Source organism: Tamandua tetradactyla, chromosome 11 (genome assembly GCF_023851605.1).
Source record: "Tamandua tetradactyla isolate mTamTet1 chromosome 11, mTamTet1.pri, whole genome shotgun sequence".
NCBI lineage: Eukaryota > Metazoa > Chordata > Mammalia > Pilosa > Myrmecophagidae > Tamandua > Tamandua tetradactyla.
The window spans coordinates 101164729-101236817 of record NC_135337.1 but is presented as its reverse complement, the minus strand read 5'-3'; the positions used below and the strand labels follow the sequence as shown (position 1 = coordinate 101236817).

The window sequence follows — 72089 nt, the reverse complement described above, 5'->3', positions numbered from 1 at the left end:
TTGTCCTGGTGTCTCACTTTTTTCATATTGCGTACAGTACTTGTGAACTATTCTTTGATTAGTCTTTCTTAATTCATGAGATGGGGTCAGAGATGGTTTAAAATACATAGTGTGCTTTGTTGCTATGGAAAGTGGCTTTGGGATCAAGAGTCGTTGAACAGGGGGATATGGAGAGTTCACCTTAACCCTTTTGGCATGAAAATCTGTGGAATCTATACCACGTCTATCAAGAGGATTCACAGTGGAAGAAACAGCTAAAGGATTTTTTTTTTTTTTGCATCCTGTAGAGGGCTGGACATCTTCTCTAAGGATTGTAATATTTGCCGAGCTGCTAAACTAGTCACACCAGGAGATTGTGCATTGAGTTGCTTAGCTTTCATCTGTCTTCTAACTGGTGCTTGATAAGGTGTACTTCATAGTTTAGACCATCCTGCTGCAGCTGCTGCCCCACCATATGTTGTTTTTCCAGAATAAAAAGGAGAATTTCCAAGCTGATATTTTTTAAGGATTGAAGAATTCCCAAGTGAAGAGGAAAGTGTTCCAAAGGCAGCCAAGTTGAATGCTGGTTTCTTTGAGCTGGTGGCAGTGTGCTGTGGGAGTGCATGAGAAGGCCCAGCCTCTGTGGACCACAGACGTGGGACGGAAGTATTCTTTGGAGCAGCGATATCTTTATCAGAAGCTCTTGAAAAAAAAAACGCTGTTAATTGAGCTGTTATCATCATGCTGAGAAGTAGAATCTTTAAATTCCTTTACAAGGGAAAATCCAGAACGGCCAATTGGCAATGTCAATGATGTGGAAGGCTGGTGGTGTAAGGCAGGGGATTCCAACATGGGGAAGCTCAGATGGCATTGATGAAGAGGACTTGACACATCTGCGTAATTTGAAGCAGCGCTTCTTGTTGAGGGTTCTTCTGTATTATTGACTTTTGGTGCAGGAGTGATCCTCCCATCATTAGTATTGTAGCTCCTCTCAGTGGCCAGTGTGAGATGCTCATATTCTCTATTTTCATGCCCATGTGGTACTTTCCCTCTGTCTACTGAGCACCTGTGCACATCTTCATTCCTGTTGAAGTATCTCTGCAGCCATCCTGGTGCAATATTCCTAATCAATTCTGTAAGCCTGCTAAGGATACCCCGATGCTGCTGTCGCCCCTGCATATAAGGATTAACTGACCCCTGGTGGCCACGCCATGTCTGGATCTTGCCACTGCCTCCTCCTAGTCCTCCAGCTCTGGAGGCCATGGCGAGGCTCTGTGGCTCCTTGTCCAGGCAGGGAACCGGGAAGGTAATGGGGCAGGTATGGGGGTGGAAGAGGTGGAGGTGGGACCTTGGGGCAGTACCTTCCGGGATCTGGCCCAGATATCCACCGGATGGGGTCACAGTCACCCCTGGGACCTCAAAGTTGAGAGGACAGTAGAGCAACCATGCGCACTGGCAGAGAGGGGCCTTGGCAGTGGACAGACAGAGAAGCTGACTCAGGTCCGGTAGCCCCCTGCTGAGCCCCGCGTCTGTGACGTCACGGTCTCTATGGAGATGTCCCGCAGAGAAAGACGCTGGTGCAGCCCACACTGCTGAGGTCCAGCTGGACCCACGGCCGGTGGGAATCCTTTCCCATTGCCCAGGCGGTGGCTGCTGCACCTGAGGTCCCTGGCGCCGCTCGCCTTCGAGTCCCCTTTGAGAACAGCGCAGGCCCCGCCACGGTGGACAGCGCAGCTGTGTCTATTCCATTGTTTTTAATTAAGGTATGTCCACGCTTTTTATAACATAATTCCTATTGAACCCAATATATTAAAGCATATTGTGGACATGACTTTTATATGCACTGGGAAACCAAAAACAAGGTGGAATTCAGTTTATTGCCATGCTTGCTGAATTGCAGCAGTCTGGAATTAAAGCCTCAATATCTGGGACCTGCCTGGATAAAGATTAGGGGCTGCCTAGTGGTCTGGTGGGAGGGAGGGAGGGATGAGTAAGTGAAGGCCAGGAGATTTTTAGGAACTGTGATTTTTTTCTCTCCCCTACTTTTCCCCAAATTAAGCTAATTTATTGGATTTCTTTGCTTCTTACTCTGATGATTTTGGCACTATGGTAGTGAAGCTTTCTTCACACTATTTGAAAGCAAAAGTTCAGTTAGCAGCAGTGTCAGTGGCAGCAGCGGGAGGGAGAAGGCTTGTCTTCCATCTTCGGCACTGAGAGTGACAAAGTGAATTGTTTATTTTAATTCGAAATTGGAGCACGGCCTCTGGAGACAGATGCTCTTTGTGCACTTTAGCCGACCTTTAGCCAGACTGCTGCCCTCTTGAACATTCACGTAACCCTCAGAGCTCTTCCCAGTCTTCTGATGGTTTGTTCTGCGCTGTGAGGGACGTGGAGATGCAGGAACTACAATGAATTTTTTTAAAGAGATTTTTACATAAATGGAGAATTATGGCAAAGTGGAGGAGATGAGAGTCTGTGATAATCCTGTTGCTTTGCCATTTGCGCTTGAACCCCACTAGTCTTCAGGGCAGATCCTTTGTGAGCCACTGCAGGATTGTCAAAGTCTACAAAACCAAACCCTTTGTATGTGTTCCTTGTCTTATCCAAAATTGCCTTTGTGGAGACTGTTTTTTCATAAGGCTGACACACCTTCCCCAGGCCTTGGCCGTGGTGCTGCTAGGCAGTTTGCAGATATTAATTTACTGTACTGATCCCACCCTGAGGTGCTCTTGCTGCTGCTGCTGCTGCTGTTACTGCTGGTGGAGCTGGGTCTGGGAGCGGCCCTGGGTGGGCTGGGGACAGAGACAGCTGCTCCAGATGGGGCATCCTACAGTGCTGCTGTCCAGGGGTGCCCGCTGCTGCTGGGGAAGAATGTCCAGGCAGGAGCACGATGTGGGGGCGAGGCAGCCCCACCGGGAGGGAGGGGCGCCAGGAAGGGCCAGCGGACCCCAGGGCTGCAGCTGGGAATAGGGACAGACTTCCTCGCCCTCAACCTCCGGACTCACCTACAAGTGCGGAGCAGAGAGGAGTGCCCCGGTCAGACAGTGGTCGCTGCCCTGTGGGCCATGGACCTAGGGCGGCTGGGTCTCCAGGGGCAGTGGTGCCATTTTCATCACTGTTGCTTTGTGATGTTTTAAGATGGAGAAGTGCGATTCATCCAACATCATTCTCCTTTTTCAAGATGGCTTTAGTTATTTAGGGTCCTTTGCTGCTGCATATAAATTTGGCTGCTGGCTTTTCCATTCCTGCACAGAAGGCAGTAAGAACTCTGATTGAGGTTGCAGTGAATCTATACATTGCTTTAGTAGTATTGCCATACTAATGATATTTAATCTTCCAATGCATGAGCATGGAATGTCCTTCCATTTATTTAGGCTTTCAAAATTTCTTTTAGCAACTTTTTGTAGTTTTCTATGTAGGAGTCCTTTACAACTTTGCTTATATTTATTGCTAGACCTTTGGATTCCCTTAGTTGCTATTGTGGGTGGTTCTTTTTCTTGATTTCTTCTTCAAACTGTACACTGCTTTGTTATTGTGAGTGGTTCTTTTTCTGGATTTCTTCTTCAAATTGTACACTGCTTGTGTACAGATATACTACTAATTTGTGGATGTTGAGCTTGTACCCTGCCAGTATGCTGAATTCATTTATTTTCCCTAGTAGCTTTGTTGTGAATTTTTCATGTATATGGGAGTATATCATCAATATGCAGGAAATATAAAATTTTATTTCTTCCTTTCCAATTTGGATGCATTTATTTATTTTTCTTGATTAATTGCTCTGGCAAGATCTCCCAGCATAATGTTGAATGACATTGGTGACAGTGGGTATTCTGATCTCAGTAGGAAAGCTTTCAATCTTTCACCATTACTTAGGATATGGGGTTTTCGTATACACCCCTTATCATGCTGAGGAGGTTTCCTTCTACTCCTAGTGTGCTAAGTGGTGTTATTAATAAAGGGTGCTGTATTTTGTCAAATGCATTTTCTGCATCAATTGAGGAGATCAAGCAGTTTGTGTCCTTCACTCTGTTAGTGTGGTGTACTATATTAAAAGAATTTCCTTTGTTCAATCAACCTTGCATACCAGGTATAAATCTCACCTCTTGATGACTAATTCAGTCTCTTTACTGGAAATTGCTTTCTTTAGGTCTTTTACTTGTTCTTGAGTCGATGCAGGTAGTTTGTGTGTTTCTGAGAATTTGTCCATATCATCTAGGTTATCTACAATCATCCATGGTATTCTCTTAAAATCATTTTTATTTCAGTCGCATTGGTAACAATGCCCCCTTTTCATTTCTGATTCTTTTTGTTATTTTTATCCCTTTTTTTCCTTTGTCAGTGTAGCTACAGTTTTGACAACTTTACTGATATTTTCAAGAACCATCTTTTGGTGTTTATTCTCTCTTTTGTTTCTTTGTGTTCCATTTCTTTTATCTCCATTGTAATCTTGTTATATCCTTCCTTATGCTTGTTTTGGGTTTATTTTGCTCTTATGTTTTAACATTTCCAGTTTTGAAATTAGAGCTGCCCAGCAAATACAGCCCATTCAACTAATTTTCCCCCAAAGTCTGCTGCAGTTTTAATTCCCGTCACCTCTGCCCCTAACCTCAGATGTTTGAAATAATGGCTGGCATCAGCTTTTCCAGTGTGGAATTGAAACACTGACTGCCACCACCTTTCTCCATTGCAGGTTGAAACAGTAGCTTCCCTCAGACCTGGGCCCCAAGAGATTTGTATCTACCAACTAAAAGCTATATCCAGTGGTTTTTACATGAAAGATGTGGTTTCATTTAAGAAAAGAAAACATGAAATATTATCACCAGTGATATGGCAAAGATCACCAGTACCCATTTTCCCTTGGCATGGGTTCCCTGTTACTGTTTATAAAGGTGCTTCACCCACAGGGAGAATTATACTCTTGCAACAGGCCCAGTAGTGTTCCTGATACTTCCTAGAGAAACTCTAGAGTATCTTTTTGCAAGACTTGCATCGGATGTGAATGCATTTCCTCCTGAGGTAATGTTCTGTGAAGAATACCAAACTGTTCTGGAAAACAGAAAACTTCTAGGGTGGTTTCATGTTCATGAAAGGAAAAACACTATTTCTAGTAATTATTTGGAAATTAAAGTGTAATGAACAATCTAAATAAAAACCTTTAGCGCATTGTCACCTAAATATAACATACATTTCTGTTTAATACCTAAATCACATTAAACCTTTCCTCGATAACAATATGGAGACTTTACTTTCATGACTAATTCTGTCTTATGCTTTGTTGCTCAAAAGACCCTCTACTGGAAAGTCACTCAAAGTATCACAGAGAGTTTATCTACCTTTCTCATATAGCATAGTATCTATACAGATATCTACTCACAGCTTCAGGAAATATTTAAAACTAACTGTATACTACATTTGCTATTCTTTTAGGTATGAACATATTTTTATTATCTACCATTCTAAGTATTTTCACTTACCTTTATAATGCACTGTTCTTTCAGTTGCTGTATCTTGAGGGTCCATGACATGTCAGGCACTGCTATGAGCAGTGGGGTTACATTGATGGAAAAGGCAGGTGATTACTTGCTTGAGGGAAAATTTATATTATTTGGATTATGATTAATTAAAAACAAGCAAAATTCCATGAAAAATCAAGCATTGTTAATTCCCACCTTTGCATTGAAGAAATCTAAGCTTTATAAATGAGTAACATGTCCAGGCCACATACATGACAGGAAACCAAGCCAGGCCTATGATGCCTGGTCCAGTGTTTTGTTGCCAATAGCAGGTCCCCCCAAATCAACTGCTTGTATTTAATATGAAAGTGCTCAAAAAGGGAAACAATTTTTCCTTACAGAGTTCCTCCCACAAGTGTCTATTTCTCAACTTTTCAACACACACAAATGCATACATGCAATGATTTAGACTGTTTTTAACTTGCATAGAAATTCCCTCACTGGGAGTCCAAATGAGGTCAGTTCAAACCCTTCAGTAAGTCAGGTTCCCCTAAAGGCCCCCAAGTCACAACTTAAGATTTAGAGGATGGTGGGGGACAGAGGCAGCACAAACATCCATCCTGCCCACAAGCCACACACCTGGCACCTCCCTGGACTACTTCACATCCTGAAGCTCTATGTAGTACAGCATTGCAAATGCCAGAAACCCACAAGAGGGAAGGGGTCTCCTGCTCTCCACACTGCCTGGATCCAGAGTGCTTCAAGAGGCTAAACTGTGTCTTGCAACCAACCCAGAAATGCCCAGTGTCAGTCAGGGATACAGATGAGAGATGCAAAAAATCAGGATGTAAAGTACTTACCTTGCTGGGAAAATATCCCTGCCACGAGTCTGTTCCCAGGTGCGCATCCAGAGCTCAGAAAGGCTTAAATCCAGCATCAAGTCCTGCAAATAATGCACCAAGGAGATACAGGTGCAAGGGGAGGTCCTCTTGTGAGGAACGATGTGTTCCTTATGACTTTCTTTCTGGAATTACCCCTGCCCCACAGAATGCTTATCCTTCCTCAATGGAACCAACTTCATAGTGGTAAACACTATTTACCTTTATGGTTTATGTTCACAGAGGTATACTCCACACTCTTTAGATGGTGCCCAGGTTCAAGTGGGCACTCTTGTGACTCTACATGTGTGGAAACAAATTGGGTGCATGTAAAGTTTACTGTATCCCTGCAACTGACATTTTTTGGATGAACTGAGAAAAGAGGAAGAAGAAAGGAAAAATGGAGTCACCCATAGCCCTTCCCACATGGTCTGTACTGGCTTTCTGAGGCATCTGAATGGGCAGCCTGGAAGCAGTGCAGCAACAGTGCCTTGTGCAGGAACAGTTGGAGTGGGTAGCCTCTAAAACTCAGTGTCTGTCTGAGGTTGGACAATGTCCCAGGCATATGACAGACCTTCAACTCTGCCTGACAGGATTTTTCCCCTAGATACAACTGCCACACCTCAGTCTCCTCCCTCTTAAGTCTCTGGCTTGCCAGCAATCTTTTTCCCATGGAGGCCCTGTTGGGAAGGTTTGTGTGCTTACTACTGGGCTCTTTCCATGGTTCAGCCTACTCCTGGGCATTGAATCTGAGTGACTCCTGAATGGATTGCTGGGCCCCAATTACAGAAAATCTGGAAACTGCCCTGAAATCACCTGTTCCTAAACTCTTAACCTCCCAGTTGCCCTTTTTCTGAGCAGGGTTTCCAAGAGGATTGGACAGGTTGGGACTATGTAAAAGTATATCCTTTATAGCACTTGATACAGTAAACAAACAAGTCAATAAAACAATGCCTAAAAGAAGGATAATGTTGTGGTATATTTTAAATGTTTACACTTCAGAAATAAGTGACCAACACACACAATTTAACACCTACAGTCTCATGTGGAGATAAGCACACAATCTAAATTTGAGCCCTTGTGTGTCTGTGAGGACTTGGCTCTGCCCTGATGAGCCATGCAAAATCTATGCAATAAACTCTGTCCCCTCTGCTCTTATTTGTTCTGCAATTTAGAATGTTGTACATTTCAGAACATTGAAGAATTGGAAACTTTTTAATTCATGGTACCTTTGATGACGCTTTATCCCCAGTGGTCCTAAATGAAAAAAAGAAAACATACCTGTCATGCTGTGCATACAATGGAAACTGTTATTCCTAATTGCAGGAAATCTCTACAACGACAGGGTATGTACTTTCTATCACAGCTGGCCATTCCTGGGCGAAAAATTGATGGCCAAGAGATCATATCTGACCCATTTACCAGAGAAGAAACTTCAAACAGCTGGAAAGGAAAATGTGTGCAATTAGAATGATGGCACTTAATGACTTCCCCTACCACTGAGAAACTTCAGAACTGCCCTTAGAAAAGTTCATCAAATCCAAAGTTCTACTGCAATAAAACATTAGAGCTGGGAAGTTTAGGCTTTAAAGAAGAAGACAACCTTCTATGGTAGGAGGGAGTTTCACTTCAAGGAAGCACATACGACAGGATAAGTACCTCAAGCTGAGCTGTCAGATGGGGAAAGACAGGTAGTGGTACATTTTACTGGCTGTGCACATGTTCTCCAGTTGAGACCCAAAAGAAATATCAGCACTGAGGTGTACTGAGAGGCCAGGAATATTTAAGGAATGGCACTCAATTCTCAGGTATAGAATGCAAAAGATAATAACCATAAAGAACTCCAAGTTTTTTGCAAATTCATGGTGAAGTTTATATTCATGTGGTTTAAAACAAAGTGGTTGCCACTGACATCATCTTTTAAAATGAAGAGAGGACTCCTTGGAGTTGGTTACTGTTTTATGATGTGCACTCAAAACTTGAAGGAGTATGCTATAATTGAATCTGAACATGAGGTGACAAACCAGAATTTCTACTACAGAATGTCTAGAGGATTTTATTCCCTGAGGTTTCTATCAGGATAAACAACAGGTTACTGAATTGTTGCCTGTAGGTGTATGAAGGACATCATTCAGAGAGAATTTATTTGGTCCAAAATTTAAAAATTTTCTGTAGCACATTATCCAATTTAACCTCTCTGGTCATTTTATTTAAACAACCTAATTACAGGGAACTAGAATAAGGAATGAAATCTTACTATTCTGTATAGGTTAATCTAATACTCCAATACATCCTGTAGTATTTTGGGCAGAAAATAAAACAAGGGTTTGCAAAGACCCTTTTGAGGGGCTGGGTAAAAATGTGGTACTATTAAACTTCCCCGCCTGAATGATTCTTGATATTCTTTCAAGTACTGGGGACTACCAATACAATAAGCTAAGCCCTCAGTCTTCAGTTATACCCTTTTGAAACTTATCTCTGAAATGGCAAAGCTAAGCCTATTTATAGGTGTAAATTATATTCAACCCCTGAGAACATCGTTTGTTGTGCAGATGTGACCTTGCTCTCTAACTCAACTCTGCAAATAAGCTCACTACCTCCCTCCTATGTGAGACATAACTCCTAGGGCTGTAAGTTTCCCTGGCAACGTGGAATATGACTCACAGGGCTGGCCCTGGCATCATAGGATTGAGAATGCCTTCTTGATCCAAAAGGGGAAAGAAATGGAGCAAAATAAAGTTTCAGGGCTAAGAGATTTCACATAGATTTGGGAGGTCATCCTGGAGGTTACTCATAAGTAAACTTCACCTAGATACTTAAAATTGCCAAAAGTATATCAAACCACAACCAATATCATTCTTTAAAAACCCTAAAGATATCCTAGATTCTACTTAAGATTCTATCAAAGTTTTTCTCAGAAAGTTATTTTTTTCAGAAAATAAAATCTCCAGATTGTATCTATGCCCCAAAGATTCTGAGTCCCAGAGGCACAAGGCTCTTCAAGAATATCGACCAGTTTCATTTCTGTACAATATAAAGTCAACTCTTTCCAGCATGATGAGTTTAAAACAGTCACTTCTCATATATCCCTGAAGAAAAAGAGAATGATAAAATGAGAGGGAGGTGGTGTAACTTTGAATTAGTATTTAAACAATGGTTATGGCTATTGACTTATATAGATATTTCTTTTTTATTTTCTAGTGTATTAGAATAGCTAGAATGAAATACTATAAAATTTTGAACTATAATAAAGTAGCCATGCTCTTTGAAAATGATTGTATAAATACACAAACAAAAAAGGTCAGTTGCCCATGTTTGTATAGATCTACTTCTGGATGGTCTATTCTTTTCCACTGCATCTATGTATCTAACTTCGAAAATACTAAACTTCCTTAGTTAACCTACCTTTATTGTAAGTCTTAAGCCATGTAGAGTGTAATAGTAAGGGTCAATAAGATGGGGGGATTGAAGATATGAAACTTTTCATTTTTATTTCTTTTTCTAGAGTAAAAGAAACGTTCTAAAATTGAGCATAGTGATGAATGTACAATAATGTGAAGGTACTGCAAATAATTAATTGTATATGCATTGTTTGAATGGATTGAATGTATATGAATATATCTCAAAAAATTACAATTAAAAAAGAAGCCTTCATGAATAATAAAGAATTCTTTTATTTAGCATTTTGAAAGACAGCAAAGAAATTTCCAAACCCAGCAGTCAAAAACTATTATGATTAATCACTCTGTGGCTTATAAAAGTGAAATATTGGCTTACCTGGCAATTTTTGCATTGTATGCATCATTTATAGAAAGGCAAGAGTTTACCAATTTCCTATAAAAAATGAAGGGAATGAACTGTTCTTCAACATATGGTGCTGAGAAAACTGAATATCCACAGGCAGAATATTGAAGTTGGAACTTTTCTTCACACCACGTATAAACATTAACTCAAAATGGATCAGTGAACTAAATACAAGAGATAAAACTATAAAACTCTTAGAAAGAAGTATAGGGGTAAATCTTCATGACCTTGGATTTGGAGGTGGACTCTTAAATAACACCAAAAACGCAAGTGATAAAATAAAAATAATTTTTTGGACTTAATCAAAATTTAAAGCATTTATTGCCTCACAGGATACTCTCAACAAAGTGAAGAAACAACCAATAAATTAGAGAAATATTTTCAAATCATATCTGATAAAGGATTTGTATGAAGAATATATAAAGAACTCTGCCACACAACAATAAAAAAGCAATAACTCAAATAAAAATGGACAAGGGATCTAAATAGACTCTACTCCAAAGAGATTTACAAATGGTTAATAAGCACATGAAAAGATGTTCAATATCATTAGCCATATGGCAAAACAAAACCACAAAGAAATATCACTTCTGATCTACTAGTATTCCTATAATAAAAATGTCAAGTAAAAGCAAATTGTTGGTTGGGAAAAGAGAAACTCATACACTGCTAGTGAGAATGTAGCATGCTGCATCCATTTTGAAAAACAGCCTGACACTTCCTTAAATCACTAAGCATAGAGTTACCATATGACCCAGAATTTCCACACATATGTATATACCTAAGAGAAATAAAAACATATTCCCATGGCAAAAGCTTGCACATGAGTCTTCATTGCTGCTTTATTCATAATATCTAAAATGTGGAGAAGCCCAATTGCCTAGCGACTGGTAAATTGTGTAAGTAAAACTTGACATGTCCTTACCAAATTATTGTTATTATAATTTTTAACCATAAAAAGTAATGATATTCTGGAATACGAACCTTGAAAAGATTATGTTGAGTGAGACCTTGCAAACATTATGCTAAGTGAAAGAAGCTGGTCATAAAATACTATTGACTCCATGATTCCATTTATGTGAACTGTTTAGCATAGAGATGGAAAATAACCCATCATCTTCTTAGTGTTGAGTGGATGGAATGAAAAGAGGATGTAGGCTAAAGAAGGTATTTTTTAGGTGATTAAAATGTTTTAAGTTGACTAAAGTAATGGTTGTGCATTTGTTAATCCATTAAAAACCATTGAATTGTGCACTTTACATGATAAATTCCACAGTATTTGGCTTATATCTCAATGCAGTTGTTTAAAAATGCAATTAATATAATACACCATCTCAGTAGAATGAAGAGCAAATGCTACAGGATCTGCTGTTCAGACACAGAAGAAACCTTACAGAGAACACAGTTCTCATTTGTGAAGGAAAAATTCAACAACAAGGACTGGAGGTAGAGGGAGCATCTGTGCAAAACTCACAGTGAGCATCACACTTGATGGTGAAATATTGAATGCTTTCTTCCAAGTTGCAGAACAAGAAATGATAACCTCTCTCCTGACTTCTAGCAAACATTGTGCTTGAGGTTGTCATTTGACCAACCAGACAAGATGGAGAAATGAAGGCATTCTGATTGGAAGGAAGAAATAAATCTATTTCGATTTGCAGGTGGCATGATCTTATAAGCAGAAAATCCTAAATAATTTAATACTATTGGGCATAATTAATGATTTCAGCAAGGTCATAAGATGCAAGAGTATTATACAAATATCAGTTGCATTTATATACAGTAGCAGTTAACAATCTTAAAATAAAATTAATAAACAACTCCATTAATAATAACATAAAATAATAAATTATGTATGAAGAAATTTAACAAAACACACGAAAGGTTTGTACCATGAAAACTATAAAACATGACTGAACAGAATTAATTAAGATTTAAATAAATGGAAATGCATCTCATAATATAGATTGAGAGTCTCAATATTGTTATAATGGTCATACACCACAAGTTAATTGACAGATTCAGTGTCATCCCTTCTAAAGTCCCACCTTCCTTTTTTCTATCCAAAAAGTCATAAGGAAATTGAAGGGACTCAGAATAGCAAAGCAGTCTTCAAGAGCAAAATTAGGGGACTCACACTTTCTGTTTTAAAACATAATTACAAAGCTACAGTAATCAAAAGAGTATGGTACTGGCTTATAGAAACACACCTAGATAAATCAAATAGAATTGAGAATCCAGTCATTGGCCCTTATATTTATAGTCTATTTAATTTCAGTAATAGTGAAAAGTAATTCAATTTGAAGAAAAATCTTCACAATTGGTGCTTGAACCCTTCAAAACACACATGCAAAAGAAAGTAACTGGATACCTTCCTTATATTATATACAAAAATTAACTCAAGAAGTAACATAGACTAAATGTAGAGTTAAAACTATAAGAATTTTAGAAGAAAACAAAGGCAAATCTTTATGACCTTGGATTCATTAGTGGATTCTTAAATGTGACACCAAAAATATAAGCAACTACAGAAAAAATAAGCAAGCTTGATTTCATTCCAATTAAAACCTTTTGTGCGTCAAAGGACACCATCAAGAAGTGAAAAAACAATCAATAGAATGGGAGAGAACAGTTGCAAAGCATATATCTGATAAGGTATGTGTATCCAAAACATTTGAAAGCTCTTACAACTCAACGATTAAAGACAAATAACCCGATTTTAAAAATGGGTATAGGCTCCAAATGGACATTTCTCCCAAGAGATATACACATGAACAATAAGCACATATAAAGATGTTCAATTTCATTAGCCTTTAAGCAGATCAAAAACACCAGGAGATACTACTTCTGACTTATTAAGATGACTGCAATCAAAAGGACAGATAATAACAAATGTTAGCAATGATGGGGAGAAAATGGAACTCTCATACAGTTGTGAGCACTTTGGAAAAGAGTTACAATTTCTCAAAAAAGTTAAAAAGCAACTTATCTTGTGACCAAGCAATTTCATTCTTAGGTATACATCCAAGAGAAAGGAAACATATATTCACATAAAAGCCTGTATGCAAACGTTCATAGCATCATTATTCATAATAGTCAAAATGAGGAAATATCCCAAGAGTCTATCAACTGATTAATGGATAAAGAAAATGTGGTATGTCCTTACAATTAAATACTATTTGAAACATAAAGGAATGAAAGACACTATCAAATGCTCTCAAGAAGCAACAGAAAACCTGAGTAGCTGGATATGTATTAAAGATTTGACCTCCGTTTTAGGTCAAAACCTTCTAATAAAATCTTCAGGCTAATCCCGTCTTGGGGTTTGTTCTTATGAAACTTAACCCTACAAAGCATAGTTCAAATCTACTTAAAATTAAGCCTAACAGTCACCCCCAAGAGAACCTCTTTTGTTGCTCAGATGTGGCCTCTCTCTCCAGCCAACACAACAAGCAAACTTCCTGCCCTCCCACTGTCTACATGGGACATGACTCCCAGGGGTGTGGACCTTCCTGGCAATGGGGGACAGAAATCCTAGAATGAGCTGAGACTCAGCATCAAGGGATTGAGAAAAACTCTAAAATGAACAGAGACCCAGCATCAAGGGATAGAGAAAACCTTCTTGACCAAAAGAGGGAAGAGTGAAATGAGACAAAGTGTCAATGGCTGAGAGATTCCAAACAGAATTGAAAGGTTATCCTGGAGGTTATTCTTACACATTAAGTTGATATCACCTTGTTATCCAAGATGTAATTGAGAGGCTGGAGGGAACCGCCTGAAAATGTAGAGCTGAGTTCCAGTAGCCATGTTTCTTGATGATGATTGTATAATGATATAGCTTTCACAGTGTGACTGTGTGATTGTGAAAACCTTGTGTCTGATGCTCCTTTTATCTACCTTGTGAAAGATGAGTAGAACGTGTGGAATAAAAATAAATAATAGGGGGAAAATGTTAAAATAAATTAAGTTTGAAATGCTAGTGATCAATGAAAAGGAGGGGTAAAGGGTATGGTATGTATAATTCTTTTTTTCTGTTTTCATTTTGTTTTTCTGTTGTCTTTTTATTTCTTTTTCTGAATCAGTACAAATGTTCTAAGAAATGATCATAATGATGAATATGCAACTATGTGATGATATTGTGAATTACTGATCGTATATGTAGAACGGAATGAGCATATGTTAAGAAGGTGTTTTTTTCTTGTATTTTTTTTTAATTAATAGAAAATATCTCCAGGCCATGACGGCTTTACTGTTGAATTTTCTTAAGCATTTAAGAAATAAAACAACAGAAATTCTGCAAAAACTCTTTCAGATAATTGAAGAGGATAGTTCTAAACTCATCTAGGAGACCAGCCTTGCAATGATACCAAAGACATTACAAAATGAGACTACAAATCAATGACCCTCACGAACAGAGATGGAAAAAAATAGTAAATTGGATCCAACTTGATATAAAATGAATAGCACATGGTTTATAAGTTGACTTTACCCCATAAATGCAAGATTATTTTACCATTTGAAATTCAAGTTAATCCATCATATTAGCAAATTAATAGCAAAATCTATATGATCATCTCAATAAATACAGAACAACATCCACTTTAAAGAAGAATTTATGTTGAAATCAAGGGGTTTGGCGATGTTTGTGTGTGGGTGTGTGGATGTGTATTTGGGAGGAAATAGATGTGCATTGTGCAGGAAGTGTGCAATGGGGGTGAATTTTTCTCTTTTATAGAATCTTTGTTATGAGTAGTCAGTTTTAAAAATGTGAAACATTTGGAAGCCTTTGCTCACAAAGTCGTCTGCATACTTTATGTGCAGAGATGCAAAATCTAGTTCCTTGCTATATATGAGTACAGATTTCCTGAGCCATAGAACTTGGAGTTTGCTCTTCTTACCAGGGTCATAATAGTGAAATCACACTTTTCTATCCTTCTGTGTCTGGCTGATTTCATTCAGCATTATATTCTCTAGATTCATACACATTGTCATATGCTTCAGGACCACATTTCTTCTTATTGCTGCACAATATTCCATTGAATGTATGTATACATACAAAGTATACATATATACATACAATGTATACATATATACATTTTGTTTAACCACTCATCTATTGATGGGCAGTAGGATTGTTTCCATATTTTAGCAATTGGGAATAGTGCTGCTATTAATATTGGTGTGCAAATGTTTGTTCATGTCACTGCTTTCAGCTTTTCTGGGTATACACCATGTATTGGTATTGCCATGTCATAGGACAAAAAATATTTAGATTTATGAGTGTATTAGTTAGGGTTCTCTAGAGAAACAGAACCAACAGGGAGCACTTGCAAATATAAAATTTATGAAAGTGTCTCACGTGACCGTAGGAACGCAGAGTCCAAAATCCACAGGGCAGGCTGCGAAGCCGATGACTCCAATGGATGGCCTGGATGAACTCCACAGGAGAGGCTCACCAGTCAAAGCAGGAATGCAACCTGTCTCCTCTGAGTCCTCCTTAAAAGGCTTCCCATGATTGGATTTAGCATCACTAATTGCAGAAGACACTCCCCTTTGGCTGATTGCAAATGGAATCAGCTGTGGATGTAGCTGATGTGATCATGACCTAATCCTATGAAATGTCCTCATTGCAACAGAAAGGCCAGCGCTTGCCCAATCAGATGAACAGGTACCACAACTTGGCCAAGTTGACACCTGTCCCTAACCATGACAGTCCACCCCTTGTCAACTTGGCATATATATATATATATATATATATATATATATATATATATATCACCTTAGACCATACTTAATTTCCAAATGAAAACAAATAAGCACACATTTTTTCTTTTACCTGACAATACTCAACTGTCCTGCATATAACTGGAAACACATTAAATCTCTCCAGAATAGCGTGCAAATCCTTGGGCAACATTCATTCTTAAACTTGATATCTTACAACTTAAATAGTATAACACAAACAAAACAGCATTACAGTCCTCGTTTCTGTAACTGACCACGTGGTCAAAGTTCATATTTATCATTACCTTCTTCCACTACCCATTCCATGTTCCCTTTCCCCTCCACAAGCACTTCAGCTGGCCGTGGTTCTTTGCCTGGTGGGGTGACCCAAACCTTCATTCCTGAAGTCTCAGAGCCATTAGTGGTCCTGCCTGGATTGTGTTGTTGCAGTTTTCCATTGATTTTAATCACAGGGCATGGTAGTACTAATAGACGCCCCAGGGGATCTCCTATATTCCAAGAAAACTCTTCTTTACCTCCATTACGTAGTTGCAGTCCTACTTCCTTCTGATAGTCAGGGTCAATTACCCCAGACAATAATGTGATCCCCTTCTTGGTGTGTTGATCCAGAGGCATAAGTAGCCCAAAGTGGCCAGGTGGCAATCTTAACTTCCAGTTTAGTGGTATCACTGTTGTTTCTCCTGGAGAAAGCACACCCCATTTTGGAACTAAAACCTGTAGACCAGCAGAACTCAGGGTAGCAGGGACAGGAAGCAAAAATTTTCCTAGTGGATCACTAGGAGTAATAGTGAGTGGCACCACACCCATTTCCACCCCTTGGTTCCTGGACCCATGGATCCTGGCTATGGGAGAAACAGTACCATACAGCGGACGCTGATTCAGAGCATACACAGCTTCCTGGAGAACATTACCCCAGCCTTTCAAGTTTTTGCCACCTAGTTGGCACCGTAATTGAGTTTTCAAAAGGCCATTCCACCGTTCTATCAATCCAGCAGCTTCTGGATGATGGGGAACATGGTAAGACCAGAGAATTCCATGAGCATGTGCCCATTCCCGCACTTCATTTGCTGTGAAGTGTGTTCCTTGATCCAAAGCAATGCTATGTGGAATACCATGACGATGGATAAGGCATTCTGTAAGCCCACGGATAGTAGTTTTGGCAGAAGCATTGCGTGCAGGGAAAGCAAACCCATATCCAGAGTATGTGTCTATTCCAGTTAGAACAAATCGCTGCCCCTTCCATGAAGGGAGTGGTCCAATGTTATCAACCTGCCACCATGTAGCTGGCTGGTCACCTCGGGGAATGGTGCCATATCGGGGGCTGAATGTGGGTCTCTGTTGCTGGCAGATTGGGCACTCAGCAGTGGCTGTAGCCAGGTCAGCCTTGGTGAGTGGAAGTCCATGTTGCTGAACCCATGCATAACCTCCATCCCTACCACCATGACCACTTTGTTCATGAGCTCATTGGGCAATAACACGAGTTGCTGGGGAAAGAGGCTGACTGGTATCCATAGAACGGGTCATCTTATCCACTTGATTATTAAAATCTTCCTCTGCTGAAGTCACCCTCTGGTGTGCATTCACATGGGACACAAATATCTTCATGTTTTTAGCCCACTCAGAAAGGTCTATCCACATACTTCTTCCCCAGACCTCTTTGTCACCAATTTTCCAATTATGGTCTTTCCAAGTCCCTGACCATCCAGCCAAACCATTAGCAACAGCCCATGAGTCAGTATACAAATGCACCTCTGGCCAGTTTTCCTGCCAAACAAAATGAACAACCAAGTGCACTGCTCGAAGTTCTGCCCACTGGGAGGATTTCCCCTCACCACTGTCCTTCAAGGACACCCCAGAAAGGGGTTGTAATGCTGCAGCTGTCCACTTTCGGGTGGTACCTGCATATTGTGCTGAACCATCTGTAAACCAGGACTGAGTTTTCTCTTCCTCAGTCAATTCACTGTAAGGAACTCCCCAAGAGGCCATAGCTCTGGTCTGGGAAAGAGAAGGTAATGTGGCAGCAGGAGTGGAAACCATGGGCATTTGTGCCACTTCTTCATGTAACTTACTTGTGCCTTCAGGACCTGCTCTGGCTCTATCTCGTATATACCATTTCCACTTTACAATAGAGTGCTGCTGTGCATGCCCAACTTTATGGCTTGGTGGGTCAGACAACACCCAACTCATGATAGGCAACTCAGGTCTCATGGTAACTTGGTGGCCCATGGTTAAGCGTTCAGTCTCTACTAAGGCCCAGTAGCAGGCCAAAAGCTGTTTCTCAAAAGGAGAGTAGTTATCTGCAGCAGATGGTAAGGCTTTGCTCCAAAATCCTAAGGGTCTGCGTTGTGATTCTCCTATAGGGGCCTGCCAAAGGCTCCAGACAGCATCGCTATTTGCCACTGACACTTCCAGCACCATTGGATCTGCTGGATCATATGGCCCAAGTGGCAGAGCAGCTTGCACAGCAGCCTGGACCTGTCGCAGAGCCTCCTCTTGTTCAGGTCCCCACTCAAAATTAGCAGCTTTTCTGGTCACTCAATAAATGGGCCGGGGTAGCACACCCAAATGAGGAATATGTTGTTGCCAAAATCCAAAAAGACCAACTAGGCATTGTGCCTCTTTTTGGTTGTGGGAGGGGCCAGATGCAGCAATTTATCCTTCACCTTAGAAGGGATATCTCGACATGCCCTACACCACTGGACACCTAGAAATTTTACTGAGGTGGAAGGCCCCTGTATTTTTGTTGGATTTATCTCCCATCCTCTGACACGCAAATGCCTTACCAGTAAATCTAGAGTAGTTGCTACTTCTTGCTCACTAGGTCCAATCAACATGATATCATCAATATAATGGACCAGTGTGATGTCTTGTGGGAGGGAGAAACGATCAAGTTCTCTGCGAACAAGATTATGACATGGGGCTGGAGAGTTGATATACCTCTGAGATAGGACAGTGAAAGTATATTGCTGACCTTGCCAGCTGAAAGCAAACTGTTTCTGGTGGTTCTTACTAATAGCTATTGAGAAAAAAGCATTTGCCAGATCAATAGCTGCATACCAGGTACCAGGGGATGTATTGATTTGCTCAAGCAATGATACTACATCTGGAACAGCAGCTGCAATTGGAGTTACCACCTGGTTGAGTTTACGATAATCCACTGTCATTCTCCAAGACCCATCTGTTTTCTGCACAGGCCAAATAGGAGAGTTGAATGGGGATGTGGTGGGAATCACCACCCCTGCGTCTTTCAAGTCCTTAAGAGTGGCAGTAATCTCTGCAATCCCTCCAGGAATACAGTATTGCTTTTGATTTACTATTTTGCTTGGTAGGGGCAGTTCTAGTGGCTTCCACTTGGCCTTTCCCACCATAATAGCCCTCACTGCACGAGTTAGAGAACCAACGTGGGGATTCTGCCAGTTGCTCAATATGTCTATGCCAATTATACATTCCGGAACTGGGGAAATAACTACAGGATGGGTCCGGGGGCCCACTGGACCCACTGTGAGACGGACCTGAGATAAAACTCCATTGATCACCTGGCCTCCATAAGCCCCCACTCTGACTGGTGGTCCAGAGTGACGTTTTGGGTCCCCTGGAATTAATGTCACTTCTGAACCAGTGTCTAATAATCCCCGAAATATCTGATCATTTCCTTTTCCCCAGTGCACAGTTACCCTGGTAAAAGGCCGTCGGTCTCCTTGGGGAAGACTTAGAGGAAGGTTAACAGTATAAATTTGTGGCAGTGTAACAGGTTTCTTCCCCATAGGGACCTGGCCTCCCCTTCATTCAAGGGGCTCAGGGTCTGTAAACTGTTTCAAGTCTGGAAATTGGTTAAGGGGCCGTGACTCTGTGTTTTTGTAATTCAGGTTAGACTTCTGTTCCCTTGACCTAGAACTCTTTTGTTTATACAGCTCCAACAAGAATTTAGTAGACTGCCCTTCTATTGTATTTCTAGGCACCCCATGATTTACTAGTCAATTCCACAAATCTCTGCGTGTCGTATAATTTTGATGCCTCCTTTGAGTTTGTTGTCTATTATAATACCCACGTCTACCCTGTCTTTGGTGATTAAGTGCTGCCACCTGGCTTCTGCCAACTCGGGATCCTGTCATCCCCATTGTGTTTAAGGATTCCAGCTCAGTGACAGCAGTTCCTACAGTAATATCTGACCTACAGAGAAGTGCAACCGCAGAGCTCTTGAGGGATGATGGTGCTAGTCTCACAAATTTATTTCTCACTGTTCTGGTAAAAGGTGCATCCTCTGGACATTCCTGGGATGTAAGAGCAGGCTTTGCATGATAAATCCACTCTAACATCCCAATCTCTCTAAGCGTCTGGATCCCCTCATCTACATTATACCAGGGCAGTTCTGGCATTTCAACCTCAGGTAATGTTGGCTACCTTTTGATCCATGTTTCAACCAACCACCCAAACAGGCTGTTAACACCTTTTCTAACTGCTCTAGCTATAACATTGAATGCAGAATCTCTGCTTAGTGGGCCCATATCAATAAATTCAGCCTGATCCAGCCTTATATTCCTCCCACCATTATCCCACACTCTTAAAATCCATTGCCACACATATTCCCCTGATTTCTGTCTATATAAATTGGAAAACTCACACAGTTCTTTTGGAGTATAACGTACCTCCTGATGTGTGATACTTTGTACCTCACCTTTAGGGGCCTGTTGGGACTTTAGTCTGGTTATAGGTCTAGAAGAAATGAGGGGTGGTGGGGGTGGGTCATGAAAAGAATTAGAAATATCTCCCAAGCCATTTGCTTCAGGGCTTTCATTTGCAGTTTCATCTGGTGAAACAGGATTAATAACTCTAGGGCTAATCCCTTCAGGAGGAGGTTGGGTGGCCAATTCCTCAAGGCAGGCTGGAGGTGGGGTGGCTATGTCCTCAGGGCAGACTATTACAGGGTTATCTAAAGAAGGCTCAGCATGGTCTAGGGTTTCAACCTCACCCCCAACATCATTATCAATCCATATGTCACCATCCCAGTTTTCAGGGTCCCACTCCTTTCCAATCAATGCCCTCACTTTAACGGCAGACACCATGCAAGACTGAGATTTCAGTTTACGTTGTAAAGTTGCTACTCTAACAATAAGATTCTGAGTCTGATTTTCAGAGATCTCAAGTCTACGGCTACAGGAAATAAAATTTTCCTTCAGGATACTCATAGAAACCTCTACATCTTTCAGACGGCACTTAAGCTTCTTGTTTGAAGCCTTAAGCCCATTCCTTTCACCCTTTTATGTAGACAGTGTATCTAACAACAACCAACCAACATCTCTATAACTCTTATTCCTACAAAACTCTGTGAAGGTGTCAAAAACATTATCCCCCAGAGTCTGGCTTCGTACAAGCGAAGCATTAGGAGAATCGAATGATGATATTTTGACTATCTCCTTTGCCAACTCAGTCCATGGATTGGGAGTGTCATTCTGATTATGGGAATCAGAGTCCTAGTGTCTCTGAGCCCAGTCAGAGTAGAAAACCATTCATAAAAACCCATTTTTAAGATTCTGTTCCTTAAGAACCACTCCTGGTACCAAGATGTATTAGTTAGGGTTCTCTAGAGAAACAGAACCAACAGGGAACACTTGCAAATATAAAATTTATGAAAGTGTCTCACGTGACCATAGGAGCGCAGAGTCCAAAATCCACAGGGCAGGCTGCGACGCCGATGACTCCAATGGATGGCCTGGATGAACTCCACAGGAGAGGCTCACCAGTCAAAGCAGGAATGCAACCTGTCTCCTCTGAGTCCTCCTTAAAAGGCTTCCCATGATTGGATTTAGCATCACTTATTGCAGAAGACACTCCCCTTTGACTGATTACAAATGGAATCAGCTGTGGATGTAGCTGATGTGATCATGACCTAATCCTATGAAATGTCCTCATTGCAGCAGACAGGCCAGCGCTTGCCCAATCAGATGAACAGGTACCACAACTTGGCCAAGTTGACACCTGTCCCTAACCATGACACTGTGATATACTATTTAACTACATTTATAATAATAGAACAGTAAAAATAATGACCCAGTAAGTGGGAAGCCCTGTGTTAAAGCCAGAAGTAGCAACTTTTAACTTTCTCTGGAAATCCTTCTTTAGAAACATGCTACAAAACAAGTCCCTGATGCTACTCTAAATCACTATGGGCTTTAATAAGTCACTCCTCCTTACTGGAGCTCATTTACTTCTCTGGGGAGTAAAAAAAAAAGTAGCTTAAATGAGATTATTTCTAAAGTTCTTTCTAATTTCCACATTTTTATCTGTGTCTATATGATTCTACTGTTCTACATCTCTCCCAGTATAGGAGATATTTTAACATGTATGGATATATAGACAGGTAGATGATAGATAGATAGATAGATAGATTGATTGATAGATAGATAGATGATAGATAGATGACTTCACACAAAAATACAGTGCTGCTCAGTATTCTGATTTCACTTGAAATGAAAATGACAGTGATGTCTGTTGAAGAGTATGATTTGCAAATTACAGAAGAACAAATATTTTTCAACTTAGTTCTTTAACTTGTCATATTATTTAGATTTTAATAGATACCACATAAGTGGTTATTTAACATATTGGTGTTAAGATAAGTAAAAATTAACACCTCTGCCCAGTACCATGACTCATCAACAGAATGGCTAAAATGAAAATGATTGACAATATCAAGTCTTGGTAAAGATGTGAAACAACTATCAGACTCAAACATTAGTAGTAGCTGTGGGAAGTGTAAAAATTGGCATCCAAGTATGGAAAAATATATAGAAAAGCTGGAGAAATGGAGACCTTATGATCCAAAAATTCCATTCCTAGTTTTATATTCAAGAGAAATGAGTGAATATTCTATCCAAAATGTTCACAAAAATGTTCAAAACTTTCACATTATCATTATTTCTATCTACACATTAAATCAGGGCTTAGAAAACTTTTTTCTCAAAGAGTTATTTAGTATATTTTTAGGCTTTTTATGTCATAAGGTGTCTGCCACAAATACTCAGGTATGCCATTTTATTATTAAAACAGTCATCAACATACATAGATGAATGGGTATGTCTACATTCCTATAAACCACTATGGCATGTACTTCTCCTCCCCTAGACCTAAGATTAGAGAAATAACTTATGATATATTTGAATATTACATAGCAATGAGAATATATGAACTATCATTGAACAAAGACATTTAGGAATCTCTCAAGCATAATGTTGTGCAAAGCAGTCTGAAAGAAAAGCACAAACCTTATGTGATTTAACTCCTATAATAGTTCAAAAACATATACTAATAATCTATAATATTGCCTATCAATTAATGATGAGGCCCATAAACAGTCGCAAAAATGCTAATAATAGACTATCTTTTGATATGGATTCTGGGTTGCTGAGATGTTTGTATTTCTGAAGATTTATATGATGTATAAACTTAATTCATGATCATTTCTATGTGTGTCCAATCTTACAGAAGATTTTCTAAAAACAAAATTTATTTACTATTAGACTGTAAGCAACTGCAGGATTTCATTATTATGATTTTTTTTACATGTAGCAGTTTTTTTGTGTACAAGTCTCCAAAATAGTTTTGTAAATGAAATAAAACATGATTATTATGGAATATTTTCTTAAATAATTATACTTTATTTTACCAAGAATGGGATACCTTGTTTATAGAACAGAGGTTTCATTATTAACCCATGAGCACTTTAGGTTTGTTTCCAGCAAAGAGATACAGTGAATCTGCTTCTCCTTGGAACTAGTATCATGCGTTCAACCTATTTCATAATGGCCCATGCCTTAGGACCAGATAACTTTTCTAAAAGAAAGGGTTTATAAGTAGACAATGGCAACATGGCATTATGTTAATGGCATCAGCGACATGAGGAAACATGTTCAGATATGGACGTATATTTTTTCTCACTTGTTTGTCTCAGATGTCTTAAATTCCACCTTAAATCTTTTTATTTCCATGATATTATAAAGCCATTCTCATATAATACACATAAAAATCATTATGTTATTCAGGAGATAATTCAGATAATCCACTTTTCAGCAATATATTGCTATCCAAACTCAGTATTTAGTGGGGAAGGGAGTTATACTATATGGTACATGGCTCAGATGGACAATTATAAATCCTAAAGTCTGGGTCCTGCTTGAGCAGAGTGTAGCGTAAGGGACTTGGCATTTTCAAAGATAGCAAAGCACCTGAGAGAAAAATGTGTTTGAAAAGGAATCAGAAGGACCATCTCCTTCAAATATTTGGCAGAGAAGGAGATTATGGTAATAAAGCTCTTGGATAACACAAATAAAGTTTCTTTGAATACATCTGGTGAAAAAAGTATTACAATTACTAAGGTGGTTCAAGGTTTATCTGAAAAAGTCTCACACAGGAGAACATTTGGTATTTTATTATTAAGTTCTTCATACTAAAAACAGTAATCGAAAGGCATTAAAAATTCTGACAGAAATAACTTCCACAAATCATAAACATACTAAATTCCATGATTTTCATCTGAGTGTTCTAACATTATAGAAAACAAGAGAAAAATCTACAACAAACAATAAATAGAAGCAACAATAACAGCAACAACCGATGTTCCTTTTATTCCCACATGAGGACTCAGAAGCACCAGATTATCTGGAGTATTGGTGTGCTTCAGATAAAATACTACATGTCTGACATGTGATTTTCACTGTTTTTGCATGTTCAAACCTTGCTTTGCTTGGTTTAGTGGCAATTAAGTAAGTAACTTATGTGCATGTTGATTGTACATTGTCTTCAAACATCAATCAATAGTAGATACTTAATGAACATACAACAACCTACACATCCCAGTGTATTGAAGTGGTTTACAGATTACTAAATATCATGGCCAATACAGAGAGCTTCTCCCATAGTTGCTGGTTGTACAACTTCAGAGGCACCATTTTTCTATTTCCTCTTTGGAATTATGCAATGCAGCTGCCCTTCATGTTACCTTCTTTTCAAACTAATACAATATATTAGTATTATACTAATACATTAGGAGTAATATTTTTAATTACACTAATGTTCATAGACCAGGCCATAAATAAAACAGACCACCTCCCAATTTGGCAACCTTACTATTTGCTTCACTCTGTCCTGAAACACTTTTGGAATTGCCTTGGGTTAGCAGTAGATTGGGATGGCCTCTTAGTTCTATAAAACCACTACAATTCTATGGGTAACTCATTTTGTGTCTTTTTAAACATGACTTTAAAGTAAACATTTTACAATATTTTTTAAAGTAGTCAAGAGAGTTAAATTCTTAAAAATGTGCTTCATTACACAGTAATCATGAATCTATTGTGGGAAACTGCTTTGGACATAAAGAAACTTAATACTCTACAAATTTACTTATTACCTTGGAGTTTTTAATATATCCATCTGTAAAATATGATTTTTAGAGAAAAGTGAAGACATATGAGATAATGTATGAAAAATATGATAATATGAAATAATCAGAAGATTAAACTATATGACTGTATCCACTATTTATTTGAAAAAGATCAAATGTTGAACACCCAGGGAAAAGTTATAATTAAATAGCCAGGATCATTCAGGAGACAAGCCTGTACATATGCAGATAGAGCTGTGTTCAAGAAAGAAATAATTAGTTATGGACCAGGTACTAAAATATTTGTCATTTTCTATTTATGTTTTAGATTTCTTTAGTTCTTTCCCCCTCTTCTTTCTACTAAAATCATGTTATGAAACCAAAAGAAGGCATAAAACTTTGTAGAAACTTTTATATTAATTACATGTACAAATATAGAACATAATACAAGTATTGATTTAGAAGGTAGTCAGGATATGTCTTTATTAGTCTTAAGCTCTTATGGGTACTATTATGCATTGCTAATATACTCTCTTTTGATAAAGGAAACATTTTAAAAGTGTGTGTACAGGGATATATATTTGAGTGATTTTGGGAGAAAGCTCTGGAGATTTGCACTTTGATCTCTTTATCACTATGGAGATGCAATATGTTTTTTTGTTTTTACTTATTTATCTAACCTTCAAGTTCACTTTTCTTATATACCTCTAGAGAAGAAAACAGGTATGTGATGATATATGATCTAATCGGTTTGAGTAAAATGTAACAGTGGGACCTAGAATTCATTGACCTCCCAAGGTCAATCAATTTTTTAAACCAAGGGTAGGGATATCTGAGAAGTATGAAATACAAACATGGTCAAAGAAAATACCAGTGACAAAACAACTTCTGCAAATGGGGATGGGGAGTACAGGTCAGACATGACTCTTTCTGAAGATATGAGAGTTGAGTCTGAGGATTTTTATTATGTGCCTGTTTGTGAACAGAGACTATAAGAGCTCCAGTAGACCAGGATAGATGGAACACACAGTAAACCACCTTTCCTTTATTGTTTGTCTGAACACATGCTGCCAGCATCCTTACTATTAGAAAATATTCTTCAGAATTTCCACTGAGTAACAGCAACTTACCAAGAGAAGCATTTAGCCCTGATATATTTCTGTCTGACACTACAAACCATTGCTCATGGAGGTATCTCCATCCTCTTCTCTAGCTAGTATGACTGATCTTGCTTCATAGATCTTGAATCACAGACTGTGTCTATCCCTGAGACAATGGGGCACAAAGTTGGTTATTGAGACTGGATAAGACCTGAGGGATCAATGGGGAAATGTGGATATATTATACCCAGGAACATGCCTTAGCTGTAATTGCTTCAGAATTTTGGATGATATGGCAGGAAAAATATTGCAGAATATTGTGAGAAACCTGTTCTAACTTGACCAAATGTCTCTATCACAGATTCAAACTACAAAATTGGGAAAACAAATTCTTGTCAGAAGATGTGGATTATCTGGACCAATTAGGTATAAGAACTAAGAACTTGAACTCTTGCGATTTCAATTTCTTAATCTGTAAGGCAGGCAAAAAATGGTGTGGAAATCATTGCTGAATAAAGCAATTAACACTAAATTAGGTTCTGTATAAAAACATATTTTATTTGGATGAAGATGTGTTGCAAACTTTGTACAGTGCTATTCAAATATATGATATATCATTATCATTATGATTTCATTGATTTGTATTAGATTTAATACATTTCCATTTGAATCAGTTCACTTCAAGAAGTTCTAGCAACCTTTCTTTTTTTTATTCACTGCAAATAGGAATGGACAAGCAGTTAAACTAGTAAGATAATAAGAAAATATTAACCCTCCGTTACCATTTCTGAATAGATATGAATGATGGCTGTTGAGAACTGCATTAGTTTAGTGACTTCATATTCATAAGAGTCTCTGGAAGTCAGGATTGCCATGGGTGCTCTTTATGTTCTTTCTCCTGGTTTATGGCACAACCATGATTTCCAGTCCAGGGATGATTCTATTGATTAAGCTGGACCCCAGACTTCACATATCCATCCATGTATTATTTCCTGAATACCTTTCTGTAATGTCTGCTACTCCTCCACTATCTCTCCCAAGATGTTGATTTCTTATCTGACACAATAAGATTCCAAATAATTTATGTTGCACTCAGATTTATTTTGGGGGACATTTGCAGATGTGGAATGTCTCATATTCCACATCTACAATGACTCAGCTCCACAAAAGATTTCAAATATCAGATGTCTCTTCCTTCCCAATTTTGCTTCACAAGTAAAGCCTCCATTTTTCTGAGAATAATAAACTGACATCGAGTGATCTTCAAAGAAGGGACATATCTTGTTTACATTTGGATTCCTAATCATAGTCCATTAATGCTGATTATATTCACAATGAATTTGGAAATGCATATAATCCCTTATGATTTGTAAGTAATTGGGCAATTATGATTAGATTACATACATATAAAAGAAAATGGATTAAGGAACTCAAGAAGGAAATGCAATTCCCATTAGCTGCCATTTCTTATGAAAAGAAAAGCTAATTATATAGCAATTGAGGCTGACCCAATTTTATATCATATTGTTCTATCCTATGGTATGGTCTGATAATAACAGTTGATATACTAGTAAGAACATTGGAGTTGAGCAGTGGGCCTATCTTTAAAAAATAGAAAAAAATTTTAATTCAGCTACAGGGTTCAATATAGAGAACTTACTACAGAAATATATTATCTTCCTGAACACTTTCAGAAACTTCTCTTCCAGATGACAATTGCATAGAAGAACATTAATTGGTTCATCTTTTGTTTGTTCTTAACCTTCATTTCCTTTCATTGTTCTATTTGGTTTCTCATATTTCATTTATGCATCTTGTAAATTTATTTCAGATTGTAAATTTATGACTTCCTTGAAAAGATCTTTACAAGTATTGCTCTATACAAATTGTCTAACTGATTTCTTCCTAACATTAAATTCTGTGATCAGAAATAAGGGTTTTGGGTGGGAAACCACCTTCAGCAAACAGATGGGTGACCCCCATGGCCCACACACCAAGCTTATTCGAATATTGATCTTAAAGATGAGTTTTTCTCTTTAATGCTTACATTTTCAAGGATTCTTTTTTTACAGTTACCAAAATAAAGATTGCCACACAAAGAAGCATTTTCCTCCACAATTTACTTTCTGGAAATTTTGTATAATTATATTTCTCTCTCACCTTCACAGCAGCGGCTATTGCTCCACTTCATGGCCAATTTACAGTCATTACTTCATAAGGAGGAAAACAGAAATCCAGTTACCACACATGTTAAAATACCACTTTTATTCAATTAGCCTTTTTGTAAGAAAACAAAGTACATGCTCATTGGTACTAAACTAACAAACATTACTGTCTAGTGAAACTCAAACAGCACAACTGTTGAGTAATGATAGCTAATATTAATTTATTGGTATGTAATAGGGACTCTTCAAAATAATTGATGTGTATTATCTCATTTAATCCTCATCACAACATTACTGGTACAATAATATACTCTACATATCAGAAAACTGAGCAATAGAGTTATTAATAATTTGCATCCAGGTATACAGATAATACGTGGCAGAAACCAGATTTAAACCCAACCATTCTGGCTACAGGTTCTATGTTTTGAATCACCATGTCATGAATCTCTGTTATTGGGCTGAAAAAACTGAATATGCCTTTACTTGTCCACATTCCCTAAAAGAATATTTAACTAAGTTGACAACTAATATCACTATATCAAATGTAGCACATTGACCTGCCAGGAGATAATTACACTTATTTAATCTTCTTTTTAAGTCTGCCATCTGTCTCTCAGTTCTATATTTTGTGAAGTTAGTGTTTATTGGAGACATTTATTACTGCTGTAATAAATAATTTCTTGTTTTCCACACTGGTTCTTCTATAGCAGAGCTATACAACCCAATGTAATCACCAGGTCATATTTCACTAGCCAGAAACTAGAAGAAAAGTAGGAAAGTAAATGTTGAATAATAAATAAAGAATTCTTAATCATTATAGTATTATATTTCATTCTGTGTAACCAGATAACAACCACTTAAATAAAGAGCTCATTTACTCTAAGTTTATACATAATTTTAATAAGAATATTTAGATTTATTAAGAATCTGCAACAAAGGGGGAAAGGGCATAGTGGTTAGGATTTGTTAATGGTAGGTCAGTTTTGTGGTAATGGAGGTAGGGGGAAATGAAAATAAGTATAAATACATTTCAATCATGAAGTTATATAAATTGTAAACATGTGTAACACACAGAGAATCATTGAAGGACTAATAAGAAAATAACAATAAGAATCCATTTTATATAAGTTTACTTAGTGATACATGGATAGGTTTTACTGTTAGGAGGTAGGTTGAGTAGTGATCGGAGGGAGTGAGACTAATAAAATGTTCAAATGAGGAAAAAGAGCACTCTTACATTCCATTAAATAATAGAATGACAGTGATAATAAAGAGGAATGTTTAGATATTTGCCATATTTTCAAGTTTGAATCAATGGTTTTTGGTTAGGCTTTAGTTCAGGGAGGTTTCCTTTTTGTATATTAAGGGTAGTTGGTGGAGACATATCTCAGGATGGGAATAACAGAATAGAATAATTTTTAAAATTTGAAATATCTACCTAAATCTTATTTTGGACATGCTGAAATTTAAATGTACCTATGTGACATTCAAATGAGAATTTCTACTTGGATATGTTCTGACATCGGGAATAAGTTTGAGCTGGACATATGATTTTGGAATGGAAACATGAAAGCTATCGTATGTATGGAAGTTAAAGAAAAGACAAAATTAACTAGAGATGTTTTAAAGATTAGAAGAGAAGTAAGTCAATAATGAGGTACTGGGAAAGTGTAATAGTCTGTGAAAGAGACTAACAAGGGGCATATTGAACCTTAGGAGGGAAATCAAGAGAGGTGTTGAGAAACCAAGAGAGGTGAGAATTTAAGTTAAGAGAAGATGTCAAAACTTTCACATGGAATAAAGAAATCAAGTGCATTATTTATTAAGTAATACTCTTTGGATTGGCACTTAAGACATATTTTGAGACATTGAGCAAAAAGGGGGTTAAATAGGCATTGGACACAAATATTATCTCTCAGTAGGCTAAAGTGGGAAAGTGGAAAACTGCCTCTAAGCAAATACTTGAATAAATGAGAATAAAGGGATTTAGATACAGAGACATATTTGTAAAGGATAGAAATTATTTAAATATTGCTGTTCTAGTTTGCTAGCTGCCAGAATGCAACACACCAGAGATGGATTGGCTTTTAATAAAAGGGGTTTTATTTTGTTAGTTCTTCAGAGGAAAGGCAGCCAACTTTCCACTGAGGTTCTTTCTTACATGGAAGGCACAGGATGGTCTCTGCTGGTCTTCTCTCCAGGCTCCTGGGTTCCAACAACTTTCTCTGGGGTGACTTCTTTCTGCCTCTCCAAAGGCCTGGGCTGAGCTGTGAGTGTTGAGATGAGGAATGCCAAGCTGCTTAGGCTGTACTATGTTGTGCTCTCTCATTTAAGCACCAGCCAATTAAGTCAAAGTTCCTTCATTGCAGCAAGCACACCTCCTAGCTGACTGCAGATGTAATCAGCAACAGATGAGGTTCACGTACCATTGGCTCCTGGCCACAGCAGCAGAACTAGGTGCCTTCACATGACCAAGTTGACAACTGAATCTGACTACCACAATTGCTGTATGCTGAAAATCTACAAAAGAGAGAGAGATTAATATCATAAATACTTGAATTAAAACAAACAGCTGGCCTTGGATACACAGTTGAAGGAATTATCTTCAGGGAGGAGGGGCACATTTTTTCCAAAGGAGGAGTCAGGTAGAAAGAAGAGAGTCACAGGTGGATTAACATGCATATAGATTGACTTGATCAAAAACCAAGGATGTATTTATTTTATATTTTATATTTTCATCTATGAAATAGAAATAATTTCCTTAGAGTGAGCAAAAGATGGTGGAACGTTGCCTTCAAACAAATAGAGATGGTTTAAAATAACTGTTAAATAAAATGAGGGGAAAAGCTGACTATGAATTGTTAAAGAACAATATATATATATCATGGAGTTAACATTGGGGATAGATATTGAAGCACAGAGCTAAGAGTATGTACAGAGTGTGGATAATTGTTGACAAAGTTGGAAGAGTTGGGGCATATTGAAAAATACAAAAACATTGCTATGTTATGTTACAGAAACATGTAGAGTCTATTTTCTTAGACTTTGTTAGAGCCATGTGGATAGCCACCAGTCACTTGCGTTTAGCAGAGATTCAAAGGCAGGCAGGGGAGAGTGGAAGCTTATAGTGAAGAAAATGGAATACTTCAAACAAACTCTATTTAGAGATTGTTGGAATACAATGAGGAAGCTGGACTTGGGTTAACTAGACAATGGGCATCTTCTGTGATGGCTTGGGGATAATATTTGACCTTTTCTTGTTGGTTCTGACTTGGAAGTCAGGCAAAAATTAGGGAAGTGGGAAGTCATTCACCAAGTGCTCCCCATTAGGCTTGTTGTTGCAAAAGTTATGTTTTGAATTCCTGGAATACTTGCTCTAGAATTTGTAAGTCAGGGTTCTATTATCATATATAAGTTTGTCATTGTTAATTTTTATATTCAGCCTCAGTGTTTATATATCAATTTCTTTTGACAGAATATACTCTAGTTTAGTACTATACAAGGTTAAACAGTCATGAAAAAAGATGTCATTTATACTCTCAAAATTTGTACAGTCTAGGAAGGAGACAGATAGTAATGCATAAAATATTAATAAAACAATCACAAATGATAATAAGTGCTGTGAAGAGAATGAATGAAATTTAATGATAGAGAAAAATGTAAGGGTTAGTTAGAGTTGTTCAGCAAGGACTTCACTGTGAAGTTAGTGTTTAAACTGTGGCATGAGAATAATGAAAGTGGGAAGATGTTTTCTCAGAAAAAATGGCAAGTTCAAAGGCTCTGAAGGACAGGACTCATACAATAGTACTCAGCAAAAGAACCAATCTGGAAGAGTGATTGGGAGCTCAAATTCTTTGTGCTAAACTAAGTTGTCTTCTTTCAAAAAGCTGAAACCAACTGAGAAATGGGACACACTTCCCTTTACATAAAGCCATCAGTCTGCTATCCCGGCCCAATGTTGATATGTTTAGTTTATTCCTGAGTTGGAGACTTTCCCTTACATAACCATTGCTGATAAAGGCAAGATTTAAAGATTAGATAATGTTTGTGTACCTAGAGGGTAGCAGGTGAGGGTAAAATGAATTGTCTCAGGTAAGATAAGACATGAGGAATATGGTAAAAAGTCTAGAACAAGACTCTAGTGCTGTGAAGGGGGCATTGACTGATGTGGTGATGGATATTGGGTAGATTGGACAGAGATAGCATATTTTAGTTGTGGAATTGTTGATGCATTGCATGTGGTGAAAAAGACTGCTAAAATTTTTAAGGAAGAAATCTAGGTTTAGAGTTCAGAACTGGTTTGACAGTGGTATCATTTACCATAAAAACCAACAGCTTTGAGGAAAAGGGAATGTTAAATTTAGGAGTTTAGTTTATAACTGAAAGATTACACTGCTAAAATATTTCAAGCACCACATGCCAAGGTGCTATCAGGATGCCCAGGTGAATTTAGCACTAGATGCCCAAGTGAATCTAGCACTACTGCTGTATTTCTTTTAATCATTTTCCCTTTGATCAGTATCTAGGTTATGGCTAATATCATCATCATTATTCAGTCACTACTGCATAAATATAACATCACTGCAGAGAGATGGTGTAGGAGAATGCCAATGTGAATACTGAATTCTTTCTCTTGTGATTTAGTGACCAGCCAGCACTTCAGAGTCTTCTTTTTGCTGAGTTTTTTCCATCTGTTCTTTGATCCTGATGAAGAGCTGTGGGATTTTTTTTATCATGCTTGCATACATCTATGTATTTTTTCCTCTGAATATTGTCCTTCATAGATGCATGTTATTCATCTGTTATTACTCCCAAATTACTTATGGACTTGGTTTTTTTATAAGAAAGCCTTTTCTTTCAATGGATGTGCTGCATAGTTATATATTTCTCTTCTTTGGTTGATACAGAATCTTTCCTGTTGTCTGTCATGGATTATGACCATGCATAGCAATATGTAATCCACTGTTTATACTGTTATTATGTCCAAGATAGCTGGTTCCCAGCTTGCAATTTGCATATACCCCAGAAAAACCATGTTTTACTCCTAATCACATTTTGTAAAAGCAGCCATTTCTTCTAATCCCTAGTCAGCATTGTATGTTTGAAACTGTAATTAGATCATCTCCCTGTAGATGTGATGTAATCAAGAGTGGTTGTTAAACTGGATTAGGTGATGACATGTCTCCACCCATTTGGGTGGATCTTGATAAGTTTCTGGAGTCCTACAAAAGAGGAAACATTTTGGAGAATGAAGGAGATTCAGAGAGAGCAGAGAATGCTGCAGCACCATGAAGCAGAGAGATCATCAGCCAATGAACTTTGGAAATGAAGAAAAAAAATGCCTCCTAGGGAGTTTCATGAAACAAGAAGCCAGGAGAGAAAGGTAGCAGATGATGCCATGTTCACCATGTGCCCTTCCAGCTGAGAGAGAAACTGTGACTGTGTTTACCATGTGCCTTCTCACTTGAGAGAAAAAACATGAACTTCATCAGCATTCTTGAACCAAGGTATCTTTCCCTGGATGCCTTTGATTGGATATTCTTATAGACTTGTTTTAATTGAGACATTTTCTCAGCCTTAGAACTTTAAACTAGCAACTTATTAAATTTCCCTTTTTAAAAAAGCCATTCTGTTTCTGGTATATTGCATTCGGGCAGCTAGCAAACTAGAACAGATTTGAAACATTTTTGGATGACACTTTTAGCTCAGTTATTCACAATATTAATGCCATCTATCTGTCTGTCTTTATGCTCCAAAAATATTAACCATTTCTTTTGTGAAATCTCATTATCATCCACTCTGTCCTGTGCTGACATCTACATGCATCATTAGGTGTTTTGGTCATCTTTTGGTGCCTAACTCCTTTTTAAATGGCTTAAATCACAATGGATATTTATTGTTGAGATGACTTTTCAAAAACCTGTATATAGAAGAGTTAACAGAGAATCCAACTGTATAAAAAATATGCCAACAGGTATGTGTCTTCTAAAGCTCTCAATATTTTCTCCTCCTTTGTGTCTTAATTCTCAGACATACTCTCTCCTCTTCTTGGTAGAGAGAGTTACAAACATTTTTGCTTCACTCTGTCCTGAAGATAGGCCTCAGCAGAAGGAAGTTCCTCTTTTACAATGCTCCTACCAAAATCCCACAATTGTCTCACTTGATCTGCTAAGTGTACACCATAAACTAATCACTGTGAATGTTGATGACATTAACTGATAGTTTCCCAAAACTAGGGTCAGTATAGAGAATGGGCCCTACTGAGAATATAAGAGGTATGTGTCCCTCCAGGAAAACTATGATTATATTCACAATGAAGTAGGGAATGCATAACATCCCTTAAGTAATGGGGTGATTGTGATTAGATTATGTATGAATAAAAGAAAATGAATTAAGGAAACTCAAGAAGGAACACATATGTCCTTTCTTTGAAGATCACTCAACATAAGTTTATTATTCTCAGAAAAATGGAGGCTTTATTTGTGAAGCAAAATTGGGAAGGATGTGATATCTGATATTTTAAAACTGTTGTGAGGCTGAGTCTAACACAAACTGCCATTTTGCTAGACTGAGATGAGTCTTTCCACTCATTACACCCATATCTTAGAAGGAGAAAGAGGCAGATACTTATCCACACTATCAAGATACTATGTATCACTGAGGCCCTAATGACAAGGGTAGATTCTGGATGCTCAAATAAATGATTTATTCAAGTAAGAAAGAGTGAAAGTGCAATACAGAGCAAAATCTAAAGGTAGGGGCGGGCCGCGGTGGCTCAGCGGGCAAGAGTGCTTGCCTGCCATGCCGGAGGACCTCGGTTCGATTCCCGGCCCCAGCCCATGTAAAAAACAAACAAACAAACAAAATATAATAAAAAAAAAACAAGAAAATGTTAAAAAAAAAAAAAAATCTAAAGGTAAAAGCAATAGTAACAAATCAGATAATTATTTAATCAATGAAAGTAACATGCAATATTTATTTAATCACCATGACAATTTTATGATATAGTGTATTTTTATTTTAGATCTGGGAAATTTCTAAAATTTATAATTATAAACCTTGCAGAAGAAACATAACAAAAAAGTAACCAAAATATGATTTAAAACAATACCCACAAATACACAAAACCCATGGAAAACTTAGTCCATGGTTTTCCAGAAAATGCAGATAATATGAAATAAGTGTACATCTATTTAATGGAAGGAAAGTGAAATCAGTATATGAAGATTCAAAAACTTTATTGCTGTGAAGTCTTGTCTCCCTAGTTGCACTTCGTTAGAATTGGTACTGCCTAGACCTCAAGGTTTTTTTTTTTTTCTTTTTCTTTTTTTTTCCAGGGGACAGCGTGAACGCAGTCCTCCACTACCACAAATTATGCAGTCGAGTTTCCCACATTTGGGGAAATCGCAGGGGTCAACACATCCGGAGTGCAATGGATAAGCCTCACCCTGGGAAAACCACCTATGTGATCATGGTATCTCCCCTGCCAGGTAAGTATAGACCTCAAGGTTTGAGACTTAAAAAACCATCACAGATATCCATTCAAAACACTTAGGGATTGAAGAAGAGCAGCAAAGCTGGTGGGTGTGTTTGAATTATGCTCAGTCCAGTACTGAGCATTTTAAAATAAGGATCCAATCAAGACAAGTGAACAATGAAAAATGATGCATAGAACCTGAATACTAATGTCCATGTCCCTTTACCATTCTATCATCATCTGTCCAAACAAAAACTCCTCCCTATTGCTCCCGTTTGAAACTCTGAGGCTAGCTAAGGAATCAACTGCTGAAAGTATTACCTGAACCCCATCATTTTCCCAGGAGCTGCTTTCATATCCTCATTTCACAGGCTATAGATAAGGGGGTTCACCATGGGAATCACAGCAATACAGAACCCGTGGTTCCTTTATTAATTTCCACACTTGTCATATGAAAGGCAACATATTTGTGGCCACTTAATTTATAGGTTTGGATTCACAGAAACACAGACTTCAGTGATATAAAAACAGATTTTTTTATTAATAAAGCAAAGTAATTAAAGGATCTTTCAAAAATAAGGCATAGTTACATTACCAGATAAGATGGCACCAACACCTGAAGAGAAGTGCTGGGACATCTCAGAAACACCATTCAAAGTCTCATTAGTAAAAACCACAGCAATCTTGGAGATGGCATTCAGTTTCATTAGTAAGAATCTATAGCGGAGTATTCTTTTCCCAGATAAGATTCTGACGGGACTCTCTCTCCCATGAGATTCTCCTCTTTTCTTCTACTCTTCTAACTGCTAGAGTGCAGTTTTATGATATCTTTGCATAATAGTGGCCAAATTCCAATTAGTTTACATGGCCAGGCCTAGTTTGGTCCTCCAGAAACTGACTAGGAACCTAGAGGTGCTTCCTGGGACCTAGATATTTTTATCAAAGATTGTCTCCTTCTAGGAGAATAACCAGTCCTCACAGCTGGAGTGCACACTTCAACAATCTATTACAAACATCACACAATGGCCACAACAGTTGAGAAGAACAGACTCTACACATTTATCTTTCCCTTACATTCAGTCCTTAGAGTCTGGTCTGTTCACAATGTAATTCATGATGATTTTTGGTTAAATTTAGTTGATACATATATTTTAATTTAAATATATTACAAAGCACTAAAATATTTTTATGCAAGCATAAAGGAATTCAGATCTCTATATTATTAGAACATCACTTAGCCAGTACAATGAGAGTATTAGAAGATTACCACCTGGTCTGGGGCAGAAAACAAACATCACCTAGCTAGTACAATATTCTTCTATGGTGCAATATTCTCAGATTAATAGACTATGCCACCTGGTCTGGGGTAAGAAAAGAAACATTACCCAGCTGGTACAGTAGTCTTCTTCAATTCTTCTGCCATGGCATAATATTCTCAGATTAATATTCTTAGATTGATATACTAAACAGAGTACATGGAACTCCAAGTAGTGGTCTGCACTTTGTAGAGTTTCCCATTAAATGTTTGACAAAGAGTACAACAACAAGAGAATAAATAGCAAAGCATAATTACAGTTGCTATTATACTGGCCAATTTTATTAATACTGAACACCAAGTACCAGTAAGGGAGTTCCACCATGACTGTAAAGGGTCCTGGGAAAGGATGTGTACAACTATTACTTCCTCATTTTACTTTTATTTCTTGTAAAGCATTTTTAACAGAATCTTGATTATTAGGGATATATATGCAACATTTTACATATACAACAGTACAGGTTACTTACTGAGCAGCTGTCAGATTTAACTAAGTCCAGTTCTGTTCAGGAGTTGATGTTATTCATCACAGAAGTCCTTCAGCTGCCTTAGTTGGGAGGTTAGCACAGATCCAGCAGTGAGAGACATTATGCATTCAAAATAGGTATGAGCCCACAATACCAGACCATTTGTTATTTTTCTGGCAATTATCTAATTGAAGATGAAGAACACTGTAACATATTTATTCATGAATAAAAAGTTTATTAGTGAGCAATATTTTGAAATCATTCTTTTCAGAATAGGTCACTATTATTGTATTATTATTTTTCTGTGCTATTATTTCAGTAACCCTTGGCTTTTCTTGATTATGTTTCTTTTATTCAGAACTTAGAGCTAATTTTGACATCAGTGGAGCCAGATCCTCCTTCATGAGTCGTTACATTAGAAGCATAATTTAGCTTTTCCCAGTTTCCTTTTATAAGGAATAATTATCCATTGTCCTTAAAATGGGAACCATTGTCCACTTTGGGTTTATAAAAGAGTATTTATAACCTAGTGCAATAACATCTAAAGTTTTACAAGTATTACTTTGGATGGAATATTGATTTGCACAGGCAACAAGCACTCCAAAGTAGGTATCTATACAGGGGCATATGTATTGATACCCTCTAATACAAAGGCTATTTTTGGAAAGCATCTTTTTTACAAATTTAACATTTATTTTCATTTGATTTAAAATAGAAAAAGGTAAATCAATCCATGTGGCTTGTGCCCACCTGTGCATACCTTGTGCACTTAAATGTCCAGGTTGCTGATGCACCCATTTTCAAAATCAAAATCTTCTTCAGTAATGGTATTCACAGAAATTTTTGCGAAGGCATCTGTTGCAGTATTATACTCATGTTCAGGTGAATTTAGGGTCAAGTGGGCATCTGCATGAAAGACAGATACATTAGTACATTGAAAATTTTCCCATATTACTTTTTCCATAATGTTTTCTTCCTGTAATGTCCTTCTATGTATTTTTTAAACTATTCTATTTCTGGATAGCTGTCCAAAATAATCCATTGGCCACTGCCCATGAATCAGTGAATAGATTACACTTTCCTCCTTTTTGTGTAACAGGGTTTGGTATTGCTTTCAATTCTGCTCCTTGATTATTGCCCTTTTGTTATGGTTGTTTTTATGCTTTTGTCTTTCGAGGAGGACACATTGATTCACTGAGCCATAGGTGTTCTTGATGCTGTTCTGTTATCTTATTTCGGTAAGCAAAACTAGGATTTGGTTTAAAAAATTATTATAATGCCATTTAATATTATGTAAAAAGATCAATTACTGACAGAAGTTTAGAAAATATCTTAATTTCTATAACCTCTCCTGAACATTTTTGTGCAACCTAAAACATATCAAATTAACTTTATTTTAAGATCTTAATTTTCATAAAGTCAAAGAACAAATGTATTGTAACTGTTTGGAATAAAAAAGATATCTTTTAGTGTTTGACTTTGAGAAAGAAAAATGTTAGAAGTGATCAGGTTTGAAACAATATCTGGTTCCTTGCATTAAAGCTGAGGGAAAAAAAATAGCCTTTTCCAACAATGAGTTGATTCATTTTTCTTACACAGCCAAAGACAATAAAGTTAACATAAAGTACAAGAAGTTATTCTGATAAAACAGAATCTGCTTTTCACACTGATTACTTAGAAAACATTTTTATAACTTTTCACTAAAACAGTGACAAAGACAACTTTGTCACTCTAACAGGGAGAAAATGAAACATTAGTCTTGCATCAGTATATTATTTCATAGTAAAGTTTCAAAAATTTTACAGATAGACTTGTTAAATCTTTCTTACCTTTGACCATAATTCCCTTTTCCATAAACCTTTGCTACAAGAAACCAGGGACAATGCTGCATGCCTCCAGGAATATTACATGGAAACACAACAAACTGAGGCTGAGGCTCCAAAGTTTTGGGAACTAGGTTTTATTCATCTATGGCCATAGGTCTTGGCCAAGTAGCCTCTGAAAGTCTGATCCCTGAACAACAGGTTGACATCAGGTTTTGTAGACAGGATGGCATACTAAGACAAGGTATGCTTAATATGGTAACTGGCAGGTTTGGAAGGAATGATTGGTTGGTTTAAATTGGGAAGGGTATGAAGATGGGTTTATAGAAGTGGATGAGTGGTTAGGGTAGGGGTTTATTTACAGGAATTTCTCCTCTTGCCTATGTGCAGTTTTATCCATTATTGGGGCAAGTATCCTGTTTACATGTAGTTCTGACTTCTTAGAGGAATATGGGGAATTTAAAAAGTGGAGATAGTTTATATGTGTAAGGAGGGTTGTGGGGCCCACCTGTTGCAAGGGGCCTGCTTGCTACATTTCCTTTTTTTGATTCTTACCCTGACTTAGAAGGAGGGATTATAATGTTACCTATTTTTTGTCTTTTTCTTGTTGCATGTTTTGGTGTGTTCTGATTTGAGCTGAGTATGTGAAACAAGGGAACAATGCAGGGTTAAAACCCCTGCAAACCTGGGGATTGAGGGTCTGTGCCCCACCTCTGCTGGCTCCAAATTTTCTCATGATGGCCCCTTTGCAATTGTGTCTCTTTTAGGCTTTTCCTTCCCTGAGGAAACTTACCTATCTTTGACTAACCAGCCATCCTCCAGGGCCAAGTAGGATGAGATGAGATGTGCAAGTGAGGGAGGGACAAATATCCCTGAGAGGTCTGATCTATTTCCTCAATAGCCTGTGCCCCCTGGCCTCCATGCCCAGCACTTGCCTTGGGATTTCCTTAGCTGCTGGTGGGGCCCCAGCCCTGGTCACATGTTTTGGTGAATCCAGGTTTGTTTTCTTTCAGTTAAGGCCCAGCTAATAGCTTTGGGCAAGAGACAAACTGCATGGCATCAGCTCCTAGGAGGCTAATGCCTCAGCACTGTGAAGAGTTCCCCCCTGATCTCATATGCATTGCACTACCAAGAGGACTGCACCAGGAAAGGTGCTGGATCCAGTAGGTGATAAAACTGTACATGTGCTGATAGCCAAGTGGACTTGGGAACTGTTTTACTTTCTAGGGTTATGGCAATAGCCTTGCCACCCTAGAGTAGTGAAAACAGCACTACTGAACCTGGTGAGGTGGGATTATAGCATACTAGAGGGCCTTCCTTTAGGGAGCATACAGAATAATGCAGGTCTGAGAACTGCCCTGGCATGAATGCTGGCTATAATTTTTACCTTTTTCCCAGCATAGGTGGCCTTGAGGCATGCCTAGTATGGAAGGGCTTATGGCCATGCTGAGCAGAAACAGAAGAGTGAGGTGCACGGTGTTGGCTATGGGGAATGCCACTACATGAATGAACAGTTAGCCTCAGGGAAGGAATGAAGACATACATTCTGGGCAATGGCCAGGAAGGAGGAAGTTACATGGGTAAGAGGGATCCCACCAGATTAGAGTAAAGTTGGTTTTCTGGAAGAACTCCAGGTGATTTAATTCCAGGAAGGCTAAAATTGCTAAATGAAAGACAAATGCAAAGAGCAAGACAAGACAATTAGTCCACAGACCTGGCAGTCCAGGATGTCCATGCATCAATTCCTTAATCTTTGGCCATGCATAGATCTGTCAGCTTGCAGGGTGACTGAAGCAGGGCTTGGATGTCTCCACAGTCTTCAGCCATGCATTAACAAGTTGCTTCTGGTGAGCTACAGCAGGGCAGTGACAGTCATTTAGGCCTCAGTCACAGGCTTGTCAGCTGATCTCAGCTGTTATGGAGAAGGGTGCAGTGCCTCCTGGGGAATGATGCACACCAGGTGTTTAGGATCAGGAGTGCACTTCCAGGAATCATCTATGGTGGCCCTTTTGACCTGAGAATGGTAATTCATGGGATGATCTCTGTGACTTTGACAGCTGTTGGGATTACTAAAACAACATGGAAAGGACCTTTCCATTGAGACTGGAAGGACCCCCCCCCCCCATTTTTGCCTGTCTTTTGCCCACACCAAGTCTCCTGGCTCAAACCTATGTAAAGGAGGGTAGATGCTAAATTGTACAGGTACTGCTTCCAATCTTCCCTGAAGTTACCTGAAAATTTTCCTAACTTTGGCCATAATTTTCCTTTCCACAAACCTTCAACAACTTACTGAATTTGTTCAATCTTTGTCTTACATTTTCTTTACTCATAATAGCCATTTATTTTATCTTAGGACAAAACTAATATATTTTTCCTTTTAGTAAAACCACATTCTTTATATCCTTCATACTTAAGTCATTCCTTCAAACAAACACTTCACTACATACAATTACCATCAAAATTGAATTTGTCAGAATAATGTTAAATGCTTAAAATGCTCTAGTCAATGCATATTTAAAATTTCAATAAATATTTTTTAATAAGAATTAATGGCACATGCTAAGACTTTTTAAAAAAGCCATAAGGATAAAAACTTGCAAGCAAGGAGTTTTTCAATATTAAACAGCTTCCCTAATTTAAAAATATGAACAGTAAAATCAAAGTGGAGACAGAAATTCAGAGTCAAAGGTAATAGAGTTTGGCTTAATCCCTTTGTCTGGGAGAAAGGGACTAAATGAAGGTACAGAGGTCCCAAGGGAACTGGACACAGGTCTTCTTCCTTGCCAGGACTTGGAGCATTACTCACTTTATGATTATAACTTGGTTTACATTTTTTACACATCATTTTTATCTCATAATTTGACAAAATGTTAAAACTTTTTCAGTTGACCTCAGCTTCCAGCAGGTCTTGGAACATGTCTCTATGGGAAATTCCATTACTAGTATTGGAGAATCATTTCCCATTATATCTTTTGACATTTTCTTTCCCTGTATTCCAGTATCCCATGTTTCTCAGCACTGCCATTTTATTTAAGACACTGTTAAGTGGATTGCCTGTTTTTCCTAATAATAAAGTCATTATCAAGTGTTTATATGCTGCAGGTGCTGCCTTAATGATAACATTTGTGAAGCATTGCCAGGGAGGAAGTGGTATGTGTTGGCCTCTCCCAATACAATTGTTGACTTCATAATTTCCTTTTGTAATTTTTGCATAGCGTCTTTCAAAGTGTACCAGGATCAAATGATTCATGGCTGCATAGTGTCAGCAAGGCATTGTTCATTATACCTTTGTGCAGCCAATGCTAGAATGTTAGAGCTTTTTCCAGGCTTCCAACTAAACTTCTGAAAAGCAGTCTGCACAAAGATATTGTTGCTAATTCCTATGAGTTTTATGCAATCAGCATAGTCCAGCACCACTCTTCCAACCTCTGCATTAGCAATTTTGACCATCTAGGTAAATAGTGGTTTACAAATTATCTGAGTAAAGTGCCTGAGAATGTCATTTTTTTGTTCTTTTATAGTGCTTCTTAAAGTAACCTGATTGCCCTGTTTCTCTTCTTCTTGCCTTTGTATTGGGGGAGCATTTATTTCTGTAAGATATTTACTTTTTTTCTGACAAATTTTCTCATCTAAAATATTCTCTTTTTTTCCATCATTTGCCTCATCACACACATCACCACCCCACTTATCAGGGTCCCAGTCAATAGTGGCAGTGGCTAGTACAATAGGTACATTCCTTTTGTTCACTTTACCTCATCTTTTTTTATAATAATATTGGCTGCATGGAATGCAGCCCTCTCAGCTACTGACTGATAATTACAAATTTGATTTTTCAAAACAAAATTTTGATTCTGCAGCATGGACAGTTTTTCCTACAGTTATTGTAATTCCGTTTCATAATTCCTTTTTTTCAGAGATTGCTCAATCTTTCTGTTCACACATTTATTTTATATTCTGTTAACAAATCTAATCCTCTTCTACATACTCCAATTATTTCTTTCCATTTTTTAATGGAATGTTTTCTGGACACAGAGCAACTTGAATATGCTCTCCCTATTTGATTTTATTACCCCAATCTTCACAGGGTCCTGTGCATTTTGCTCATTCTTTTTCAAGTAAAGAATAAGGTAAATCATCCCATTCTCAAATTTTTTGGTTCTTCACTCTGAGTTTAGAGGACTTTTTCAAAAGTGACATTTTCTCTTAATCTATGTCCAAAGCCTATAGCCCACTATTTATTTATCTCAAGTAATTCTTGAAGAGGGGCTATTGATGTACAAATTCCTAAATGTGTTATGACATTAGAAAGCATAAACCAGGGAAATAAATGTTTAAATCTAAAACATTCTGCATGCAAAAAGAACAAGAAACCAGTAACTTTAAATTTATCTAGAATGGTCCTAATAAAGCACTACAATATTCAGAAGAACACAGTCCATATTTTCTGCACTAATTTTCTAAAGCTTGTCTTACTGATCTTTACCATTGTGAAGCTTTGCTGAAATGTGAATCCTGCTCACAGTGCAGTTTTGTCACATGAAAGGCAATGTGATACTTGTGGCCATTTGATTTATATGTTTGGATTTGTGGACAATAGACTTTAGTGATATAAAGACAGATTTGATTAGGAAAGTAATTAATGGAAATAATTAAAAGATAGTAATTAAAAGAATTTTAAAAATAAATCATAGTTATATCACCAGATGAGATGGCACCAACACCTGAAAAGAAGAGCTGGAGAGTTTCAGAAGCAGCATTTTAACTCTCATTAGTAAAAATCCAAAGCAATCTTGGGGATAGCATTCAGAGGTTCTTTAGTGAAGATCCCTAACAAAGCATAAAATTCTTTTGAGGTGCTCCCCCTCTCTCATAAAATTTTTTTCTCTCTTCTCTTAACTTTCTCCTCTTTCTTTCTCTTACTGCTTGCATGCATTTTTCCCTCTTTTTATGACATCCTCATATAATAGTGGCCAAATTCCAATTAACTTATGCAACTGCTTCCAGTTCTGTCCTTTGGTAACTGGCTAGGGACCAAGAGGAGCTTCCTGGGACCTAGATAACTTTATTAAAGAACACCTCTTCCTAAGAGGATAACAAGTCCTCCTAACTAGAGTGCAACATTTTAACAATTTCTTACCAAGGTTATGCAATGGCAACATCAGTTGTACAGAACAGACTCTGTTAATGAGATAAATTTTGAAGCCTCTACACAAATGTTCTCCTCTTACTCTGAAATGTGAAAATTCTGATTCATAAGGCAGAGTAATGATAAGCCATAATACAAGATAATTTATTTTTATCCTTCCCAAAGGTGGTCCACTATAATTCACACAGTTTCCTAAGTTGGCCATGGGTCAGATTGTCTCTCCAGTCATCAGTAAAAGCTTTCTTAAACTTGGAAATTATGCACTGCAGCAGTATCTTACTGATTTCCCCTCTCATACAGGCAGTGCCAATGATTACGGAGAGGGCTTACAGACAAACAACAGGGTTTTGAACAAACTATCACTTTGCTAGGTCTGGTTGATCCCCTAGCAGGGACATTGGACCACTCTTGGCTTTGGTGATCCAGTATAAACCCGTGACCAGCCCCTCTTTTTGGGTTGCCCACCCTGAGCCATATGAGGATCATCACAAACTCACAGAATTTGAACTCATTCATAGCCTGGTGCATGGCTCCTGTGGCCTAAGAGTTCATTTTCATTCACACAATCACAGACACACATTCCATCATCCCTCCCACACTTCCCTTCCAAAAACTGAATGTTAAGACTTTTATTTGCCCGGGTCCTCCAACTGGAGACCAGTATTCAGAGAGTCTCTGGGAGGTGATCAGACCCCCCTTCCACTCAGGCTCCCCTAGTCTTTTATGAGTGGGCTGAAACTGACACATCCAGGCACTTACCAGTCAGACAAGTGGTGCTCCCAGGAACCTGATTCCAGAAACTGTCCCAGATTCTGACAGTAACAAGTACCCCAGCCAGGGAGGTCAGGAATCTGAAAGACAAGGAAAAGTTCCATTTCCAGCACTGGATTCCATTGGTCTGTGGTCCAGGTGACACTACCACCATGGGCAAGGGAGATGAAAATATCACTGACCTCTTGATCCTGGATAAGCCCCCAGAAATGTGTGAAAGCAGGGACAAAGCTGAAAGCCTCCAGAAACATTACACAGAAACAGAACAAACTGAGACTCAGGTTCCAAAGTTTCAGGAAGTAGGTTTTTGTTCATCTATGGCCCTAGGTCACAGCTGAGTATCCTCTGAAAGTCTGAACCCTGAACAAAAGGTTAACATCAATTTTTATAGACAGGATAACATGTTAAAAACAAGGTATGCTTAATATAGTAACTGGTGGTGTTGGATAGAAATGATTGGCTGGTTTTAATCAGGAAGATTGTGAAGTGGGGTTTACAGAAGTAGATGAGCAGTTAGGGGAAGGGGTTCTTTACAGGAATTTGTCTTACCTTGCCTATGTCCAGTTTTACCCATTCTCAGGGCAGGCATCCTGTTTACATGCAGTTCTGACTGCTCAGAGGAATTTGGGGAATTTAAAAAGAGGAGGTAGTTCAAATGTACAAGGAGGAGTATGGGGTCTGCTTGTTGCAAGGAGCCTGTTTGCTATACCTTCAGCAACTTATTATACTTATTCAGTCTTTGTCCTATATTTTCCTCATTCTGTAACATCCCTTTATTTTATCTTAGGACAAAACTACTATGTTGGGGTCCAGGTCAGGTTTTTCATAAAGCAGGCCTTTGACTGCTGTCAAAGCCACATCAGAATAACCTTGGAGATGGGTCCCCTTGGTCTCCTGTGGAATGAAGTCTGGCCTGGGTTGTGCCTTATCTTATCTGCCCTTACCATGTGTGGTAGTTAGATTCAGTTGTCAACTTGGCCAGGTGAAGGCACCTAGTTCTGTTGCTGTGGACATGAGCCAATGGTATGTGAACCTCATATGTTGCTGATTTACATCTGCAGTCAGCTAGGAGGCATGTGTGCTGCAATGAATGATGTTTGACTTAGTTGGCTGGTGCTTAAAGGAGAGAGTGTAATGTAGCACAACCCAAGCAGCTCAGCATACCTCATCTCAGCACTCACATCTCAGCCCAGGCCTTTGGAGATGCAGAAAGGAATCACCCTGGGGAAAGTTGCTGGAACCCAGAGGCCTGGAGAGAAGGCAAACAGAGACCACTCTGTGCCTTCCCACATAAAAAAGAACCTCAGTTTAAAGTTAGCTTCCTCTCCTCTGAAGAACTAATGAAATAATTCTCCTTTTATTAAAAGCCAATCCATCTCTGATCTGCTGCATTCCAGCAGCTAGCAAACTAGAATACCATATAAAAGTTCTGCCTCTGAAGTTTCTGACAGGCCAATTAATGTTCACTCTGTTCTCAAGAAATTTTTGTATCCCTACTCATTATGTCAAGCACATTCCCATGTACTGCACTTCCTTATCTAGATTTCTATTGTTAAACTGTAAAAAATAAACTTGTGCTGGCTTCTTGGGGTTGGTCACTATCAATTAGGCAATTATCCACCTAACCTCCACTTTCTTTTAAACTCTGTGTTGTGCTTTTCATAAATTTCCCACTGACCCATCTGACCCTGTTTGAACCATTACTTCAGCTGAACTCTGTAATTGACACCCAAACAAGGACCTGATAAGGGAACTCTTAAAGTATAAAGTGAGGACACACTCCAGGGACATCCACTAGAAATACTACAAAGAGCTACAAAAAGCTAAGTAGAGAATTGGAGATATTTTGAGCAAGGTGTAAAACATGGTGTATTCAAGTTCAGCAGAATGGATACTCTATACTCAAATGTTGAAATCTATTTTTTCCACAAGTGGCACTAAATTTTCTCAGTCTCATAAATTTTTCTTACTCATGTACAGGATTGCTGCCCATGGTTTCCAGAAGAAAGCACAGTCTGCTTTCTCCAGATCATGAATGTGTCAAAATGGCCCAATCTGCACAAAAATCTTCCTTCTCTCTTGCCATTATTGACCCTCCTAATTCTACAACAGCTAATAAAAAAGGGAAGGATGATAAACTAGGAATAGCTGACACCCTTCCTCTGGCAACTCCTGGTTCACCTTTGATAATTTATCCTGATTTGACCTTGTAAAGGGCCAGATGGTCAAACAGGAACCATTCCACCTTATTTTCTGAACATAGCAATAAATTTCTAAAGTAAAGACTTATTAAAGCAATGTGGAGCATATATTAACCTTCCATTCTTGACTCTTGCAATAAAAGGCATGACTAAAAATATGGGTGATAATTCACTTCAGAGCCCCTCACAAAATTTTAACATTCAAGGACAAAGTTCTCACAAAGGCCTTGACTATCCAAATTTATAATTGGCACTTCTCCTAACATTACACCCCAACCCATACCTTTAACTTGGAAAACAAATGAGCCTGTATGGGTTGAGCAGTGGCCCCTATCTAAAGAAAAGTTAGAGGCTCTAACTCAGTAGCTCAAGAACAATTTAAGGCAGGACATATAGAAGAATCTCACAGTCCTTGGAATTCTCCAGCATTTGTTAGAAAAAAAATCAGGAAAATGGAGAATTTTAACTGATTTAAGAAAAATTAATGCTATAATTCAACCTATGGGGTCATTACAACCTGGCTTGCCCATACCAGTTATGATTCCTAAAAACTGGTTTATTATTGTTATAAATTTTTAAAAAATACTTCTTTACCATACCTTTAACAGAACAGGATAAATAAAAATTAATTTCTGAGCTTATTCTTAATGAGCTGTCTTTATATAAAAAATTCATATACATGGGCACTGAGTCAGAGAATATTCAATGGGAATAATGCCATGCCAAACAAAAGTCAGTACTCATTAATGGTTCCAATGGAATTGTAACAGATTGGTCTCCTAAGGCGTACACAATTCAGAATTGTAGTTCTGACTCAAAGTGTTCAGTTAAATTACCTTGGTTTACTCTAAATAATTAATCTACTGAAATTTATACCAATGCTACAAATAAAATCTTGTGGCAAGGGATGGGAATGGCAGCCACATCTCCTTTTGTTAACTTGACAAATAGCATTTTGGAAACTGGCCATTAGTTTAGCTTCTATTCATAAATATTCCAAAAAAATTTTTTAATGAAAATTGTTTCCAATAATTGTATATCAATGCTTAAAATATGCATTGATTAAAGTATTTTAAGTTTTTAACATTATTATAACAAATCTGATTTTAATAGTAATTGTATGTGGTGAAATGTTTGTTTGAAGTAATGACTTAAGTATGAAGGATATAAAGGGTGTGTTTTTATTAATAGGAAAAAGAGAAGAGTTTTGTGCTAAGATAAAATGAATAGCTGTTACCAAATGAAGAAAACATAAGACAAAACCTGAACTGATAAAGTATGTTGCTGAAGGTTTGTGGAAATGGAAATTATGGTCAAAGTCAAGAAAGGTTTAATGTGTCTATCTATAAAAAATCTTTAATATCAAATAATATAGTAATGCAAGACTAAAGTTTAATTTTCTCTCTGTTAAAGTGACAAAGTTTTCTTGGGCTCTTAATCTGTTCTAATGAAAAGTTATAAAAGTCTTTTCAAAATAATCAGTGTAAAGAGCAGTCTGTGTTTTATCAAACTAACTTATGTTAATTTTTATCACGTCCTTGGGTGTGTAAGAAAAATGAATCATCACACTGAAAAACATTTACTAATTTTCTCTTGGGTTTCATTATACTGGGTGAAAAAATATTTCTTTTCTTGCCCTGAAACAGGTGGCTTACTCTATTAATATAAAATCACATTGCTGTAAATGAATCTGTTACTTGCTAAATGATATTCAAATCATGCAAATACCTAAATTCTTTTACCCAAAATATTTTAATGCTTTGCCCTGTATTTATATAAAATATATATGTATAAACTAAATTTACGCCAAAATAACCATGGCTTGCATCAGGAGCAGATCAGATTCTAAGGGCTGAATGTAAGGGAAAGAGACATTTGTGGAGTTTGTTCTGTTTATCTGATGTTGCCATTGCATGCAACTGATGTTGCTATTGTGTGACCTTGGTAAGAAACAGTTACAGTGCAAGAAAACGTGCACTCTATCTAGGAGGACTGGCTATCCTCCCAGAAGGAGGTGTGCTTTGATAAAAATATTTAGGTCCCAGCAAGCTCCTCTTGGTTCCTAGCCAATTCCCAAAGAACCAAACTAGGCCCAGCCATGTAAACTAATTGGAATTTGGTGACTATTGTGCAAAGATATCATAAAAATTTAAAATTAATCAACCTGATTATATTCAAGTTTGTGTAATTAATCCTTATGTTATTTTAGCAGAAACAGTTGGATTTAATTCATTCTTATCAGATATACAGTATTCTGATTGTCAATTATTTACCTGTCTTAATTCTTCTATTTCTAAAAATCAGATATTTCTTTTAAGAAGGCACCATGGAGTATGACTTCCTGTGAATCAAGCTCACCCATGGGAATCTTCACCTGATATACATGTTTTATTCAAAACTCATTTCCAGAAGAACACTCACATGTCCCACAGCATTAGTATGGTGGAAAGATTTACAAACAGGTCAATGGAAGGGACCTGATCTTGCCTTAATGTGAGGAAAAGGTTAAAGCCCCTTGTACTTTAAATTTTTAAAATCTTAAAAACTCCCTCACATCAGCTAAACCTCATTTCCAGAACACTCACACGTCCCACAGCATTAGTATGGTGGAAAGATTTACAGACAGGTTGATGGAAGGGACTTGATACTGCTTTAATGTTGGGAAGAGGTTATGTTTGTGTTTTTCCAGAAGGTGCAGAGTGAGCATTTTGGGTCCTAGAATGCTGTGCAAGACATAAATCAGGAGCAGCAGACTGAGACTTTGATAACATGGATGAAGGAATTGATGCTGACTGCCTAGAACCAGTGGAAACACCACTGCCAGCTGATGACTAATCCTTTTCTGCACCTGCTATGATATGGGGACCAAAAAAAACTTGCCCAAGATGCTGCCAATTAATTTCAGTGATCCCTGGTACTATAGTCCAGGACTACAAGTGTTAAAGGAACTTCATTATGAATTTACTCATTCAAAAAGAGTAGTAGGGTTAATTATAGCTGGTATATTAATTTTAGTAACTTTGATAATCACTTCGACTGCATCTGCCCTGGCCTTAAATCAAATCACTCAAAATGCTATTACTATTAATGATTTCAACCAGAATACTTCTGTAGCCTTTCAAACTCAGCCAGATATAAACACCAAATTTGATATTAAACTAAATGCATTAGAATCTGTAGTGGTTCAACTTGGAGGCCAAGGGGTATAGGCTTTCAAGGAGACAAATCATACCCTGTTGGGGGTTGTTGCCCCTCCCTCACTTGCACACTTTCATCACTCTGCTTGGCCCTGGAAGATGACTGGTTAGCCAAAGATGGGTAAGATTCCTCAGGGCATGAACAACCTAAGATAGGCACAGTCACAAAGGGGCCATCAGGAGAAAATTTGCAAAAACCCCAAAAAATGGCTGATTAGTCAAAGATGGGTAAGTTTCCCCAGGGAAGGAACAACCTGATAGGCACAGTCACAAAGAGGCCATCAGGAGAAAACTTCAGACTCTTCTTAAAGAATAAAAAAGGGGGAGATGTTGGGGCCCAAGTAAATTTTTCATGAAGCAGGCCTCTGACTGCTGGCAAAGCCATGTCAGAATAACCTTGGAAGCATGGCCCCTTGGTCACCTGTGGAATGAGGTCTGGCCTGGGCTGTACCTTATCTAATCTGGCCTTATTATGGGAAAGTTCTGTCCCTGCAGTTTCTAGCATGCTAATTAATGTTCACTCTGTTCTCAAGAAAGTTCTGTATCCCTATTCATTATGTCAAACACATTCTCATGTACTGCACTGCCTTATCTAGATTTATATTGTTAAACAGCAAAAAATAAACTTGTGCTGAATTCTCAGGGTCAGTTGCCATCAGTCAGGCAATGAACCACCTGGCCCCACTTTATTTTAAGCTCTGTGTTGTGTTTTTAATAAATCTCCCACTGCCCCATCTGACCCTGTTTGAACCATTGCTCAAGTTGGACTCAGCACTACTCTCTTTTTCCTTTTAATAAAAGTACATCCTTTATGTCCTTCATACTTAAGTCGCTACTCCAAGCGAACATTTCACCACATACAATTGTCATCAAAATCAAATTTGTCTAAATAATATCAAATACTTAAAATGCTTTATTCAATGCACATTTGAAGCATTAATATATAATTTTTAATAAGAATTAATGGCACATATCAAGACAGGAGTTTTTTTCAAAGTCAGCAAATTTTTAAAATTTAAAACTAAAGAAAAACTGTGAAGATAAAACCTGTAAGTGAAGAACTTCTCAATATTAGATGGCAACCCCAATTCAAAAATATAAGATACAAAACCAAAAGGAAGCCACAAATTTGGGATCACAGATAATGGGGTGTGACCTAGTCCTTTTGTCTGAAACAAAGAGACTAAATCAGGGTACCAAGGTGTTGAGAGTGCTGGATGCAGGTCTTCTGTTTTGCCAAGAGTAGGAGTATTATTAGTATTCACTTTATGATTATAACTTATTTTATATTTTCCTTTATACTTCCCCTTTATCTCATTATTTGGGAAACCATTATTTTTGTTTGACTGAGCCCAGCTTCCAACAGGGCTTGGAACATTTCTTGGTGGGAAATCCTGTTATTGGTATTGGTGAACTGACTCTCAGTATGTCTCTTGATCTCTTTTCCTGTATTTCAGTCTCCCATGTCTTCCAGCCCTGCCACTTTTCAATCTCTGTATAGCATCTTACAAAGTGTATTGGGGACAATAACTTCATGGCCACATAGTGCCAGTAGGATTTTATTTATTACATCCTCTTGCAGCCAATGCCAGCAAGTTAGAACTTTCTCCAGTCTGCCAACCAAACTCCTTAAAAGCAGTCTGTATGAAAGAATTAGTGCTAATTCCTATAAATTTCATGCAAGCAGCATAGATTAGCACTGCCCCTCCAGACCCTGCATCAGCAATTCTGACAATTGAGGAAATTAATGGCTCACTAGGTTTCTGAGTAAAATGGCTAAGAATGTCAGTTATTTCTTGTTGAGTAAAATATTCCATAGTGTTTTGGAAAGTAATATGATTGCCCTGTTTCTCTTCTTTTTGCCTTTGTTTGGGTGAACTCCTATTTCTGGAGGATATTTACTCTTTTTTTTCTGACAAACCTTCTCATCTAAAATATCCCAATATTTTTCATCATCATCATCTGTCTCATCCCACACATCACCATCCCACTTATAAGGGTCCCAATCAACAATGGAAGTGGCTATTACTGTATGTATTTTCCTTTCTTGATTTTACCACAACTTTTCTTATATTTATATTGAGCCATATAGACTGTGGCAGTTTCAGCTACTGACTGATAATTAGGAACTTGATTTTCCAAAATAAAATTTTAATTCTGCAGCATAGACAGTTTTCCCTGAAGCTCTACCAATTCCTTTTCACAATTAGAAATTGCTTGGTCCCTCTGAAAAAAAAAGACATTTTTCTATATGCTGTTAACAAAGCCCATCTCCTTTGACACAATCCAACCACTTTTTCCCTTTTTCTAATGGAATGCTTTCTAGTCAAAAAGTAAGTTGAATAGGCTCTCACTGTTTAATTCTACTTCCCCAATCTTCACATGATCCCATGCATTTTGCCCTTTCCTTTGCAAGTGATAAGTAAGGTAAGTCATCCCCTCCTGGGATTTCTTGGTTCTTTGCCTTGGGCATAGAGGACTTTTTAAAAATTGACATTGTCTCTTAGTTGATGTCTAAAGCTTATGACCCAGTATTAATTTCTTAGTGCTACTTGGGTGGAAGCCATGAACTCTCATGTTATATATTGATAAATACCTCTCCCATTTCCTGAACAAACTTCTCACTAATGTCTGTAACAATGAATGCATAGCCAAAAAGAAAAAGCAGATGGCACATGTTGTTTTTAACAGAAATTTTGACTTTTACTGATCTCAAGTAAATCTTGAAGAGAGGTTACTGTCTTACAAATTCCCAAATGTCTTATATCAGTAGAAAGCAAAAACTAAGGAGATAAAACATTCAAATCTGAAACAACATTCTACATACAAAATGGACAAGAAACCAGAAACTTCAAATATTTCAAGAATGGTCCAAATAGAGCAGTAGTATATTCAGAAGAGCACAATCCACATTTTTGGCACAAATTTTCTAAAACTTGTCTTATTGACATTCACCACTATGAAGGTATGCTGAAATGTGAATCCTACACACAGTGTCAATTTCATCACCTGAAAGGCACATGACATTTGTGGTCACTTAAATTATAGGCTCAAATTCATGGACAATGTAGACTTCAGTGATATAAAAACATATTTTTTTAGGAAAGTAATGAAAGAGAGTAATTAACAGAGCTTTCAAAACAGGTCATATTTATATCACCAGGTAAAACAGCATGAACACCTGAAGAGAAGTGCTGGGAAGTCTCAGAAGCAACATTCAAAGTCTCATTAGCTAAAATCCACAGCAATCTTGGAAACAGCATGCAGAGTCTCATTAATAAAATCCACAACAGAACATTCTTTTTCTGGATAAAATTCTGATGAGACTCTCTCTCTCTCCCATAAGATTTTCCTCTCTGTGTCTTCTACTTTTCTAACTGCATGCATGCAGTTTTATGATATCTTTTCATGGTAAGGGCTGAATTCCAATTAGTTTACATGACTGGGCCCAGCTTGGCCCCCCAGGAACTGCCAAGGGACCAAGAGGAGCTTCCTGGGACCTAGATATCTTTATCAATATATGTCTCCTTCTAAGAGGATAGCCAGTCCTCCCAGCTGGAGTGCACATTTCAACAATTGATTACTAAGGTCATACAATGGCAACATCAGTTGAGCAGAACAGACTCTAAAAATTTATCTTTCCCTCACAAGACTTTAGTCAGAACTGGGCTTGCACTAAGTGAAAAGGATCATTCCATGGAAGACAATGATGGCTATGAAGTGGGAGGGACAGGAGGAAAATGCTTTACACCTTCTCTCTGTAAAGTATATCATTAGGATGGTGATAAGCATAAACAAATGGAGGGTGAGATGATCAGGATGGTGATGACCTTATTGAAAGTGGTCATGATGTACACCACCAGTTCATTAATAGACACTTCAGATCAGGCAAGAGGTAAGAGAGTGGATCACAGAAGAAGTGGTAATCACATTTGATCTATAGGAAAGGATCTCAAGAGCTAAGCATGTGTGAACCAGAGAACACACTATTCCACAGAGATAGCAGACAGACACCAGGCCAAACAGAGTTTCTAGGACATGATAACCATGTATAGCAGTGGGTTACAGATGACCACAAAGTAGTCATAGACCATCATGGCCAGCAGAATGACCTCAGTAATTACATAAGTACAAAATAAACAGAATTGTACGATGCATCCAAGGAAGGAAATGGCTTCATCTTTTCTTCTGATATTGCCCAGTATCTTAGGCACAATGAGTAGCAGAAATCCACAAGGGACAAGTGGCTAAGGAAAATGTATATGGGGGTGTGAAGCTGAGAGCTGACCTGGTTCATGGCAATCATGCCCAGCTTGCACATGACTGTGACTCCATAGGTGAGAAGGAACACAAGGAAGAGGAAGACACTCAGTTTAGGGAGGTCTGACAATCCCAGGAGAATGAACACAGACACAGTGCTGCTGTTTCCTTTCTCCATTAGCCACTATATTGTATGTTTGGGAAAAGGAGTGAAATTTTTTTCTTGTAGGAAATGAAAACAGTAGATTTCATTTATTTCAGAGAAATAGAATACTGATATCAATCAATATTTCAAAAATCATAAGAAAATCATATGTCTAATATTAAAAATATCAAACACCTCAGCAGAGGTCCCTGAGAAAAAATAATTTAAGCATCAGAAGAAATCTTAAATGATATTCAAAGCTTATGTGCCACAATAGGCCAACATGACCTATTAAATTAGGTTGCTTGATGAATTTTGAAATATATTCAATGATAAGATAAATGACCACAGGAAAATTAATTTCTTTTACTTGAGCAATTTAATAAGTTCTGTCAAAGTCAGGGGTACATCTATTGTGATACTTTATTTTATGTATGCATATTTTAAATTTCAGTCCATCAGTAACAAATTTATCCTAGGAGAGGCTTTCTACAATTCCATTGTTGGAGTGTGTGACATCTTTCATTGAGGTTCATGAAGATAATGTGATTTTGCTTTGATTTTGGTATGAAGTGAAATTTTGAAAAGTAGTTAAGTTACACTGAAAGACATAATCATTTTTGTTCAAAACTAAAGTCATTCTGCTAATTTCATTGGTTAAGCCTAATAATGATTCAGAAAGATTGAAGGTCTGGTAGAAACTTAACTGATATTTAAAGCTTTGATATCTGAAACAGTACAACCTAAATAATATGTTTTTGAGGAGAGATGATGACAGTCTAACATAGGAAATGTTTAGTTATATTGAAAAATTATAATAAAAACATGTTCAATGTGACATTACAGCATTATTTATGATATTAACAGGAAGAAAACCTTACTAACAAAAATATGAGAATTGTTAAACTATGGTTTATCATAGTTTAGTGGAAAAGTTTGATGAAAAATTAAGCCATTTAGAATAACTTTGAAGTTGGTAGTTAAAAACAGGATACCTAATAGCAGACATGATATATAGATAGAGATGTAGATTTTGATGCAGATGTATATGTAGTTGTCTGAATAGAGAAAAATATATCACCTGCTGTCATTTTATATTGGCTGCAATATATACTGATAAATATTTTATCCACATAGAAAGGAATAGTGAAAATATTCCCAAATTATGCCAAAGGATTGGATGGGGGAACGTTGTGCATTCTGTGTAAGTAAGAGATGCCAAACAGGCTTCTAAAGAAAAGGAATGCAGAAATTGAGTAATTGTACTCTGTATCCTCTCTCCTAGACTGCAGAAAGGGTACATACATCACTTCATAAACAGGTGTGCACTAAAATTGAGGGAAGACTCCTTGGACTAGCAACACACCCAGTTTGAAAATTTCCCCTTATATTGGATTAATTTAAAGAGGTTGGATAAAGTGATGTACTGCAATCATGGTTTTCACAATATTTCCTCCCTCCCAAATCTTACTTGTCTGCCCCAGAGATAAAAGAGGAAAATAAATATGGAAACTTTTCTTCCAATTTTCAAGGCTAATACAAGGAAACTGGACTATGTTGAGCCCAATAAAAATTTCAAAAGAATGCATTTTCTCTGTTGAAGAGAGAGTTCCCATGTTCCCATGAATATTAAGCATATTAATTCAACCAGCAGAATTATGGTGACATTTTAGAGGCACCTCTATGGTTATCTTTACTAGATTGCATAAAGAATATTGGTGTTACATGGGACCATATCAAGTACCTCTGTGAGGTGTGCTCTTTTTTATAATGTCAATCTAGGCCATGGTGTTTGAACATATGTCTGTGTACCACTACACATTCTCAGTCTTTTCAAGGTATACAGCAACAAATTTAGTTTCAAGTAAAGCAGTTTTCATATTCTGAATTATCACATCATAAGTTCCTAAAATTGATCTGCAATAAAAAGCACCTGAAATTGAGGAGACATTCTGGTTCTACTTCCCACTCTCACAATTTTCACTAGAAAATAAAATCCTTCACTGGCTTATGTTCTGATAATGTCCATGAGTAAAAACACAAGAATTACAACAAAAGAATAAGTTGGAATATTGTTGTGCATGAGGCCTTCTTCAGTTTACAATTTTTTAATCAAACATCTTAAATTCATGGTTAGTTATTATTCTTTTTTTTCCTCTTTTGTTCTCATATATATTGCCTTTAAGTCAAAGTGTGGCACTAAACTTGGAGTATCTCAGTCTATTTAGTGACACTGTTACTGATTCTTTAAATTTAATGACGCTGCTTATTCCTTTTCCTAGCTATTGCCACATATTCTACTTGTATTGAATGACAGCACCATGATAGCCAAGCAAACGGAATATGAAAAATACCATGGCACCATATATAAAACAGTGTTTAAGAATTCTGGTTGTATAGCATTCTGTGTTGTCATGTTATTGTTTATGTCATGATTTTTAAAAAATTGACCATTCCAGTAGGTATTTAGTGGTATTCCAATGATTTAATGGTAAATTTCATTTGAGAGCAGTTTTAGGTTTATAGAAAAATTGCACACGGAGTATAGAGAGCTTCCATATAACCTCCACACACTTGGAGCTTGCATTACTATCAACATCTTGCAATAAATAATTTGGTATATTTTTGCCATTGATAAACCAATATTGACACATTTTTAGTAACTAAAGTCTGTAGTTTACATTACTGTTCACTCTTCAAGCTGTAAAGTCCTAAGGGTTTTGACAATGCATAATGTCATGTATCCACTTTGATAGTATCATACACAATAATTTCACAGCCTTAAAAATGCCCTAGGATACATCTATCCATCCCCCCTCCACCACCCATTGCATTCCCATGGCAACACTGATTATTTTAATGTCTTTGAAGTTTTGCCTTTTCCAGTATGCCATAGAGTCAGATACCTACTGAATGCAGCTTTTTCATACTGTTTCTTTCTCTTGGCAATAAGCATTTAAGGTTCTCCCATTTCTTTTTTTCACCCTCAATTTCCTCATTTATAGAATAGATTGTTATAAAATTTAAATAATATTTTGCAATTTGGCAAAGGACTTCATGCATAGTATGCATTTTCTAAAGTATATGTCATTATTGTCATAAAAACCTTAAACACATAAAATTTAATCTGATGTATATTTGGAGTATTTATTAGAATAGATGGAATTAGGTATCTTTGAATATTTACACTATTTGCATATCAAATAATCCAAACCATAATTTGTAAGCAAAGCAAGAAATAATAATACTAAATGTTTAATAATAGTTTTCGTATCTTTACTGTTATAGCTTGGAAAGGGAACCTAGAAGTCTTTATACTTTGGCATTTTTATCTCCCTGAATGAATCCTTAAGTGCTAAATTAATATTTAAAATGCATCCTGTCCTCTTCCTCCCTTCTCATCAAATCACATTTCTTTTAGGTTTTCTCATGTAACTGAATAAGCAAAACACAAAAGGTAGCACAAGGAAATGCACTATATATAAAGTTAAACATTGAATTTTACCAGCCAAAGCCAGTTTGATGACATCTGAAGGTGATTAAATCATCTCAGACTTTGTGTGCTAATCACATTGAAGCTTCTAACTTTTTACCTATCACCTACAATCCCAAAGAGAAATGTAGAACTTCTGTAAAAGTGATAGGGCCACAGCCCCCTTTTCTTCAAGACAACCTGCTTTTACTGCTTCATATCTCTCCTGCCTTGATTCTATACCTATCTCCAATTCTTATCGTTCTCCCAGTTCTTTTTAGGCTTGATAGCTCAGTTTTTACTTTGATAAACAATATTCCATTGTGCAGAAGTGCTACAATTTGTTTTCCCATTCACCAATTGAAGGGCATCTCGGTTTCTTCTAATTATCATCAAATGTGAATAAAGCTGTTTTAAACATTTATATACAGGTTTTGTTTGGATTTAAATTTCCAAATCCTTTGGGCAAATACCTAGGAGGTGATTGCTGGGTTATATGGTAAATTGTCTTAACTTTGAGGTACAATGCCAGGCTGTTTTTCAAAGTGTAGCATTTGGTATTCACACCAGCAATTAAAAAGTTATTATTGCACCACCTTTCTTGCCAGAATTTGGTGGCATTAGTATTTGGGAGTCTAGCCATTCCAGCAGTTATGTAGTATCAACTCTGTTGTTTTAATTACCAAATGATATATTTTGCTGAGCATGTTTTTATATGCTCATTTGAAATGTGTATGATTACTTTGGTGAAATCTCTGTTCAGATATTTGCTCATTTTATTATTGGGTTTTCATTTCCTTGTTCTTGAGTTTTTAGAGTTCTTTCTATGTTTTGTATTTGAATTCTTTGTTAGACAGGTGATTTGTCAATACATTCTCCCAGTTTTGTTTTTTCTTCTTGTTCTCTTAACATTGCCCTTCACAGTGCAGAAACTTTAAATTTTAATGATATCCAACTCTATTGTTTTGTTCATGGCTCATATTCTTATGGTAGTCTCTAAAAATTAATGCCAAACTCAAGGTCACCTACATTTTCTCCAAAGTTATCTACTAGAACTTTTATAATTTTACATTTTACTTATAGGACTATGATCTATTTAGAGTTGATTTTTATGAAAGACATAAGGTCTGGTTCAGAGTCTTTGCTTTGTTCTTCCTCAGTATTGTGGTGTTTTGCCATTTAATTTAAAATTTAGAATGAATTTTTCAGTATCCACAAAATAACTTGCTGTGATGTTTATTTGTATTCTATTGAATCTATGTATCAAGTTGAGCAAAATTAACATCTTAACAATATTGAGTCTTCTGATCTTTGTTTATGGAATATCTTTCCATTTATTTAGATATTCTTTGATTTCTTTCATCAGAACTTTATAGTTTGTTCCTATAGGTCTTGTACATGTATTGATAGATTTCAAAGTACAATTTTTGTACAAATATAAATGTTGTTGTGTTTCAATTTCAAATACCACTTGTTCATTGCTGGTGTATACAAAAGTATTTGACTGTTGCATTTTAACTTTCTATTCTGTAACCTTTCTATAATCATATATTAATTTTAGGAGCTTTTTATCAATTTTTTGGGTTTTCCTATGTGGACCATTCTATTATCTATGAAAATAAGAGAGTTTTATTTATTCCATCCTAATCTATATACGCTTTCTTTCTTTCTTTCCTCTTTTTTTTCTTATTGTGTTTGCCAAGATTTCCAGTATGATTTTTGAATAGAAGTGGTGAAAGGAGACATATTTCTTTTTTTCTGAATCTTAGGGAAAATCACCTATTTTCTCACTAATATGCATGATGTCAGCTACATTTACTTTGTATATATTCTGTATCAAGTTGAACAAGTTCCCTCTATTTCTAGGCTGCTGAGAGTTTTATGATGAAAATATATGAGATTTTGTTAAATGTTTTTTGTCATCTAATATGATAATATTTTTTCAGTAGTCCATGGATCCGATGGATTACATTAATTGATTTTGAATCCTTGAACCAGCCTTGCACACTTGCAATAAATCCCTCTTCTTCATGATGTATAATTATTTGTATACACTGTTGGATTCTATTTGCTAATATTCTATTGAAGATTTTTTTAACCTATGCTGTTTTCAGTAATGATCTGTCACTTTTCTTCCTTTGCTTGGAAGGTCATCACCTGGTTTTAATTTGAGAGTAATGTTGACCTCATAAAATGAGTTAGGAGATGTTCACTATGCTTCAATTTTCTGGAAGAAATTATAGAGAACTGTTATTTTTCCTTAAACTTTTGGTCAAACTCACTAGTGAAATCATTTTCACCTTGTCCTCTCTGTTTTGGAAGTTTAGTCATTATTGCTTCAATTTCTCTAATAGATGTAGACCTACTCAGATTATTTCCTTCTCTTTGTGTAAATTTTTGTAGGTTGTGTCTTTCATTTAAGTTAACAAGCTTGTGGCATTGAGTTGTTAATAATATCACTTTATTATCCTGTTAATGTTCTTGGTATTGGCAGTTGTTAAACACAGAGTCATTAAAGGATTCCACATGAGACAGGGAGTTAAAGCTTAAGGGGTTTATTGTTAGAGAGAAAGAAATGGATAGAGGGAAAGCAAGGACAGAGCAGACAGGTGGGAGCCAGCAAAACCTGATAGCAAAAGGGAAGGAAAAATGGTTCCAACTCTCATTCTGACACCTTGTGGTTTAACAGAGAAACCACACCAACAGGGCTGGGAGGTGATGTGTGGCCACAGGTATCACTGGGAGATATCAGGCTGTTACAGATCATGACTTCATGCTCATGGTTTTCTGGTCTGGCCTGGTGAGTGGGGTGTCAAATGATCATGTTCATCTATCTTGCCAGTGCATCAGGTCCTGTCAGAGGACCTGCTGAGGGAGAGAAACTGAAGGGGCCCCCAGACCACAGAATCCATTTTGCATGTTAAGTTTTATTTTCTGAGACATGACAGTAATGATGGTCTTTCTTTCATTTTTTAAAATACTTTTTTATTGAAAAAGCTTCACACATATGCAGTCCATCCATGATGTACAATCAATGGCTCACAATATCATCACATAGTCATGTATTCATCACCATGATCTTTTTTAGAACATCTAATCACTCCAGAAAAAGACATACAAAGAAAAAAAGTCATACATACCATCACCTTTACCTTCCTTCTCATTGACCACTACTATTTCCATCTACCCAATTTATTTTACCCCTTATCCCCAATATTGTTCATTTATTTTTATCCATTTTTTATTCATCTGTTCATACCCTGGATAAAAGGAGTATTAGATAAAATGTTTTCACAATCATGCAGTCACACTGTAAAAGTTACATCTTTATACAATAATTTTCAAGAATCAAGGTTAGTGGAACACAGCTCAACAGTTTCAGAACTTCCCTCCAGTCATTCCAACACCCCATAAACTAAAAAGGGATATCTATATAATGTGTAAGAATAACCTTCAGGATAGCCTCTTGACTCTGTTTGAAATCTCTCAGCCACTGAAACTTTATTTTGTCTCATTTACTCTTCCCCTTTATGGTCAAGAAGTCTTTCTCAATCCCATGATGCTGGACCTTTGCTCCTCCTAGGAGTTCTATTCCACATTTCCAGGGAGATTTACAGCCCTGTGATTCATGTCTCCTGTAGGGGGTAGGGCAATGAGTTCCCATGCTGAGTTGGCTTAGAGAGAAAGGCCACAACTCTGGGGGTGACTGCTAGGCATGTTTTTAACCAGGCTAAGCTTATCCTTTGCAGTGATAAGTTTCATAAAGGTGAACCCCAAGATTGAAGGCTCAGCCTATTGATTTAGTTGTCCCCACTGCTCATGTAAATAAAAGAAATTCTCCAAATAGTTAAGATGAATATTTTGTCCTTTATCACCAATCCCCTCCAAAAGGACTTTCCAAATATTTTTGTTCACTGCCCAAATTACTCTGGGATATATTGGGGCATCACATTAACCTGTAAACCCCCCCCCCCCCCAAATTTTATACCCTATTCAAGAGTTCATGTACTTATGGTGTTCAACTAATCTGCCCATAAAAATTAAATTAGGTAATGCACTACCCAAAATATAAATTTTGCACCAAACAAACTTTGCTCCTTTTTGTCTCACACAGAAGCTGAAATTTTAAACAATGGGCAATATCATCTCATACCCTGTATTCTTGTCTATCTTAGTCCTATACAGATCAACTTCATCCATATTTCTAGTTGAAGTCTGATCTCATTTTCAAGTTTTAAACATTTCTTATAAGTGGTAGTGCTGACTTTCATAGCTTCAGAACTCTAATTCTGAGTCTCAGGTGTCACATAAATACTCAAAGTTTCTGGGAATGACCAGATTATGTACAAACAGCTCAGTGTCTCACAACTTAGAAATCACGGTTACAACTCCTGAATGTACGTGACTGCTGTAAGAGCTTAAAACTAGGACCCTTTACAATAGGCTCCAACATGATAACACATGCTCTTGACTTCAGTTCACAAAGTTTTTATGTGGTAGTTAATCCATATGAGTAAGGTATGATAATATTTGCTTTTTGTTCCTGTCATTTCAAAATATAGTCCTTAAGATTCATTCACTTAGTTGCATGCTTCACAACTTATGTTCCTTCTTATAGCCTCTCAGTAATCCATTGTATAGAGCCACTATATTTCTCTCTTTCATTCCTTAGTTTGTGTACCCTTAGGCCACCTCCATCCATTGTGAAGCTTGAATGTCCACCAGTGTGGAATGTCCATTCCTCTCCCCACCCTGTTCCTCCAGGTATGTACTAAGCAACAGAGTTACAGGATCATATGACAACCTCACTGCAGCCTCCTGTGTAACTGCCACACTGCCCTCCAAGGAGCTGAAACTCTCAGTTTCCCCATGGACAGTGAATAGGTATGTCTCTTTCTCAATTTCTCTAGCACATGTTTCTCTCTTTCATTTTTGATATTAGTAATTCATGTCCTCTCTTTTTAATAACTTGAATACGGGATTATCAATTTATTTGCCTTTTCAAAGAAATGCCTTGCACTTTTCTTCATTTTTCTATTGTTTCCTTCCTTCTAATTTCATTGATTTTTGCTTTGACTCTTTTGTTATTATTGTTGCAGGCAGCCCATTTGTTAAAGCTACTTCCTGCTGCAGCAGCAGGTCTTTGTTTACTCAGGTGATTCCTTGTTTAAAAATCTCCCAGGCCCTGAGGATGGTCAATAAGCAGAGAATGAGAGAAGTCCCTGTGAAGTACCTCTCTCACAACTGCTCATCTGCTTCTCCAAATCCAGCTTCATACCCTTCCTGACTTAAACCAGTCAAGCATTTACCTTGTCTTTAACATGTCATCTAACATATAAAACCAGATGTTAACTTTTTGTTTGGGGCTCAGACTTTTAGAGACTACTTGGCTGAGCCCTATGGTTACAGACAATAAAACTTACTTCCTGAACTTCAGAACATTGGCTCTAGGTTGTTCAGTTTCTGCATAATATTCTGGGCAAAAGGATTGCAGCCTTATCCCAAGTTCTCTGCAACATTTCTGGGGACCCATCCAGTATCGAGAGGCTGGTGACACTATCACCTACCTCACCTGCAGCAGCTATGTCACCCAAACTGGAGACCTAACAGAATCCAGTGCTGGCCATGGGGATTCTCCTTGTCTTTCAGTTTCCTAACTTCCCTGGCCAGGGCACTCATCACCACCAGAATGATGATGAATCCAGGACAGTTTTTGGAAGCTTGTTTCTGGAGCAATGCCCATCTGACTGGTAATTGCCCAGTTGCATCAGTTTCAGCCTACTTGTAAAAGGCCAGGGGAGCCTGAGTGGAAGGGGAGCCTGATGACTTCCCAGAGACTCTCAGAATATTGGTCTCCAGTTGGAAGATCAGGGAAACAGAAGTGTTCAGGTCTGGTTTTGGAAAGGGTAGTGTGGAGGGGTGATGGAATGTTGTGCATATGGTTGTGTGAATGAAAAGGAAGTCCGGGACCACAAGAGCATTACACCAGGTGATGCATGAGTTCAGATCCTGTGAGTTCATGGCAATCCTCATATGGCTTAGAGTGGGCAACACCAAAAGAGGGGGTAGCCAGGAACTTATACAAGACCACCAAAGCCAAGAGGTGCCCAACATCTCCATAGGGGAGCAAATATACTGAACAAAGTGACAGTTTGTTCAAAACCCTTTGCTGTTTCTCTATAAGCTCTCTCACTAATCGTTGGTACCACCAATATGTGAGGGGAAGTCAGTAAGACACTGTTGCAGTGCATGATGTCTAATGTTAAGAAAGTTTTTACTGATGACTGGGAAATCAAGCTGACCCTGGCTAACCTAGGAAATGGTGTGAATTAAAGTGGACCACTTTTAGGGAGGAATAAAATAAAGTATCTTGTATTATGGCTTATCATTGCTCTCTCTTATAAATTAAAATTTTCACATTTCATAGTAAAAGGAGAACACTTGTGTAGGGGTATTAAAATTTATCTCATTAAGAGAGTCTGTTCTGAATAACTGATGTTGCCATTGTGTAACTTCATAAGAAACAGTTTAAATGTGGACTCTTTCTGGGAGGAGGATAGCCAGTCCTCCCTTAAAGTAAAGGACGTGTACTTTAATAAAAATATCTATGTCCAAGAAGCTCCTCTTGGTCCTTAGCCAGTTCCCAGAGGACCAAATTGGGCCTGTTCATATAAGCTAATTTGAATTTGGCCACTATTATGTGAAGCTATCAAAAAAAGAGGAAGGAAAAAATATTGCTTGCAAGCAGTTAGAGAAAGAAAGAGGAGAAACTTAGAATAAGAGAGAAGAGAATCTTATGGGAGAGGGAGAATACCTCATTAGAATCTTATGCTCTGCTAGGGATCTTAACTAATGAGACTCTGAATGTTGTCCCTAAGATTGTTGTTGATTTTTTACTAATGACAGTTGGAATGCTGCTTCTGAAACTCTTCAGCACTTCTTTTCAGGTGTTGGTGCCATCTTATATGGTGATGTAACTATGCTTTATTTTTGAAGACTCTTTCAATTACTATCTTTTAATTATTTTCTTTAATTATTTTCCTAACAAAATCTGTTTTTATATCACTGAAGTCTGTGTTGTCTGTGAATCCAAACTTATGAATTAAATGGCCACAAATATCACATTGCCTTTCATGTGACAAAATTGGTACTGTGAGCAGGATTTGCATTTCAACACAGCTTCAGAGTGGTGAAGGTCAGTAAGACAAGCTTTAGAAAATTTGCACAGAAAAATGTGGACTACGTTTTTCTAAATATCATAATGCTTGATTAGGACCATTCTTAATAAATTTAAAGTTGCCAGTTTCTTGTCCTTTGTCTGTGCAGAATGTTTTGGATTTGAATGGAATGTCTTTCTAGTTCGTACTTTCTAATTCTGTAAGACATTCATGAATTTTTAGTCATTAGCCACTCTTCAAAATTCACTTGAAATAGATTAATACTGAGCCATAAGCTTTAGACATAGATTAGGACATCATGTCATTTTTGCAAAAGTCCTCTAAACTCAAAGTTAAAAAACAAAACAAAACAAAAAATCCCAGGATGGAATAATTTACCTTTCCTCACTTGCAAAAAAACAGGCAAAAATGCACAGAACTCTGTGGAGATTGGGCAAATAGAATTAAACAGAGAGAACCTATTCAGATTGCTCTGTGTCTAGAAAACATTACGTTAGAATAAGGGAATGAAATGATTGCAGTGCATGGAAAGGGATGAGCTTTATTAATGGAATATAGAGAAAAGTGTATGAACAGAAATATTGAGCAATCTCTGAAAAAATGAATTATGAAAAGGAATTAGCCTAATTACAGGAAAAACTGTCCATGATGCAGAATCAAAATTTTGTTTTGGAAAATCAGATTTGTAATTATCAGTCAGTAGCTGAGAAGACTACAGTCCACGTGGTCCAAAATAAATATAAAAGGAGATGAGGTAAGGTGAACAAACAGAAAGCACATATGGTATTAGCCACTGCCACTGCTGATTGGGACCCTGATAAGTGGGTTGATGATGTGAGGAATGAAGCAGATGATGAAATAAAAGGAATATTTTTGATGAGAAAGTTTATCAGAAAAAAAAGAGTAAATATCCTCCAAAAAAAGGAGCTGGCCCAGTACAAAGGCAAAAAGGAGAAAAACAGGGCAATCAGGTTACTTTCAAAACCACTATAAAAGAACAAAACATAACTGAAATTCTTAGGTGTTTTGCTCAGAAGACTGATAAGCTATTAATTACCTGGATGGTCAGAATTGCTAATGCAGGGGTAGGAGGAATGGTGGTGGACTCTGCTGATTGCATAAAATTTACAGGAATTAGCACCAATCCCTTTATACAGATTGTTTTTCAGAGTTTACTTGGCAGACTGAAAAAATTCTAAATTTCTGGCATTGGCTGCATGATAGTGTAATAATCAGTGCTCTACTGACACTATGTGGCCACAAAATAATAAACCCTGGTACACTTTGTGAGATGATATGCAGAAATTTAAAAAGGAACTTGTGAAGTCAGCAACTGTATTGGGAGAGGCCAACATATTTTGTAGTAGATTATCTTTCTCTTGCCACTTTCAGTATTTTTGCTTCTCTCAACATTTGACATATTGATTAGTATGTGCCTTGGAGAAGGCCTATTTGGATTTATTCCATTTGGGGTTCTTTGGGCTTCTTTGACTTGTATATTTTTGTCCTTTTTGAGGGTTTGATGTTCCTCCCATTATATCCTCAACTACTCTTCTTCTCCCTTTACTTCTCTCTTCTTCTGGGACATCAATGGTTCTTATCTTTGTGCACTTTGTTTTGTCTATCATTTCCCTGAGTTTCCATTCAATTTTAGCATCTTTTTTGCCATTTGCTGTTTGGAGTCTTCAAAGTCAATTATCCTGTCCTCTATATTATTTTTTCTTTCTTCTCTCTCTTCAAATCTGGTGTTGTGTACCTGTAGTATGTTTTTTTATTTGGTCAACAGTCTTTAATCTCCATGAGTTCTGCTATTTTTCTATTTATTCTTTCAAATTCCTCTTTGTGCTCTTTGACTGTCTTCTTTATCTCCTTTATATCATTTACTATCCCACTTATTTTATTAAGTAGAGCTGTATGAATATCTTTGATTAGTTGTTCCAATGTCTGTGTCTACTTGGTGTTTTAATTTGGTCATAAGGCAAGGCTATATCTGTCTGCATTGTGATATGCTTAGTGATCTTCTGCTCTCTTTGTGGCATGTAAATATTTGGTTGATTTACTTTAAAGTTGATTTCTTTCAGTAGTCTAAGGCATTTTTTTGTTATACAGCAGGGAGCAGGGTACAGGGTGGAACACTCAGTATGGTGATTTGTTTCAGGGCAGGTATGGGCACAGGTTGGGGATGTTATGCTGATGTACAGCTGTTTTTTTGTCACTGATTTCTAGTTGATGCCATTATAATCTGAAAGCATATTTGGTATGCTTACTATAATTTCGAGTTTGTTCAGGTATGTTTTATGGCCTAGGATGTGGTCTATCTTGAGAGATGTTCTAAGTGGACTTGAGAGAATGTGTATTCTGTCGTTGTTGGATGAGATATTCTATAAGTGTCAGTTGGACACAGTTGATTGACAGGATTGTTCAGTTCAACTATGATATTATGCCTATGGGATCACTTATTTATTGAGAGGATGTTTAAATCTCTAACTATAATTGTTGATTTTTCTATTTCTCCTTGAAGTTGTATCAGTTTTTCCCTCATGTATTTTGAAGCTCCATTGTTAGGCACATACACATTATGCATGTGTATGTTATGTCTTCAGAAATCATTTATCTTTCATTATTCTTAGCATCCTTTTTTGTTTGGTAATGCCCCTCTTTATAACTGATTATTTTAATTACTTGGAAATCTTCTTTGTTTGAAATTAAATTAGCTACACCAGGTTTCTTTTGATTAATATTAGCATGGTACATCTTTCTCCATCCCTTAAGTTCAGTCTGTCCCTTTATGTTTAAAGAAGATTTCTTATAGACAATATATATTTGAGTCATGTCTTTTGTCCAGTCTGAGTCTGATATGGTCTTGTTTTTTTGTCATTCATTTTATGTATGTATTTATTTATTTAACTTGTTATAACAATCTTAGGCTTACAGAAAAATGTATCTAAACAGTATAGAGTTCCCCTATGCACCACTTCACACATACCATTTTCCATAATAACTATAGTCCATTGTTTACATTAGGATTTGCTCTTTGTGCTGCACAGATCTGTGGGTTTCTTTTCTTTTTAGTTTGCTAAAATATAAACCATAAAATGTTTCTCATTTTATTCACTTTCAATTATGCAATTCTGCTGTGTTAATCACATTTAAACTAGTCACATTTCAATAATTCATCATATCATGTATCAATATGTATGATATTTCTATTTTTCATTTATTTCCCTCTTTCTTTGTTTATTTTCTGTTCTTTTTTTCCTTTTACACTTCTTCATTTTGTCTTCTTTTTGCCTTCTCTGGCTTCAATTGCTATTTAATATGATTCCATTTGCTCTCTTCTCTTGGTTTATCAGTTACACTTCTTAAAATTCTTTTAATGGCTGCTCTGGTGTTTGCAATATATATTGTATCCTCTTTCAATTACCACTAAACCACTTAACAAGTAGTGCAGATATCTTATCACAGAGGTTTTTAAGTGCTCCCTCCTATTCCTTGAAAATTTTCTCTCATTCATTTCAATTATCCATAAGTTATATTAATCGCATATATTACTATTATTTTGAATGAACTGTTATTTTGTATATCAGTCAAGAATGAGGAAATTAGAAGTTTTCTTTTACCTTCATTTATTTCTTCTTGAAAAACTTCTCTCTGTTTATATCTGTTTGGTCTCAGAAAATATTTCCCACCCACTCATCCCCTCTGTTTTTTTGGCTGGTACAGGAATATAGATATGAATTAACTATCCATATTGGCTGATGCTGTATCCTGTAGAGGGTGAATGAAGACATCCCTTACAAATAGAAATACGGTCCTAATCTATTTCTGCTGAAAATACCCTTCCCTAACAGTACCTCACTCTGCCTGATACCTGTAGGTGTAGAGCAAGGAATAGGGCAGTGATACCTCAGCAATATATCATACCCTAAGACAACAAGTCCCCATCCAATCAAGGGACAATGCACCACCTAGTGTGCACCCTACCCTCCTGGCATCACTTTACCTTTAAAACTCAGCACCCAGAACAAAGACCTGGAGCCATTTTCTTTTTCTTCCTCCTGGCTCCTGAAATTGGCTCCCACTTGTTTTCTTCTTTTCCCTCTCCCCCATGCTTCCTCCATACTTTATTCCTTCAATAAATCTGTTAATCTTTGACTTGCTGACTCATATAGAATCTTTAATGACCCTGTGCCTAACAGATCTGCGTTTCTGACCTATATTATTTTCCGTCTCTATGAAGAATACTTTACCACTTCTTACAAGGCAGAAATGTTACTGATGACAGTTTTCCTTAATGTTTGCTCATCTGCAGAACTATTTATTTCTCCATCACTTTTTGAGTATGATTTTCTTTAGTCCAGAATTAGAGGGTTTTTTCCCCATTAACATTTTAAGTATTTACTCCACTCTTTACTTGCATGTATGGGTCCTGAGAAAAAGTTCCAGGTAATTCTTTCTTTGTTCTTCTATAGATAGAATAGTTTTCCTTTGTCCTCTGTTTTCCCTTCAAAAAATTTTCTTTGCCTTTGACTTCTTGCAATTAAATGAGTTGTAGATAGTTGTTGGTTTTGGTATTTTTCTTGCCTGGTGTTTTCTTTAGCTTCTTGGTTCTCTTTCCAGTGAGATCATACCGTATTTGTTCTTTTGTGTCCAGCTATTTAACACAGAAAACATCCTCAGTGTTCATCTATGCTGTTACATGAATAAGGACTTCATTGCTTTTCACAGCTGTATAATATTCCATTGAATGTACATATCACATTTTGTTTATCCATTCATCAGTTGATGGACACTTGGGTTGCTTCTATCTTTTGGCAATTGTGACTAGTGTTGTGATGAATATTGGTGTGCAATATCTTTTAGAGTCTTTACTTTCAATTCTTCTGGTAAATATGTAGTAATGGGATGTTTGGGTCATTTGGTAATTCCATACCTAAACTACTGAACAACTGTCAAACTGTCTTCAAAAGTTTGAAGCTTCAACAGCAGTTGCATCATTTTACATTGCTACCAGCAATAGTGAATGTTCCTTTTTCCCTATATTCTCTGTACCATTTGGAGTTTTCTTTTTTTAAACAGCAGCCACTCTAATGGGTGTGTAGTGATGTCTCACTGTGGTTTGGTTTACACTTCCCTAATAACTAGTGATTTTAAGTATCACTCAATGTACTTTTTGTCATTTGCATGTCCTCTTTGAAGAAATGACTATCTAAGTGTTTTGTTTTTTTCTTAAATTGAGTTGTTTCTTTTGTTGTTGCTGAGTTGTAGGATTTCATTATATATTCTGTGTATTAAACCCAAATAGGATACGTAGTTTCCAAGTATTTTCTCTCACTGAGTATGTTGTTGTTTCACTTTTGTGACAGCCTTTTGATGCAAAAACTTTAACTTTGAGGAGATCTCATTTATCTATTTCTTTTTCCTTTCATTGTTTGTGCTCTGGCTGTAAAATCCATGAAACCATTGCCCAATAAAAGATCCCAAAGATTCTTTCATATATTTTCTTCAGGGAGATATTTATTCCCGGTTCTTATATTTAAGACTTTGATACATTTGCAATTAATTTTTGTATATGGTTTAAAACAGGGGAACTTTTTTATACTTTGCATATGAATTTCTGATTGATGCAGCAACATTTGTTTCAGAGACTATTCTTTCCCAGATCAGTGGGCTTGGAAGCCTTGTCAAAATCAACTGGTCACAGATGTGAGGTTTTATTTCTGAACTTTCAATTCCATTGTATTGGTCAATATGTCTATCCTTGTTTTGTTGCTGTATTTTTGTTTACTTGTTTGCTCTTATATTTATTAATGTATTACATATTCATTTATTAACTAAAGTCCAAGGGTTCATTAGGATACACTCTTTATATTATACAGTTCTATGGATTTTTATAAAAGTTGTATTTACACACCATACAAGCTGTCCAAATTGCACAATTAGTTGCTTTCGGATTAGTCACATAGATATGCATTCACCAGCACATTCAATAAGAGAATATTTTCATTTCTCTGAAAAAATTTTTAAATAATTTTAAAATCTCAAGCCTGTTATACACCTTTTATTGACACTAGGATTTGATATAGTGCCTTAGTTACAATTGATGAAAGAATGTTTCAAAGTCACTTTTTGCT

At 37.2% G+C, this 72089-nt stretch overlaps 1 long non-coding RNA gene, 1 other non-coding gene and 1 pseudogene across 2 annotated transcripts; all 3 read right to left on the bottom strand.

The window, feature by feature from the left end:
* Window positions 1–1242, bottom strand: part of LOC143649333 (nuclear pore complex protein Nup153-like) — a 3242-nt pseudogene extending 2000 nt beyond the window's left edge.
* Window positions 1243–35837: 34595 nt separating this feature from the next.
* Window positions 35838–36001, bottom strand: LOC143651154 (U1 spliceosomal RNA). The gene has a single exon (XR_013159886.1). It is a non-coding gene; the product is annotated as a U1 spliceosomal RNA (small nuclear RNA).
* A 2547-nt stretch (window positions 36002–38548) lies between these two features.
* LOC143649757 (uncharacterized) lies at window positions 38549–45747 on the bottom strand. Its single transcript, XR_013159152.1, has 3 exons — window positions 45491–45747; window positions 41300–41524; window positions 38549–38668 (listed from the first exon to the last, which is right to left on the bottom strand). It is a non-coding gene; the product is annotated as an uncharacterized LOC143649757 (long non-coding RNA).
* Window positions 45748–72089: the final 26342 nt, after the last annotated feature.